Here is a 62,526-nt window from a genome sequence, read left to right on the forward strand (position 1 = left end):
GTAATCAGCTCTTCTGCATTTCTCATTTGTGTCATCACAGAATCACAACTGAATGAAATAATATTGCTTAATGTGCCGGAGCCACTGGCTCCAACAGCAGGGTCCTAGATTTGGAGTATATAAGCTCGGGAAAATTCTTCGTTCTGTGCATGTACGCTCAGCATGTTGGTGCTACATGACCTTTCCTGCTTTGTATAGTGTTTCTATAGCTTGATCTGTGTGCCGCATCTGCTTGTCTTTGGCATTTGTCTTCGTGACAGCATAATAATATTACCATTAAGGTTTCACCAGTAAACATATGTTGGAACTGGGTCAAATGACTCCGTTGTGGTAGGCTGCAAATCTTTTTTTTTTCTCATACCTAGATTACAGAAAATGCAAATTAGGCTTTGCGAATATTTTTCATGTATTCTGTACTGCTGCCATTTCTCTAGTATAAAAGGTAATTTATGGTTGGGCCATCGTAGGGCATAACATAGCCCGGCATAGGCAAGTGGTGATCAGCTCGTACAAGGCCAATGTCAATGCCCAACCACGGCCCGAGCTGGTTTGCCGAGCTCGGAGCATGGATGGCCTGGTTGGCTGTCGGAGACTGATCATCGACGAGCTATGCAAGATTTTCCCACTTGGGAGAGGTCAGCGCCAAAGGCTCATCTTTGGGGATGCAGTCCTGTTTCCATGCTGCGCCAATGGCCGAGCCGGGAGGCCCCGGTACAGTCTGCTCTCGAGGGGATAGGAAAGCGCAGGCCAAAGTGCGGCCGGCGGAGAAATGTTGTGTTCCGCAGTGCGGCAGATTGCTCGGTTGGCACATCTGTCTTTGGCAAGCACTCTGTGTTAACTCTCCACTCCATACACAGAGTCTGTCGACTTTGGAAGTTTGGGTAACCTTAACTGCCTAGAACATACAACTCAAGTCTAGCTCACAGATGCTTTGCAATGCCAGAAAACCATTTGCATTAAAGTGTCATCTTTCCTTTTGCAGCCTATAGGCAGCATTCGTTCCGAATTTTCTGCAAAGGAGCATATATGCTGCTTAGAGAAAGATACCATCAATGTTTATAATGAAACTGGACAATAAGACTTATTTATACCATAAAAGTATTTTATTCTGCAATGATGACTGTGTCTAAAATTATCAGCCCATTTCTTGCAGCTTCCTAACGCGCGTATACATGCGGAAGCTACACAGTGCACGTGCTTATATAAATGAAAAGCCACAAAAACACAGGCCTGCCTTGCCACACACATAAGACTGGTGCACCACTACCAGAGGACAAAACATTGAGCAGAGAAAACTAATACGCCAACTGCAGGAGCTGGCTTTTTACAAAAGAGTGACGGGGGTGTGGGTTTCGTGAATGATCAGAGGAGCCATGATGCAAACAGCACTTTTACCAATTGGCAACATTCACTACGTGAACAATTATCACACGCTAGGTTGAGCCCACTGCAGCAGACGAACCTCTCCCAATTACATCCAATTTGCTTGTGCCTTGCGCCGACGACAGCTGCTCTTTCCCAACAGGTTTCCCGGCTAAATCTCCCCATTTTATTCCATTTCCTGCCAACGACTTCGTTTCTCTTCTCATGGTGTCCAGTATGTTAGCCTAACAAATTACTGATTGTCTGTTCTCCGCATTGCTCTTCTTGCCCAGGTACAGTGCTTGTCAAAAGTTTGGAGCTCATCGCAACCATGACCGAGTCGCGATGCTGTTATCAGCGGCGCTTGCCACTACTGAGTGTGTGCCAAGCTAGGGGGCATGTCCCTCTCGCCATCTGGCTGATAGTGAGGTATCGCATTCGCAAGAACTCACAAGCCTCCTCACCAGGCATACTCTACGTTATAGCAAGGGTCGCGGTTTCCACTGTGGTCTCCACTTCCAACAAAGACTGTACATTTTCTCCTCTGGTTTCAGCTAGAATGTCATGAGCTTGCATTTGATCTCTAATCCATGTGCACATTTCATGCGAATCTACATAAGCAACAGCTCCATAAGCTTGCGCTTTCAGCCTATTATTAGCAAAAGTGCACAATTCTAAACAGTGGACGGAAATAGCCAGTAATGCAAGCAGGATTTAAGTTCCACACAATGACATATCAAGTTAACTTGCAAGTAGTGTTTGTGCAAAAACTTATGTAATTTCAACCAACACTAGAAAATAGTTACATGTACATTTCTGTCCATGGACAATTTTTGCTTTTCACCTCACGATGGTGACAGAGGCTATGTTTAAGAGCAGTCTGTACACTTCCTAAGCTCTTTAAGGCTTCACGTTGAACTACTTAAAATGATCACTATGCTTGTGCACTGCAACAGTACCTGCAAGACAAAAAATGAATTCTCTGCATATGTCACCCATGATGACAACACCGTAAAACATTAATTGCTAATTAAGTTCTAAAGAGAACCAGCTATATAACCATCACTCAAGGCTTAAGTGCTGCGAGCCCAATATGCAGCAGTTACTCAAGCGGCTTCTTTTAGTGTCCCTGCAAGCAAAACAGAGGAATGTAACAGCTCATTGTAACACTGCTTATAATACAGACTTTCCTTATCTTCTGTATTGCATTATGAGGTGCACTAATGTAGCACAGGACAGCTTAGATTAACAGCCGCTCTTTATAGTCTTGCATGGGCTGAAACAGGAAAAAGTAAAAAAGTACGCTCAATCTATTGGTTTGCTATCATGGCTCATCATCACGGAGTCTTTCAGCCCAGGAAGGCAAAAATAAAAGGTGGCACTGCATTATGATCAAATGCCAATATTGCTGGCAACATATTATTTCGGTACAAATCAAAACAGCACGAAGAAAAGAATCACAGACTAGGAAGAACAGAGAAGCACACGGCAGCAATCACAAGTGGCTTGACGATTCCCTCCTCCCCAGCCCTCTTTGTGGCACATACCACTCACTTGACCAGCGCTTCATGAGCACATGAATCGCATCACAGACTAGATTACCACAGCATGAACGCCGTGCATTGAAGGTGCAATCTGGCACCGGAGGCACGGCCACAACTGCACACATCCATCTCACTCAGCGCTGAGCCAACAGCATTCCAGCTCGTTTTCAAAAGTCCCCTTTCCACAGAAAAAAAAATGTGTATAATATATATATAAATATATATAAAGCAAATGCTGCATTAAAGTGCAAAGATAAAATTACAAGCATAGATAAAGTCTTCATTTCTCAAATGACCACATGCCTGGCTAGCATGAGATGGCTGATAAAATTAGCATACATGTAAGCTGCTTTTCAACTTCACAAACAAGCAAATACAACCGATATACAAATGGGACAGGAGCGCTATACTTATAAGGAGCACAGGTATGCTTGAACACAGCCAGGCCCGCTAGAAACTGCAGTTTAGCAAGTTTCACAGAAGCGGGCTTCTCAGAACGGCAACTCTTTTGATAGCTGCGCTCACAAATAAGCTGCAACTCGGTTTCTGCCATCTAAACTGAACAGAACCGTAAGTCTCTCTTCTCCTCAAAAAATTCCAAACTGCTCAGCATGCTTGGCAGAGACAAAATTGTGCCTGGTGTGAATTTCTTCAAAAATCTATTAACACTTCCTTAATGCTACAAGTCTGCTTTCCTCTGTCTGTACAAAAGTAACAGCACAATTCAGACTTCAGTTATCAAACAATCATAAAAAAATGAATACAAATAAATATGGCAGTCAAATGCAACAGTCAAGGACAAAAAACTAAAAAATCGCAGCCCCCTTCCCTTCAGGGAAGGTACGTATTAAGACACACTTTGAGACTTCATCGTCACCATATACACAAAATTATTTCCATTCAATGACCAGTGTTATACACATCACAAATGTCCATCAACATGAGGTCTCACTGGTAAGTGGACATTCAGCCCGCATTGCAATCCATCTGGCACAAAATGAGCATTTTTTACAATGACATCTTTCTGCTACTGCATTATTGGCAGCCTTCGGTCTTCATATAGGTAGGTACTTGGTCAACTCATCACAAGTAAGCAGGGAAGCCAGATATCCAACGAGAAGTTTGACCTTTCAGGCTTTTGCCAACAGCTTCGTGTCGATGGAACGTCTTTTCGAAAGCAGGTAGCATTTCCAGCATTCTCAGCTTTCGGATATTTTTTACAGTTTCACCACATCATCTTGTTCCAGCATTTCAAGAACACCTTCAGCAACCAGTACTAATCAACGCCTCTGCCCATCAAAAACTGTTAAATCTGCAAACAATATTTTAGCACCAAGGTTCCGCCATAAGCAACACCAAAATAATAGCTCAAGAACAGCTGAATACGAGCAAAAACTTCAATACAAGTGAACACAATAAATATTTCTGCACTTGAACCATTTCCATCAGAACATTACCTACCGGACACAGTACCTTAGAGGAGTACGGACACAAAATTTTCAACTTACTTTTTCTCTGGTAGCAACTCACTAAATAACTAAGTGGAAAACTGCAATCACTCCTGCACATTACGATTAAATAAAATCATTTACTATGCCTAGTTGTCGCTTCAGGTGCAATGTGCACTTGGCATAATACCAAGCACCACAAAAACCACAGCTGGTAAACAAATAAGCGGACAGACCCTCGCCACCCCACTGAAATACCAGTGCCTTAGATAAGCCACCAAAAGCTGCCAATATCAGATGCAACAAATCGTTCTTTAATGTGACAGAAGGTAGCAGACCGAGTATACTGTAAACTCAAATACCCTACAGTGCTGCCCTTTTCAGTCAATGGCCTAGTAGTATTCCAATATTGGGTTAACACGGTCACTGCGGCAGCGATTTTCTGAGCCCTAATCCCTGTGTGTGGTGGGCCACCTTTATATTTTCTTCGGTGAGGCGTGACCCCCCTGTGAGCCTTTGGCAAAGCCAACTTATTGGAACCCTTAACAGACTGCAACAGCAACCTGGCGCTTGTGTTTTTCACGGGCTGTTCGAAAAACCTTATCTGTCCCACAGATTCAGTGTGCCACAGAGCATGAATGCACAACGCGACCCACCGGTGACCAACGACGCAGTGATCATGTTACGAAACGTTCAAAGCTAGCTTCCTTATTAAAAAGTCTTCATGGGAATCAGACCACACCGATATTCTGCTCGCAACATTTTGTGGCAGTACAACTTCTAAGGTTGCACAGGCCCTAAGGTCCTACACATGTATCAGCCAAGTCCAAATAGTACAATGCGAATCACAATAGCCCCACACTGGCAGACCTCTTTCCAATCTGCAGCAAACTGCTGTATGAAACAGACCCAACAGGTAGTAGAATTCTGATTGGCACAGGGAGTGGCCAGACTGCACAGGTGTGGACAAATATGGCTCCAGCTCCAACAATTGTGAGTATTCTCTCTTTCATGCCTTTCTTTCTTTTCTTAAGTAGTGAGTATTAACTTTTTGCAATGTGTGCAATTTTTCTCCTTGCCAGTTTCAATAACCATTTTGTTTCACAAAGCTAGGTACTTTACGGACGCGGTTATCAACCACCAAATGCGCACAGCTGAACCTGAACATGCAAAATCCAAAAGCAGTAGCAAAATGGTCCGAAGCAATAAAATGCTGGCACAGAAAAATAGCCCAAAGCAAGCTATACAATTAAGTGCCTATGCCTACCTGGTATTAGGGACAACAGCTTGCCGATCGACACAGGGAGTAAGGCCTAAATAGCCTAGGATAACACACTGGCTGCAGTCGTACACTTCTGCATGAGTTCAGTGTTTATCTGGCCTAAACACACTAAAAATATTGTGGTAAAAAGAGTCCCACATGAGTATTCTTTTCCTTGGCATAGACCACTGCATCTTCCATGGCACTCAGATGCAACAGGCAAATAAACAGTTTGGCACAAGGCAGCAAGCCAGCGTTTACTGGCTGGCTAAATGGATCATTTATCAAAATACTCAAGATGTCAACGAGATTTCAGTGCCAGCACATTTGCAAAGCTGGTCTTTAGACAACTCAATGCTGCCATACTGCTGGGCTAGGCTCAGTCTACTGTCAAATGAAAAGTATGTCTCTGCATGTTAAAAAAGTCTCAATCATGGGAAGCAATCCTCACCACATGCTCAGCACAGGACAGCAAGTGTGTCAACACAACCACTGCACCGAGTAAATAAAAATGGCAGGACAAGCCTGCTTTTGGTCCCATGTGTAGCCAAGAGCTACCTCAGTATGGCCACCCCAAAAATCGAAAAACTTGTGCAGCACTAGCAACAAACAAGAACAACCACTGAGTGGCTGCAGTCGCCAATCTGAAAGCCCAGCTGGAAGGGCAACACTGCAGTGTGTTGTCAACAAAGCTCAAAGGCGAGGCACTTGACTGGCTAAGCACTGCTAAGTACCGCAGTCTAAGCGCTGACTCCCACACAGGTTGAACATATATATAGGCAATGACAAAACTATTGCCTTTTCATCCATGCTGGGAGTAGCAACAGTTTTCTGAATATAGACAATCCAGTTGTACTCGAACTGTCTTTTGCAGAAGCGAAGCATTTGCACCCAAATGCAATCCCATCACAACCACATTGCATTGACAGCAGGGCAGCCAGCAGGTGCAATATAAGCAGAAGAGGCACTTGAAAGACCTGGATGGCTGCATTTTAACAGCCTACATGCACGGACGGCACTAAAGCGGGAGAAAGGCTTCTGCTATGTCGACCTGGCGACGCCCTCACTCTGTTCAGAAGCAGGCGGCTGGCCCACACTGCTGAAAGCAGCCAGGGTGCACTCAGGGACTCACAGTCGGGCCGTCAGCGCTCATGCGGGCAGCGAGTGCCAGGATGCGCTGCTTCTCCAGGGGAAAACGCAGCTCGCGGCCCGCGAGGCGCGCCGCCTCGAGCTCGGCCCTGGCGGCAGCAGCCTCGGCAGCCACGCGGCCAGGCCCCAGCTGGCGTTCGCGCGCCGCCCAGTCCAGTGCCATTTGGGAGCGAAGCTCGTCGTCAAGCGGCCGGCGTGAGTAGTGTGCCAACACCTCCTGGCGTGAGCACTGGCGTTCGCGCATCGCCTTCAGAGAGCCATTCCAGTGCAGCAGCTGGAAGACGCTCATCAGCTCCTGGAACTCGAGCATGGTGCGGCCCCGGTTCGCCTCCAGCATGAAGCGGAACGCCTCGACACCTTGGCTGCCCTGTGCCGCAGGTATTAGAGAGCAGACTTTGAAGAACGCCCTCGAGGAACGAGCACTTCGGATGCGTACCTTTAGCAATCGCTAGATACGCCTCCCTTTTTCCATTAATAATGGCCAGTTGTTTCCCTAGTGATAGAGCATGCAATCACGCACGAAACCTGATCATGGCAGCATAACATTAAAAAACGACTGCCTGTGCCTTCACCATGTCATCATGAAATTGGACTCATTGCCCAAATGCAGACATCACATTCCGCAAAAGTATGACACTGCTTCATGAAGTCGGTAGCTTCTTGTTGCACTTCTCTTAATGGCGCTCCCATAGAGGCCCATGTATTTTTCTATGCTGCTGTGGTGCCACCACTGAAGCACGCACAAGGAAGAAGAAGCAGTGGGCTCACATCTAGGCTCGCGCAGTGGAGAACGTTCGAGACCTTAGCCCCAGCCTGATGCTGCCACTGCCGTTCCGCAGACCTCTACACTGGTGAGTTTTTAATATATGTGGCTATGGTCACTTCCTAGGAGGCCTCAATCCACATTTCATCTACACTTGTAAACACAAGTACGCTCACATGTTACCCATATAAGCTCAGGACTGTATTGGTGAGGCAGGCTCCAGCTGATGCCCTCATGTATTACAGCGCTAGTTATGGATATTGCGATCAGGTACACGTTGACATCAAAACACCAGTTTTTTGAAGTGCCAGAAAGGTGCAGAAAGCTCACGCTACAGCTTCCACCGTTTCAGCCATGTGCACATAACAGTCCAGCCAGCACAATGGCAATGCCCATGGAGCACTTGTCAGAAAGGTCTATGTAAGGAAGGGACATTAACCCGTCCGACAACGTGCTGCATGTGCACAGGTGCAATTGTGCAGATTGCTCCTGTGCTTGTTCTCTCCCATATTTTCAATGCACGAAATGCATTTCAAAGCTAAATTTTAGCTTTCCCATGTTTGGCTGTTTGCTTTGCAGTTTTTGCATAAGATAATGAGCACAAGTGCAGAGCAGGGGTAGACTGTGTGACCTTTGCACGCGTCTACATGTACACACAGATGGACCAAAACAAGCACACAAGGGAGACCAGACACGAGAAAGTCAAATGAAACCGTTTAATGCATTTCATGCGTTAAAGATATGAGGACAACTAGTGAGGGCATACTATTCCATATCGGCAACATGAGCACATGGAGCTACTCCCCCAATGGGGAGCGCGCATGCCGCACGCTCTGGAAACTAGACATGCAACCGAGATAACCATTGTTATTTTGGGACAAGAGTCTCCAGGAGGTGCATAGGTGCCATGTTTGCGAACAACTCCTTCATTTGATTACAGCAGATTAGACCATGAGAGTCCAACTTTCATCTCTACAAATAAGGTCTCAGAGCGCCGTCTAATAACAGCCCCAATAGCTGCTCACACATCCAGGAGACATTCCCTAATATTCAACCCGAGATATACTTGAAATGTACCTCTCAATATATTTTAATGTGCAGAGGATGTTTGTGAACATCAAGGGTTTGTCTACTCAATGGCTATAATAGAATGCAACTTCAGAAAACAGCAGTCGGCAACAATGGGCCATGGCCTGCTGAGTCCTGTATTACTGTAGAGAACAAGACCAATTTTTATTGTATGACCCTATCAAATAAGCCTGAAGCATCAAAATTTTTGAGCTTGTAATTTTTTCTTGTGATTAGCTCCTTGCCTAGGCAACAAGAAACGGACTACTTTTTCATCGTGAAGAAAATGTGTGTCTGCAGAATATCACAATATTAACTTGCAGACATCCTACACACTTTTTACAGAGCTTTTCATACAGGAACTCGAATGGCAGTTGCCAAAACACACGCCCACATATGTGGAGAATGTTCGTATAGCCTCACTTCTATCTTCAGTAGTATGAATATGAAGTAAAAATAAATGACATTGGCTTGCGAGAACTACAGCCAATGATTACAAGGGAGATGCTTAGCCTGCTGTCATTTTGACGTGTGGATTGGCATGAATGGCATATCTGATGCTTCCATGACAATCAAGTTAAAGGTCAAGCATACACAACATACAAAGCCACACAGACATAATGAAATGGAAAGGGTCATGCAACAACAATATGCTCAGTATAGGTCCTCAGAACAGTGACCTTCTCTAAGCTTACAAACACAAATCCAATTCTGAGACCCTCCAAGTAGAACCAGTAGCACTCTGAGTGAAATTGAGCAAAGTTATTTCATTCAGTTATGAACCTATGCTGGTAAAAAACAAGAAACACAAGTGAGAGCATCACGCTAGTGGCATATTTTAGCAGAAAAACCATATTAGCCCACTATGCCTTCTTTGTCATGGGCATTAAGCAAACGTATTAGGTAGCAACTAGTGCACTCAAGAAGACAGCAGTGAGAGGCCCATTTATGGAGAAACTTTGGTACATTCATAGCCACACGCACTCTTAACATACGAGCATACAAGCCGTATTCAGTTGAGTTCAGTATCTATGATGACTGAATCCATATGTCTAATTTTTCAATGTTCATCTTAAAGAAACCTAAACATAAAAGGTATTCCAACCATTAGGTACATGGAAAGATGTCCAACAGTCAAAAATATCTATTGTATAGGCATATTCCGCACAGCTAATTTTGGTCAATCACAACAAGCATTGTAAAAATACGAAGCCTAAGAACTATGGAACAAGGTCTGTAGACCTAGGGTACTTCATAACTTCTCTAACAACCAATAAAATGTCCTTCTTTAAGCACACTTCAAAACGCTTCAAGTCACTGTAGCTGTATAATGTGCTGTGCTCAGTGGGCATTTCACATGAGAGGCATTAATCATCTCCTGCCTACCCCCTTACCTAGATGGACACTCTCTTGTGATACACTCCGTGTATTTCACTTACATCTTGTGCTCACTAGTGTAGGAGCTTTAGGAAGTAGCACAGCTGAAGCACACCTCATGTTGCTATTATATAAAGTAGTGCCCTGCATCTACTGTGCTTTGTTCCTAATTTAACTCTTGTGCTTTAGCCGCTCAGGTTCATCTACCTATAATAGTGCATATATTGTATGACACACCACTACATGCAAGGTTCATGGGATGATATGGTAAATACAGTTTCTGTCAGGTGATTACACATCGACTGACCGTGAAAACACAACATACAAATTCTCTGCTATCAATGCATGCATGCAAGCAGTACTGAAATAGCATGCTAGTGCTACCATTTATGTTCCAAATCTGGCAAAGGTTAGTGAAGGTAAATGTAAACAAATGCACAAAACTTGGTGCACACCAATGGGTGTAGAGTTGTGCTCTGTTAAAACGGACTACTCGAATTGTGGACGATTTTTCTGCAGACCAAACTTCTTAAATGCATTTACATCTCGTTACTATGGAAACTCACTACCTGGGCAATGGACAGGGTGAAAATGCAGAGAGCCCATTCGGGTCCATGTAGTTGTAGTGCTAGTATAGAGAACAAAGATAACAAACCTTAACTGCTTTAACCATGCATGTATTTCTTTTCTTATGTTTGAGTGAAGGACACCAGCAAACGGTAGTGTGCAATTGCCAATGCCTAAGCGATAGCACATTTTTTTTGTACCTTCATGCTTTATATGCGAATGTAACCAGTCGACGCACTTCACTATTTGCCGTGTTACATGAACTGCTGTGAAGAAAACACTCTCTGCAGCTCGTGCTATCTTTGATCGCCAACTGAGGACACATATGTGCTATAGCAGTTCGCGGGGTGCGAAAACAAAGTAGGAGATCATCACACTTCAGAAATGTCACTTGCCCATCAGGCACCATCACCCGTCTAACGGACTGCTTGATGCTCCAGACTGCATTGCATTATTTTAAGATAGTGGCTACTAGCATCATATATCTTGAGCTGCCAATAATTTGCTTTATGTCCACTTCACTGCCACCTAGCTATTATGCACACAAGAATACATTAATCATAATGTGGTATTTTTAGCATATTTGTCTGCTTTTTCTTCACGATTTTGCTTTATGGACAGTTTCACTCAGGAACCAAAGTGTTTATATTAATGAGGTATGACTGCACTTCAGCCTGAAGTCCCAAAATTAAGACCAAACTGCCCTCTGTTCTGGGCAGTAGCCACATGCAGTGGCTAGGCCGTCTGCGTGGCTTGGCTTGGCTGCGTGGCTGTGCGCCCGCGTGATGCTCGCGGCGGCTGGCTGGCGTCTTGGGCTCATGCCGGCATTCGCAGGGCTGGGATAAAGCTGTCTAGTTGGCGTCTCAACGCTCTCATTTTCCTCAACCAAACATGGCGTCAGAAGCAACGGAATTCCCACAGTAAGCCCAGCCGGGGCTGTGCCCTCTCACTCGGATACTCATCGACGGTGGCACACGTCACAGCAGCGTCTACGGCCTGGACTACGCAGCCAGTACATGGCGTCCTTCGTCATTCAGCCGCCCGAGGCCTTCTGCTTCACGACTCCTGCCAACAGGCCGAAATGGAGGAAGTGGTTCGAGCGTTTCTACACAGCTTCCGGTCTCTGCGACAAATCAAGGTCACACCAAGTCGACACGCTCCTTTACTTGATGAGCGACCAGACCGAGGACGTCTTTGGAACCTTCAAACTCTCTGGTGATAACGCTCAGTACTTGAAAGTCGCCCTAGAGCAGTTCGACAGCTACGTCATTTTTGAACGGGCACACTTCAACACGAGGGTCCAAAACGACGGCGAATCCGTGGAAGAATTCGTAACTGCGCTTCACACGCTTTCCAACCACTGTGAGTACGGCACCCTCCGAGAGGAACTGGTTCGAGACAGACTGGTCGTCGGCATTCAAGACCAGAAATTGTCAGCGAGACTGCAACTAAACGCTGATCTTACTCTTCAGAAGGCGCTTTACAGTATCAGACAGGTCAAAAGCATTCATCAGCAGCAAGCAGAGCTTCACCCCGAAACGCTGACCGTCAACAAAGTTGCATCAGGCAAACAGCAAGTCAGGCACCCCACGAACGCTGCTCACATCAACGACAGCCAAGAGCACTCTGCATCAAGGCCACATCCACGTCCAGCTGACAGCGTTCCGTCATTGTGCCGTTGGTGTGGGAAAGAACGACACCCGCATTCACTGTGCCCAGCGTGCACGCAGGTATGCAGGGGCTGCCACAAAAATGGCCACTACGCGTCTGTCTGCATGTCACGCCGGGTTGACATCGTTAAAGCATCAGGACCCCACCGTGAAGGTGGATTTCTCGGAACCGTCTCGTCCTTCGAGTTTCCTCCAAGACCATGAGAAAGAGTTGCAATGGACCTGTTCTTCTTCAATAGCCACTGGTGGTTAATTGTGGCTGATTATTACTCCAGATATCCGGAACTGACTCGTCTAGACACTTAGACACTCATAAGTAGCTAACACTCATAAGTAGCTAACAGAAAGGCAAACAAGCTACTGCTGAGCCAGAACCACACCTGTGTTTTGAAGCCAACTGAAGTGGGGTGCCCCAAGCTAATTTCAATTGCATGAGGATCGCAAACCTCAATTTGCCAATGCTTTGTGTATTTTGCCTTCAATGAAACACGATCACTTGGCTAAGCTAATTATCATATGCACAACCCTGCACTCAGCAACAATATGCCGAAGCGACTATGCAACCGCAGTGGGTCATCTGTTTTGTAGAAAGATATTTATCACTTTACCTTCAGATTAGTTCTGCGTCGGGTTCAAGCAGTGACAGTTGTCACCCTGCCATTAAGCATGAGGCGTGTCCAAGTTCTAAGGTCTCCAGCTTGTTTCTTAAGAAAGTTGTGACTTCAGAAAGCTCAAACTCTCTTCATACTTCAACATAATTTACTTGCAGCCACACACTTTTCAGAGCAATAACAACACACATGCCTGGCTACTGTAAACGCTTCTTTTTGGAAGTGTATTGCTCATTGGAAAACTGCTAAGACAAGGCTGAAACAACTTGAATGTGCAGCTGCAGAGAGCTTTGAGGATTGGAAAAAGCTAAAAACATCCAAGTTCGAGCAGGGCCAAGTGACTACAAAGCGCAAAGAACACCTTCAAATCTGTTATTGCAAAGAAACTTTTAAACACAAGCCAGCCAATAAGCCAGAGCATTTTCTTCACTGAAGTTTACAAGTGCAACCCTTTCTGGATGTTTTCTCTGCAAATGCTTGCAGAAACTTCACAGACATCAGCCGCTGCTGTTGTGCCCTCTACACCGCAATGAGTGTGTGCAACACTTTCAATGACCCAAAAAATGGCTACCATTATGTTCATTGCACCGATCATAACCCAGCATAAAGCAAAAGTGCCGTTCAGGCCATTATCATGTGTTAGCACTGCCTGACACACTGCAAGGCCTGATGCCTTGCGCTTATCCTATACGATGACCCCATCATATACACTGCCAGCACAAGCTGCTGACCAAAACAGAATGACAGGGTGGCAACCATGGTCAGAGGTCAGTAGCAGCAGCATGACAACTTAAGGTTATGTGATCCCGGTAGCAAGCAATACTAAACTTTTTTTTTATTAGTATGCTAACACTACTAGGGTCACCAGTGAAAAAGCCGTGGCTTGCCATGCTGAAGCCTCGGAGTTACTCAGGTAAGCTTGGAGGATCGCTGTGCCAGCTGTGGCAAAGTGGAAAGGATGTGAAGGTGAAGGGAAAGAAATACAGATGCGTGCACATGCAGATGCCAGAAAGAAGAAGCAAAAGATGAAGTCGACGAAGGATTGTGGAGTGCAGCAAACGGTTAATCATGGGCGAAGCCAGTCCTTTGACTGAATCCGATGCCGGATGACGTGCACAGTGAGCTGAACAGCAACGCAAAAAAAGAGAGCGCCAACGTGACTCAATGGATCCATTGGATATAGCACGGCAGCAAGCTGAAGCAGAGCGGCAAGGACAGTACGACCTTGTTAAACAGGATGCGGGAATATTTGAAGAGCAAGAAGTGCGAAGAAGAGTGAGAAAGAAAAGGAGAGTGATGAAGTCGCCGGAGGAACATGCAGTCCAGAGGCTTCAAGGAGCTTCAGAGACCGCCGAACAGAGGGATCGCGACTCAAATCGCAATGAGCAGCTCAGGCAGCTCATCACAAGAGGAAAGCTGAGGAACCACCACAAGGACATTTTGGTGCAACTCGAATTGCCAAGCTTATGTAAAGCTAAACAAAAGTAAACAAAGCTATAACAAGGGCAAATGCGCTGGCGCACCTAAGTCGCACTTAGCTTAACCAGGTAAATCAGGGTCATTCTTTTTTTTCTACGAGTTCTTCCTTCTCTCTTTCTTCAACAGCAAACAATGCTTTGGGCCTCATTTCTAACCTCTGCCTTCCATCCAGTTCCTAGTGCTACCAGTGCGCTGAGAGTGTCCCGCTGCCTAGCCACATGGCAGCATGAGATCACAAGAATATAGCCTTTGCATCTTCCATCCCTCTTCGCACAGCACAGCCAAAGCTGTCCTGTTCAGCTGCTTATTTAAATACAGGTGCAGCCTGAATGCGCTTAAGGGCTAGGTGCATTTTTGTCTGCCAGAAGCAATGCATAACAGGTGACGCAAGAGCAGAGCTGAGATATAGATGGACAGCTCGAATTACGGACATTTTTTCTGGCAGACGAAATTTTTTCAATACATTCATGCCTCGTTAATATGGAAGCTCTCTATCCAGACAATGGATTGGGGGAAATGCACAGAGCAAAGGAGCCCGTGTATTTTTGTTGCGTTAATAAGGATGGTAACGACAACAAAACTTCTACTGCCCCAAGCAGATGTTTCATTTTCTGCGTTTTGAGTGCAGAACACCAGATTAATGCAGTGAAAGAGTGCGAATGGCTGAGTGATGGCCCTTTTCATGGCTGGTTTCATGCTTTACAGTACAAAGTTTCCGAGTCGACACACCTTACCATTTGTTGTATTGCATGAATGGCTGTGAAGAAAAAATTCTCTGCAGTTTCTGCTATGTAGAAAGCCTAATTCAGCAGTTGTCAGCCAACTCATTCATGGGCTCGTGGGATGTGAAAATTTGCAGCAGTAGTTATTGGTCATCTAGCCATGAGACACCATCATGCGTATCATAGAAAAATCACTATAGAGACATGAAGCTGCAATACACTATTTCAAGCATAATAGCGACCAGGATAATAGACTTGAAGCTCCCAAAATTGCGTCTGATTTCAACTCCACTGACCATTAGTATGCACAGAAGCAGACCCTTTCTTTTCTGATTATTTTTTTCTTTGTGATTCGTTATTATGGACAACATGCTTTATGAACAGTTTTGCTTGGGAACCAAAGTATTCACATTAACGAGGCACGACTCTATTGGCAAGAAGCTAAGGTGCGTGGTTCACCTGCTTGTAGTGCTGGGCCCCTAGCTGCCACCACTGTGCCCAAAAAACATTTTTCTCTCTTTCGTAATTCGAAAGTGCGGCACACCCCAAGTATATAGTGTGGAGCCACCAAAGCTGCTGCTGAATGCTGAAGTTTATCTTTCCTTACCGCACCTTTAAAATTATTCAATTTGAATGATGGCGTGAAATACGAGCCGCTTCTGGAACAAGTAACACCATCCAGTGTGTTGCAAAAGAGCTGTACATCAGTTTCAGATTGGCTTTCTTCATCAGTCTTGCTAGAGAGTATTGTTACAAAGTAGCGCCCGTCGGCTCCTGGCAGCCTGTGGCCCAGAGGCTTCGTGGACCGAGAATCATTCGCCCATCTCCTTCATCATAGCGGCCAGCCACTCATCACTTTCTCTTAACTGTTGAACCATCCCCTGAAGCCCTTTATTGTAAAGCTCTCAAGAAGTACAGAAAAAAACAAAAACGAAAAACAATGTGAGAGGAAGCCCGCACCAAACCATAGGTTATCACATGCAGAACCAATTGGAAATAAAAAAAAGGGGGCCCCAGGTAGCGTGACGAAGACGACGAAGCTGGCAGTGGTGCGGGACGGAGCGCTCGCGCTAGGCCAGCGGCCATTATACATCATATCTTTGCCATCGTTCATCGCACCTAATTCTTTAGCCGCCCACCATGTAACATTTGGTGTGAGGTGCTGGGGAGTCATCCCCATCCTGGTCCCGGAGCTTCAGTGTCCTGCGCCTGCTGTGGCCATCGGCCGTGTGTACCTGTATCGCACTGCCAGTTGTACCCTGCCCTCCAGATCTAAACTGACCTCGCCGCTCACCCCAGCTCCGTCCCCCGCCGCAAACCCAAGATACAACCAAATGACGACGCTGCTGCGACCACCCGACCGACCGACCCCGACCGCCCCGAGACGCTGGCCACACGTGAGGAAACCTGCCCATGTCGTTCGGTGCGTCCAAGGATCTCTGCCGTTGGCTCCTGGCAACCTGCGGCCCAGATGCTTCGGGGACCGGGAATCATTTGCTCATATCCTTGATCATGACAGCCAGCACCTCAGCACTTTCTCCTTACTGTTGAACCATCCACTGAAGCTCTTCACCATTTCGTACGCCTCTTTGTCAACGATCGAGACGATCGCTCAAGGCCCTGGATAGTGCTACGAAGACGACAAAGTTGGCGATGGCTCGATACGAAGCGCTCGTGCTAGGCCAGCGGCCATTAAAGCATCTCTACCATCGTTCATCACGCCTCATTCTTCGGCTGACCGCCACATAACAGTATTAAGGAGATAGCCTTTAATGGCTCATACTCGCGGTGACCGTCCGCCCGTTACATCGCCACGTAGGTCATGTGACCTTGTGATGTCATGTGACCTTAAAGTCACGTGACCTATATTTCGGGGCAAAAATTGTTCAAAAAGGAGGAAACGGCTTTCGTCTTCCCACAGTTAAGAGATATTTAACTGCCTCCAATGAATTTTTTTTAAACTTCGGTCAAAACCTGTCAACACGGTGCAGTCATGGCAAGCATGGCATTCAATGTGGTGTACTTGTCTTGTACTAATACTGTTCAGCAACTGCAGTGTTCTCGAGATTCTGCAGCACCAACACTCTACACTGCAAATGCAAGCAACACTTTGGTGCACAAAAATGACGTCCAACTGTCTGATCTTACAGTAGTATGGACAGAGATGGCTGCTCCACCCAGCCTGGACTGTCGACAGGAGATTAGCTGCATTCCGAGCCTCCCTTAACGTACCACGCACATTCTGAACAATTCTGGGACACTAGCAGTGTAGCGGATGAAGTTTTCTCCAAGACAACCTGGGAGCGACCTCAGTACTGCACTGCGGAGAAGCCCAGACTTCCAGTTCTTCGCACAAACAATTTTTTTTTTACTGATTTTTTACTGAGTTTAGCATGAAGAGTTCTGTAATTCCGAATTCTAGTTTCTGACATAGTAGCGCATAAAACGTATATTTTCTAGATTTTTATTCTCAGATTTTCTGTCTGAAAATATCCATTATTTTTCCAATCTTTGTTACAGTCCATCAAATTCTTTCATAAGCAATAAATATCTTGATTTTTTTCTCTATGTCATTAAAAAAGGGGGCTTTGTTAGCTACACTGTGATGTGCTGCAATAAACAAAAATTTTACATTTATTAGCGAATAAATTTTAAATGCATACCTTCATAAAATTGACTGTTTTCTTGTGGTAAGAAAAGAGTTAACCTACAAGCACACTCAACACAGTTCATATTAAGCTGAATATTTTAAGCTAAGTCTGTGGAAAACATTCCAAACATTCTCGTAATGTTTACTGTGTCCCAAAATTTGGCCTAACAGAGTATGCATCAATGTGAGCCAACTGCATGCAGTGTGCAGCTTTAACATGCACCACATCATCACCGCACTACTAACACACCCAAACAAAACAAAAGCATGTGCTCGAAACTCAGTGCAGGACTTCTCTGTAAGCACACACTGTTTATGCACCTCATAAATGACACTTAGGAAGCTGGCCTAAATGCTTTCACCAGGTAGCAAAAACTGGTGTATACTAAGCCATCAATACGATCTCAAGGTGTGGACCACTGTCACCAGGCCCCCACTCAGTCATGCTGAGTGCAAACTGCCACACAGTTACAATGGCAAAGACTAATGTCGAGGAGCCAGTACTCACACCAAACGAGGCTTTGGCATCATGCACTGCTTGGGCAACAAATTCATCTGAAATGCGCCGGCTCGGGTGTTCGTTGAAGACCGAGTTGACCAGGGCAATTTTGGCTGCACTGCGACGCGCCTCTGCCTTGGTTGGGCAGTTCTGCAAAAAAAAAGAAGAAAGACAACAAGATATGAAAGCACATAGAGCCATGTACCCTTCCCAAATATGTACCGTGCATACCCATGTGCAGTGAACCCCCAAGTACCCTCGAATAGACATATATGTTTGTCGGCGATGAGCAGTGTAAACAGATTGAAAACGTTTGATCTGTGGGGCTTGCATCTAAAGTTCAAACTGCACTCGCGTCGCTCCTTACGCAAGTCTGTTCACATACATAACACTATCACAAAACCTGCCACTTAAGCTCCCATTTTCTATCCATAGAGATAAAATGACACAGCATGGTCCATTCATTGCTAATTCTGTCCGCACCACCACAGCCGTGTATGCATTCAATTGTGCCACTCGCCACGCATACCAAAAACAGGCTTACAGACAAGACCTATCTTTTATGGTAAAAGCAACGATACATACTCAAACTATGAATAAATATTAGAAATATTGCCTAACTTCACAGTGGTTCATTTGTTGTCCAATTCATACATGATATTTCTTGTTTTATGGTTGTTCTTATGGTTTCAAGTGACTCCTGCATGTTTAAACCTTAGTTTTTCACCATGTTCTCTGTTTATCTACTGTTATTTTTTTTAAACAGGTCAGCGCTAAAAAAAGACACACGGCGAGAGAACGACGACACGACAGAGATGAGCGCTTAGATGCCTAACCAACTAGCCCAGCACCAAGTTTTACTAAAACAATCTACCGTTACGTTTTGTGTCTACTTTTTCAATTACCTGTTGATGTATCTATGCATTAGCACAGCTGCAAAGTTTCTCAATCAAAAATTGTAGCTTACAATTTATTTTTTCACATCAGTTGATGTATTAACGTGCTAACGCTGTAGCAAAGATTTTACAATTCCCTTGTATTTTAAACTGCTGTTTTGCTCCTCCTATGCACTACCCTCAAGAATGAAGGCTTTTAGGGATATTTGGAATAAAATAAAATGACAAGCGATTTAGTGTGGTTAGGCCAAATGCGAACTAGGTGCCCTAGCACTTCGGTTTTGGTTCAAGGCTCGGTTTTCAAGGTCAAGCAGGCTTCAGACAAAGTGGGCAGGTTGCCCACCGTGGCAGGTGAACCACCTGCCAGTAGGTTTCAGGAAAGATCGGCGAAGTCGGTGAGTAGGAAGTCGGTGAATGAGAAGTCGTACTAAAATGTTAAAATGTTCTTGCCTAAAGTGCAGCACCATAGGAGCTGGAAACCATTTGTGCTGCATTAAAGTAACCAAAAAGCTACCTCTCCCAGTGATTCCTAACATGCTGACCAATTTTTTCATCTGGTTCAAACATGCTACCACCTCTTTCCTATGACCCTTTATTTCTTATCCAATTTCACATACAGAAGACCCTTAAGAATTAGAACTCAAAGGACACCAACGATTTGTTAAAAATGTGCAGAGTCTGAAATAAGGGAGGGGGTCGTTTTCTTTTTTATGTACACTTGATGCCAACTATCGTCATGAACCAAACATTTAAATTAAGTGAGTCTGAATAATTGAGATGCCACTGTAGCAAGAAAATGAGTATACTCAGCAGGCAAACAACTTTTACTCGTCATGCATGGTGGATAATCTGCACTAAGCTTTTCTTGCAACCAGAGCATGAAAAAATTTAAGCAAACTGAAGCAGTGTAGAACAGAAAGCAACTGAAATCAGATTCCCGGCTATCAGACAGAGGACAGTGCTCCTCAGTAGATGTGCAGTTTAGAAATAGATAAAACAGATGCTTGTTTGCAGTTTGCAAGCTGTTGGTTGAGCAGGAAACAGATGCCCTAAGCAAAACATAACGTTTAACTTGCACACTCCCACATGAAAGAGTGGGACCACTTTCTACCATGCATGTGATCAAAGGTTCATTTAAATTTTACACCCAAAAATGTGTTCAGTAGAAGTATTCAAGAAATGCAAAGCTTTTTCTGAAAGATTCAGCACAGTTTGTGCCCTAACGAATTGCTGACCAGTTATTTCCCTTTGCATGCATGAGCCCAGTCACAGATGGCATGACCTGTGATTTGAACATGTTCTTTCTTTCCCGGTAGTACTTGCATAGTGCGTGCTATAAAGTGGCCTTAGCACTAGCAATGAATAACATGATGCACACTGCATTCAGCACTGCATAACATATTCCAAGGCCATCTATGTATTCCCCACTGCCTGTCTTCACCCTTTGTGCACGGCATTTACGATTGTGCATGCAACTTTTCAAACTTTCTTTCACAGTATCTAGAGCTGTTTTCACGAAGTCAGTGATGCCGGCAACATTTAAAATCTCTGCTGGACAGATTGGTAGGGCCATTCTGATCGCTGATCAAAAACAAGAAATTAAAGAAGAAGTTCTATGGTGTGCCTAAGAAGTGTTGTCTGGTGCTGTAACCTTTTCTTCTCTCACAAGGTCGACTGTTTTGCTAAAGGACATTTTAGCAGATTTTTTGCTGCGGGGAGCTGCTTTAGATGGTAATCAAAATAGTTAACTGAGCATAAATCTGTTTTTTTGAAGAATAGCGTTGAAATTTCGTGAGCGTGGAAATGTACACGTGAATTCTTCAAGTTTTTGGGCTATTCACGCTGTTTTTGTAAAATAGGCAATTGGAAATATACACCCATAAGTTTCAAAGTTTTTCTCTACAGAAGAACATACTGCGCATCAGAAAGGGTTAAACAGTCAGTCTTTCGTCAGAGACGAGTAAAAAGATATTGCCATATTTTGTTATGTCTTACTCTACAGTGGTAGAAACAAGTGCTAAACTGGCAGTATTGTCAGTAATTTACATTGTAAATTGATTGACACGGTGAGGCCAGGCCCTGCAGTGGTGACATAGTGTCAAAGTTGATGCTGTTCTAATAAGCGGGCAACATCATCTGCAGTAAACATAATGCGTATTTTTATGAAGAGGACTGAGCAAAATAGAGTTTCTAGCAGGAAGCAGCATTAGACACGTTTACATTTCGTTGCTTTTGCCTGTTTTTGACTGTTTTTTATCACCTATTCTGAAATATTCTGAACAGACAAGCTGCCACCATGCTCATGGTGCCACTCCCATTGGCACTAATCTGCAGACACATTTCACCGATAGCAGCACTGCCAATAGCAGCATCTCTACTGGGCAGAAATGAATGCAGACATCTTCGATAGATATCAACAGTCTCATTTCAGTGACAAGTCCCTTAAAGCGACACAGAGGGCACATTGAAGAGTGCCTGTATCAACAGATTGCCACATTCTAATGACATAGAGGACAATTTCCCTGAAAATGGAGCTTTTATAAGACAGAAAAAACATGAAATGCACAGGTGCTGCCACCACCGGCTGTTTTCGCAAGAAAACTGCAGTACCGTCAAGGCAGCTTCTCATGTGCAAACCCCCGATGCTAGGCTAAACTGTCGTTCACATCCTAACGGAAAATCACAGAGTCCTTCTTGCGCCTGCCATCACAAGTTTGACCTGAGTGACAGAAAAGAGATTGTTCCATTTTTAAATCCAATTTTCTCAGCAATAAAAGAGTTTTTTGGTGGAAAAGAAACGTTTTTGGTGGAAAAGAACTAACAGACTTGGTAGTTTACTGCAAAACACGGAAGCACTGATTTAATCCTGTACTAGAAGTATTTAGAAAAATAGGAAGATCGTCCAAAGTACATTTCCATTTTTTTTCGGCAGATGTGTTGGTATTCATCACCTATGATCCACAATGATTAGTGAAGATCAGTGTGCACACAACACACCCATACTATCGCCGGTGAAGGCATGAAGTATACTGGAAGCTGTGCACCGTGGTGAACCACCACACAGAAAGGCTGTATTCTGCTGGGAAAACTCACCTGGAAGCTTCCGAAGCAGCTGCCGCCAGGCAGCGTAACGTAGCACACGTAGGGCGGGCTGCACGCGGGAACCAGCTCGTACGTCACGGGTTCACCGGGGCGCTTCATCTGCCAAAACTCCTGCAGGGCCTCCACCACGTTCACTGCGGGCAGTGCAAAGGGACGGGGTGTGTGCACACAGGCTGTTCAAAAAACACGGCCAAGCAGCACAGCACAGTGCAACCACAAGAAGACCACAGGGAGAGAGACCACCGATGAGAGCATTAGGACACAGCACTTGTGGGCACCAGTCACACCGGAGGCAACGATGTACCTTGAAAATGCGAAATACAGGTCACAGCCTGACGCTGCTCTCTCCTTGGATGCATTTCAAATGCCTTCGAAACACCTTGCTTACTGTGTCGCCAGCTTCTCAAAGGCAGCTCCAAGGTATGTACAATTACGCTCAATATGAGCTGCAACGCATGAGCTGTGGCAGGAACTTAGTTCACGAAGCACTTCGAGCCATATGGTGCTGAAAATTGATGCATTTAGTAGTCGATGCGAAGAAAAAGGTAGACTGAATGGTTGTGCAGGTTGGATGCTCTCTGTGAAGGCGCATTGATTTACTATAAAGCAGGAACCTCAGCTGACTTACTTCGGTCGCCTTGCAAGTCATATTGAGCACAACATTTCATAAGTGCGTTGCTTATGGACAGGCACTATTCAGTGCTCGAGATGGAATCTCGTGTGGTGGCTTTCAACCTGCATGATTCAGGACGCTCACCCCAGCAAGTGTCAAAAATCGACAATCACATCCATGCTCCAAAGACAAAGAGGGACAGAACAGCATAAATAAAAACTCTCCAATCCCGACAGTCACTACTTCAAGATAGCGCCCACTTTTTTATGTCCCATTTCCTATATGTCGCAAACTGCTCCATGTTGCTCGAGGTATCAAACTGGGATGGTTCGCTTCAAACACACTGTACGCCATCTTACAGCTGCTGCTTGCACCAAATGAGATAGGCAAAAGCCTCTGCTGTCAATTGCTTTCAGTAAACCTCCTGTCCCAAATGGAGCAATTCCTCTTGTGAAGCAAAAGGCCGGAATCTAATGGAAAGCCTCTCAGTTTTGAGAAATCTCTGCAAATTAAAATATTTCACTCGCTGAGGGCCTTAACCAACAATCACCACCATCTCAGTGTACCTGCTCTATCCATACGGCCACCCCCTGTAATGACTGTGGCTGTGGCACTTCATTTAAGCAGACATCAATCGTGCTGATCCTTTTTCTTTCCTATAAATTCTAAAAACCAAAGAAAGGCAGACAAGAACAGTGGAATCCATATGCCTAAAGAGTGGCATCTTAATGAAAGTATTAAGAACAGTCATGGTTTCAGCCACATAAAACTAAAAGCATAGCCCAACATCTGCACCGTCTACAAAACTAATCTAACTTCTGTTCAAGTAACATGAGCTGCCGCGGTGGCTGAGTGGTGATGGCACTCGGCTACTGGCCCGAAAGACACGGGTTCGATCCCGGCCGCGGCGGTTGAATTTCGATGGAGGCGAAATTCTAGAGGCCCATGTACTGTGCGATGTCAGTGCACGTTAAAGAACCCCAGGTGGTCGAAATTTCTGGTGCCCTTCACTACGGCGTCCTTCATAGTCTGAGTCGGTTTGGGACGTTAAACCCCCATAAACTAAACTAAACTAAACTGTTCAAGTAACGTGATACAAATGTAGTGCATGACTTGGTGCAAGGCTTTGGTGTACCGATTCCCACACTGTAACCCAATGACTTCAGATTCTTTTCAAGTGTTGTTTTGCTTTCTGTACAGATTTATTTTCTGCCTAAAGCACATGTACTCAATTAATGCTTGTTTTAATCTAAATATAGGCATTCGTAAACGAAATTATACAGAAGAACACTGACAAAACATGTTTGTTTACACCCTGAAAGCAATATTCAAGTTTTGTGGGCGCTATATGATATAGCTAGTTTGGATGTGGCGCATTTTGAGGGCCAATTTTCAGTTGCGCCACATAACTGCTCTAAACCTTGTCAAGGCTGTCACTTCCTTCAATCCATTGAATCCAACTTTTTTTTTTCTGTACACACAGTCGTGAGCAACATGTGAGGGAACAAAGTTTAAGTGTTGATTTATTGACTACTCCATAATTATATATGTGTGACAAGCACGGTTTTTCTCTTTTTTAACTAGTTTTCCTCTTGGCATGTAATATTCAAAAGTCATTCTCAAATTTAGTTCACAAATAAGAAAAAACTTGCAATTTGGTGCGAAAGGTTTGTTCCTTCTTATATTGCACTCAACTGTACTTATCTTGATGCACTGCCTTTGCCACATTAATGTAACTTTTGTTAGTCGGAGCCAATCCTCTCTGTAAAGCCACGGCACTTGAGTGTACAATAAAAAAATTAATTTTTTCACGCCAACTGCCGTGCTCCAGTGTTCAATTCTGTTCACAGAGAGATGTGAAGCCGTGGGCCCAAGGTTGAATTACTACAGTAATCGTAACTGGCTTTATGCAATGAGGTCAACAAAAGCCTCAGCACGTAGCTCTGAGAAAAAAAGTTCAAACGAATTACAGTGTCTGTTCCCTTATCACGTGTACTGCAGAACAGCACTGAGTAAGTCCGTTGGTGACAGTCTGAAAAAATATCCCACCATGCCAACACTTTCATTTCGACAATTTCAGTATCATATCATTTATGCACATTTCTCTAATACCGAGATGCACACTTGTGAAACTGATTGCACAATGCCAATGCATTCCATTCACGGGTGCTGTGTCAATCCAGAAATCATCTTCTTTCATGGGCTGAAGATCTTTTAACACAGTATGTACAGTGATTATGTGGCCATGTCCATCTTGCAATACAGCTCTTGCAATTTGATTAAAATACAAATGACAGTTGCAGAGGTCAAGTTCACAGGGCTGCTCGAACTCTGATAAAGTTTTTCCTCTAACCTTAATTACAAGCAGTGCCCTCCAAGCCCTGATCATTCACATTGCTAGCAGAATAACAGGAGCCCTGCAAAAGCTTCGCCGTCATCGTAATTGTCTCAGCTACCACGTAAGGAGACTGTTCAAATGATGACTTGAAAGTAAGCAGAGCACAGGCTTGAACTGAACCGACTGAACATTCACACTATTTTCAAAGCTTGCACTGCCTATTCTCTCCCACCAATAAGGGGCTACACAGTCTTGGAGAGCCCATGCCTGCCAACACTGCACCTGCACAATACTTGAGAATACCAAACATGTTTATTGTTCCCACAACACTCATCTGGTGACATAAATTTTGCCTTTCCAAATATAGCAAGTAGCCAAAGTGATCAACAGTATTTTGTTTTAGGTCCAATATTGTTTTAGCTCATGGCATAGTTTGCCATGAAAGAGCGACTGCTCCGATCACAGTGCCATGCATTTGGTCTGCCCTTTCTCAAAACTGCCGAGCTGCATCTTCAAGCTCACAAGTCACACGCTCAATTACTAACACGACCGACGCAACTTTCACTTGGCTCACATTAATTCTCATGAAAGTAGCCAGTTCTCCAGACATTCCCGACGACAGCAGATTATTTACAGTGTTCTCAACAATTTGAACAGCCAGTTTATATGGACGGACAACTTGGCCTCACCAATATCAAATGCATCAAAAAGTTTAGTTTGTTTCATGAGGTTTTTAACGTCCCAAAGTGACTCAGGCTATGAGAGACGTCATATTGGAGAGCGCCGGAATTTTTTGACCATCTGGGGTTCTTTAACATGCACTGACATCGCATTAAAAAGGTTCTTGTTAATTAAACCTCCATATCAGTCAAACAAATTCTTAGACCACTTCAAGTTCAAGCAAGTGAAAGTCCTGTACTGAACAAATATACTGAGCATTTACAGGACAAGCTAGCAGCTGAAAAAACAGCTCGCGATTCTGTCCACACCATTGCAGTGATATGAACTTTAGCGCTGATTAATTAACTGTTTCAAATAAGAATGCAGAGATAACTGTATGTGACTGCTGCAAGCAACACACAGCAGACCACCCTGGTGATTTTTCCAGTGTGAACCAGGAGGATTATTTTTTACGTCAACCTGAGCAAAATATGCAACACACAAATTTAAGATACGTGAACAAAGGAAAAATAATGGCCTTTGATGTAAAAACCATGCGTCGTAATAAGCCCATCACATATGTTGCCAATCTTGAACAACTTACAGGTGCAATTAAGGAATGCTCTCTAAAAATAAAGGCTGTGAGTCACTTTCTCCTCACATGGAAAGGCAACTTATGGTGTGTACTTGGTAGGCCGCAACTGCTATCACACCTAAAAGGAAATAAGCTTCACTCTAATGTAGTCTGTGATGAGCAGCAAGGGGTGCCTCGGCAAAGAAAACACCTGTATCTTTTTGCATCACACCAACACAAAAAGAAGTCCGCAGAGTAATTTGAGCATTGAGTATTAAACAGCACCCCATGGCAATCCCCTTTTTTATTCCACCTGTCTCATTTCCTTCAAAAAAAGATACAGCATCAAATGCTTGTTGCTTCAAGCATGCAAAATAGCACAGCACTTCTATTCACACTAAAGGCCGATATGGGCATTACATAGGGCACAACATTTATTCCTCACAATAATAAACATTCAAATGAGCCGAAACTTTAGACAACATATATAAAATCAGCCCTAAAGTGGGGTGTCATATGTAGACAGGTCTAGCAGCCAGAACTACATCTCCAGATTATGGTTTACGGGGGTTTAACGTCCCAAAGCGACTCAGGCTACGAGGGACGCTGTAGTGAAGGGTTCCAGAAATTTCGATCACCTGGGGCTTTTAACGTGCACAAACATCGCACAGTACACGGGCCTCAAGAATTTCACCTCCCTCGAAATTCGACCAACAGAGCCGGGATCGTAACCGCGTCTTTTGAGTCAGCAGGCAAGCGCCATAACCACTGAGCTGCCACTGCGGTCTACAGACCCAGAGATAACTTCGTCCCTGCTATAACAAACTAACTGGCACCCATAACACTTCACCGGCGTCGGCGTGAGCAGAACAACACCTATGTTGACACTTATCAAAGAGAGGCTAAGGCCTTAGCAACTGCAAAGGACTCCTGACCAACTGCGCCATGTTACATACAACAGTGTCCTGTGCACTAGTGTATATCCTGTCATTTTTCATTCCTTGATCCATCTTCCAATAGCCAACTAGCCCAGATTTCTGCCCCTTAAGACGCTGAAAGCCTGGGTCACACTGCCCGGGTTTTCATTTACACCCCAAATATTCGTAAAGCCAAGCATGAGGGAGGGGAGGGTTAATTAAGGAACAAATGAAAAAACTTGCATCTTGTCACTGCCAAGCCTATCCACATAGCCAGAATCCATTTTAATTGTTTAGATGCTGCTTAAGATGATCAACACATAACAACACAAACTATGCACAAGCTTTATCAACCAATTTATTATGTGCATTTCAAACCACTTGCACAAATTTGTGACAAAAGACGTGAAACCACAGTGCCCTTTCACTCAGTTTAAGCCCTTATCCTGAGCAGTTCTCACCTTTACTGCATCTGTGCGATTATCTTTTGCACGTAATAAATCTGCCACTGCACACGTTGTAAACCACTCACTAGTTCATGCATCACTTTTGTTGTCTTTCGTTTTAAGCAACATGTAAATAATTTACACATTCAATTAACCAGCCCCAGTTCTGACCTTGCTGGAGCCCGTTCCCTGCCAACGCACTAATGGAGAACAGAAAATAAAAACGCCATGGGCTACATTCCTTGTGGTATCATCTTGCTGCTGTCTGAACTACGAACTGGGGCTACTGGAACAGGCATTAACCCATGTACACAGATATAATGCTGTGCCATATGGGCTCTCCTCATTTGCAGCTATGCCTCTATGCCCTTGATGGCTAGCAGGGTCATCGGCTACATTTTTTTTTTTTTGAACACAGTAGTGATACATGAAATTTAATATGGTGAAATAAACAGGACTTCCAAAGTCACAACAGGGTTGTGGTGTCAGTGTCCACCAGGTGCGTTGTCCAATACTGCAAGTGAAACGTATCGATGGATCACCGCTGTTGATCAGTTTCCTTGAGAGCACAAAAGGTCTGTTTAGCAGCGTTGTGCTACATTGCGTGGGTGACATATTGCTCTGACCACAAGGCAGAGCTTGTACATGATGGTCCAACTATTTCAAGCCTGGCAGACAAGGAATGCTGACATTTGACTTGCTAATGTGCAGCTGGACACGGTGTACGCAGAGATTGCACAAATGTCTCACCGGTCGCAGCAGCATGCATGACTGAATATTTCAAAAATATATTCAGTTATTTAAAAGTGAAATTCTTTTAATCAACTGGCGCAATGGGCGGAAATGTCAAAAGTGGTGAAATTAAGGGTCAATCGACTACGATAATGCTTTGTGTGGCTGTAAACGATATATCCAAGCGCTCGCGCACCTGACGACGTTAGTTGCACGAATGAAAAGCGAAACCAATGCCGTGAATTGTTTTCCAAGGCGCCAGCTATGCAGTCAAGAAAGCTGCGGAATGTCATGGATCGGAAGACGGGATTCCAGCCGCGACTGTGGGCAACACCAGGATCGAGAGAAACGAATTGTTTGCGTGAGCCTGGGCTGCACGCACGGGCAGTGTTGTGCACACTGCAGCGACGCGGAGTTTCGTCGGCCGTCGCTGGCGAACTCAGCTGAGGAACGCGTCTCAGCACGTGCGCCGCCACCCGAATAACCGGTCTCGGCCCGCGCGACGGCCGACGACCCTGGGCCGCCGGTCGAGACGAACGACCCCTTTATGGCGAGTGGGTCAGGGGCGGCGTGATCGCGTTGGCCTACCTCGGCTGCAGCCCTGGGGGCCCCGGGCGAAGCTCTCCACCACGGCGTCGACGGCCTCGCGAAGCATCGCCTTGGCCCGCTGGTCGGCGTCTCGCTGCTGGGAAGAGGCTGTCGACGCAGACGACCCAGCGCCGCCGCGACGGCCGCCAGCGCACTGCAGCGACGTTGCCGTCGCCGCTTCGGCGTCGGCCGCGCTCCAGCCGAACCCCGCGGCCGCACGCATCATACCCACAGCCGGACGACGCGACGACACGGGAGCGTGGGTGAAAAACTGCCGCCGCACCAGCAGCAGCGCGAAAGCACACGTGGGAACGCGCTCTTCGCCAGCCGAGTCCCGCTGACAAGCACAACCAAAACACAACACAGATGCGCCGACAGATGGTCCCGACGCCAGACGGGGGCAGACGCTCCAGACGCTCTCTGCGCTGGCGGAGGCAGGCGGGGCCAGCGGCGGCGCGCTCCGGATGGCTGGGGAGAGGGCGGCGCCATTGACGAGAGAGAAAGGCGAGGGGAATGGTAGAGGAGAGGGCACAAAGTGGAGTAATGTAAACTGTGTATGGGCCAGAGGCTGGTGCTGCCCAGCGCCATGGTTGTTTCCTTGAGGGCACGGTAGTTAAAAAACCTGTCTAAACGACTGCGCCTTCTCGAAGGCCGCTTTTTTTTTCTTTTATCTCGGAAGTCGCGCACGGCTAGTCGCGTTTAGCGCCGCTCTCTGTTACGAGAAGAGCATGAGTCAAATGCTGTTCTCGTCTGACCGCAACGGAGGGAGTGTGTTATTTCTTCAACGATGCTGGTTCAGTTTCACCCCCTGGCGCAGCAGTATCCATCCTTGTATGCTTTCTTGAAAGCTTTCGAAATGCAGTGGGCCGAGTCTTGCGAAGCTGACGTGATAAAAGACGGTTTCTTGCCATGTATTTTATTTAATAACGCTGTTTACACCGTGCCTATTGATTGTGGTCGCCATATTGATGTACCGCTTTTGCAAAAAGTACCGTGTTCTAGCTTCTAGAGCACTGCGCCAAAAGTAACCAGGCTACAGAGTTTGCTGCCGAGCCTTGTAGTAGAGCACTTATTCCTTCCGTCAAGCGCTATCGTATATGACAATGAAGACCCGCATCCTTAGATTTAAAGACTTTTTTTTTACTTTTTGGTGTTCTTTAAACGAACCCTCGTCCTAGGGTTAAAAAAAAAGCCGTAATACGCACGGATAGATATTGCATTGCCTATAACCCTCGCGCATTTTTTTTTATCTTGGATATTAGCACTGGATACATGAGCGGCTAAAAACGGCCACCGCATTTTTCATTTCATCTCATACACCTGACCGAGGAAGAAAAAAAATTAAAAAATTAATTTACCCGCCGTGGTCGCTCAGTGGCTAGGGCGCTCGGCTACTGATCCGGAGTTCCCGGGTTCGAACCCGACCGCGGCGGCTGTGTTTTTATGGAGGAAAAACGCTAAGGCGCCCGTGTGCTGTGCGATGTTGTGCACGTTAAAGACCTCCTGGTGGTCGATATTATTCCGGAGCCCTCCAGTACGGCACCTCTTGCCTCCTTTCTTCTTTCACTCCCTCCTTTATCTCTTCCCTTACGGCGCGGTTCAGGTGTCGAACGATATATGACAGATACTGCGCCATTTCCTTTCCCAAAAAAACAATTAATATTATCATGCCGGCACCACACTCCGCCATGAAAGCATGAACCAACAATGCAACTCGATTCAGTAACTTTTTTTATTAGGCTCACTCTCCCGCCACGGCTAGAAGCTAAAGAAGAATAGACTAGAGAGCTTTATTATGGTGCTACCATAGTTTTAGCTTCGCGAGATCCGCTTCCTCATGGCGCCACTGCATGTGCGCAGAAGCTCAGATGTCGCCACGTATACGTCAGCAGTGTGCACGTCTGCCCAATCAGCGCGTAAGCAGCGGTGCTCCGTGACCACTGAGTGCGCGCGCTATTGTTCTCGACGCAGCAGGCGTGCACGCAGATGGCAGGCACGTGGCGCCATCTGGCGCCCTCTCATGGTGTTCTGCGCAGACGCAGTGGTGCCTCGCAGAAGCGGTTCACGGTAGCGGACGCCACTGCGCCTGCGCAGAACGCCCTGAGGGCGCCAGACAGGGTGACCACCCGTCCTGCGACTCGCGCGACTGTCCCGCATTGAGGGCTTCCCACGTCCCGCGAAAAGATGCGAAAACTTTCAAGAATGTCCCGCATTTCAAACTTTCCGCATTTGAAGTCAGCTAGCTGCACTAGGGAGCCGCGCTGTTGCCAGTTGACATCGGTCATCAACATGTACAAACTGTAGGATGAATTGCTGTCTGCAGCCAGCAGTCAGGCAGCTAGCCGCAGTGAAGTCGAAAGAATGTTTAGGGAACAAGTGGAACGGCTTGCTCAAAAGTGCTGCTTTTCCAAATCTCTCAGCTGCTGTCAGTTGGGCTGAGCATTCCAGTGACTATATTGCGATAGTACGATACAACTTAAAGAAAAAAACTACAGTTGTTAACACTGGGCCATGGTTCGCGGCCACCTGCCTCTAGCCAATCACAACAGTAAGCGAAATCAGCTTTTTAATGTATGACTTTATTAAGCAAGCCAGGTATGAAAAATTCTAGAGCTTAGAATATTTTTCTTCGAACATGCTTTAAAGAACGGAGTCAGCCTAAAAGCGGTGAACAGGAGACTATCGATATACAAAAACCAGATGTATTATTTAAGAGCCAAAGAGGGCAATGTCATTATCAATATGGATAAGATAGTTAAAGTAGTCGAAGAGTCGTACACAAATCCACGCAGTAGCCAATGTAATCAGTACGCTAATTAATGAGACAGGCGGTAGCGCACAGCACTAGGACATCCCGCCAGTAACGAAAGAGGAACTAAAGAAAGCTTTAGGAGCAATGCAAAGGGGAAAAACAGCTGGTGATGATCGGGTAGCAGCAGATCTGTTGAAAGACGGGGGGGGGGGGGGATTGTGCGATAAAAACTAGCCACCCTGTATACTCAATGTCTCATGACCTCGATTGTATCAGAAGCTTGGAATAACGCTAAAATCATCTTAAGCCATAAAAAAATGAGACGTCAAGGACTTAAAGGGACTATGCAATAAATTAATTGAGGTTACATAAAGCAGACGAGGGATAGGCATTCGATCACACGTCAGCCGATTGCAAGAATTTTTGAGCTAGCATCATTAACAACCAAGATATAAACGATTAAAAATTACGCTCCTCCTCTCCCCCTCAACTCGTACACGCGGGGCACCAGAAAAAATGAAGAAAACAGCCCTGGAACTGGGCCCCGCCTATGAACATGTCATCCGCTGACGTTCGGTTTACAACTTCCGGTTGTCGCACCAGCGCCCCAGCAGCGGCATCGGCAGCGCTCCACGATCTCTCTCCTAGTAGTAGTAGCTCTATGCTCTCCGACTTTCTTGATTGCGACGCGCGTCGGATTCCTTTGCTTGTCGTCTGTTGTTGCGGATGAAAAAGGCACTGCAGGTGGCTCCGAAACTCCTGGCAAAAGAGGCAGTAGAGGTAAATTTAAACCATATGCGCGAAGGCGATGACCTGGCTCGCGCGGCGGCACGAGCAGACGACCTTCACGGCTACCGGAAGTGTGCCCGTGACGAAGTGGCTGCCGTGGGTCCAGCGAATGACAGGGTGTAGTCGTCTGCCGACGCCACTGAACTATAGTCACGTCTATTTTCAGGAATTTGGTTGCAAAATCCGTCACTACGAAAACCCCAGTCGGCCCGCGAATTTTGAAAAACATTCTTATAGGAACAATCGACCCGGATTCGAACCCTACCTGCCTGCTGTCCTTCATTTCCGCTGCCCCAGCTCAGGTGCTTCAGTATCGATGGCAGATGCCGGGGCTAGCAAAAATCTTTTCCTTCCTTTTTACTATTATTTTTAATAAAACCACTACCACCACCACCAACCCTACCGCGGCGGCTGCCTTTTTATGGAGGAAAAACGCTAAGGCGCCCGTGTGCTGTGCGATGTCAGTGCACGTTAAAGGTCCCCAGGTGGTCAAAATTAATCCGGAGCCCTCCACAACGGCACCTCTTTCTTCCTTTCTTCTTTCACACCCTCCTTTATCCCTTCCCTTACGGCGCGGTTCAGTTGGCCAACGATATATGAGACAGATACTGCGCCATTTACTTATTTCCTTTCCCAAAAACCAATTATTATTATTATTATTATTATTATTATTATTATTATTATTATTATTATTATTATTATTATCATAATGAATTGCCGGCTCAGTTCCGAAGACTCATACTTAGTGTAAATGCTCCTTAGCATCATTTATAAGCACTGAAAGCACTGATGGAATCACTGAAGGAAAGAAGTTTCCATTAAAAAAGACAACTTCGCATTTGAAAGGAAACCATTTGTCTCTGCTAACTGCTGACAAGGAGGGAGCGTTTGTGATTTTACCTGAACAATCGCACCTGTCCAAGGCCGCTGAAGCAATTCAGTCAGAAAAAAATGACCGGATATTTTAGCAACCAAGCAAAGAAATTCAGCTAAAAAACTGTGCCAAAGATTGAATCTCGAAAAGCTGTCTCGTGCAATAGAAGGCAACAAGAACACTTGCTTGCAAATGTTCTTCACTTCAAAAACACACGAGATAGGGTGCCCTCTGCATTGCTTCGGAGAAAAATATCTGGCAGAAAGACGCAGCTAAGTACTTTAAGATAACCTGAATTTGCTTTGGTCAAGAGCTCGGAACAAGTCATTGGGTTTTTGAATGAGACTAGAGGTAAAGTCTCTCGCGGGTTTTCTATAGACGTTAAGGACTTATTTTATTCTATCCCTCAAAATGACCTCATGAAATGCGTTCGCGAAGCTGTCGACAATCACGGAGCCATATCCTTCCAGAATGAGTGTGGAGTTTCGGTGGATGGTTTCTTGGAATTGCTCTCTGTATACCTAAAATCAACAGTTGCAGAATGGAATGGTTCACGCCTCATTCAAAAGCAAGGAATCTGCATAGGACCATGCATTGCCCCCGTGCTCAGCGATCTTTTTCTTGCCATGCATGACAGAGCTCTCAGGAACCGCTTCGAACAGTCGAGCGTTCAAAAAATTTTCCGCTTCGTGGACGATTTCTTAGTCCTTTTAGACTGCGACGACGAAGCCTTCATTCAGGAAGTGCCTTAAATTATTAGTGTTTTTAAGGGTACCCTAGCTCCACTCGAACTGACACACGAATTACCGGACAATGATTCCATGCGCTTCCTGGAGCTAAGGATTTTCTTTACGCCCAATCACGTGTGCTGGGCATTTGAACCAAGGGGCAAAAAGGCCATCCTACCTTATGACTGTTCTCACTCGAAGCTGCTGAAAAGAAGTATCATTCAGTCTACCTTTATTAATGCCTTGAACAAGTTATGCGAGCACAAATTGCAAGAAAGCTTCACAAACCAGATATGCAGGCTTACGCAATCAGGGCACCCGTCACAACCGCTTAGCCCTGTTGCAGAAAAAGTGCTAAAAAGTATCAAGCGAGAAAAAAGTGCGCCACCGGCTGAAGCGCCCAAGCAATATAAAAATGTTGCTGTTATTTCTTACATGCACCAAATTTCATACAACCTTAAGAAAATTGGAAGGAAAGCAGAAGTAGACGTTGTCTTTTCCGCCCCCCCCCCCACCGCCTATCACAGCTCTGTCGGGTTCTAAATTAAAAAGAAAAAAGGAACAGAGGATGCACCCCTCGGCACAGAAATCCCTCAACTGCATGCGCGGAAGGCGAAAGATTGGACTCCTTTATTCCCTCCCTTACGGCGCGGTTCAGGTGTCCAACGATATATGAGACAGTTACTGCGCCATTTCCTTTCCCCAAAAACCAATTATTATTATTATTATTATTATTATTATTATTATTATTATTATTATTATTATTATTATTATTATTATTATTATTATTATGCGCGTAAGGCGTCGTCTACTCAATTCCTTTGTCTTGTCGCTAGGTATGCATCGGCCAAACAGGCCGATGCATCAGTGAAAGGCTAAGGGAGCACAAGAATGATTTATCAGGTACATCACTCTGGAATCTACCAGTCCACTGCCGAAACTATGACCAAAAAAAGCCATGCCACCCAATGTTTGAAAAAGCCACAGTGTTAAAAAAGCACCGGAACAAGCCGACGCGTTAAATAGCGGAAGCCACCGAGATTTCGAGGCTCGAGGGTGAATGTGTAAGCGCACCCTCGGTTTCACTGTCGGAAAAAGAGTTAGCCTTTCTTTCTGGATCTGTTTGACTTAATCTTGGTTTTACAACGAAGTTACATTCTCTGTTTTTTTCGCCAATCTCCATTTTATCAATTTCATTACTATCTTTTTCTTGCTTTTAAACTTCCTTTTAGTTGAATTTCATTTTTTTGATATTTTATCTTTCTCTCTCAGTTTTACTGCATCTCACCTTATGCCTTTAGTCGTGTTTCTTGTTGGCTTCGCCCTTATTGCTCATCGCCGTTTTTTATCCTTTTAGTTATTAGAGCACTTCATCTTCTGCGTTTAGCTGCGTTAATTGTTGGCTTCATCTGTTTGCTAAATTTTCGTTTGCGTAGCCGATCATTATTGCGTTTTCATTGCGTGTTTTTCCTTTCTTGCCACTACGCCTTTCTCATTTTTCACCACATTTGATCTTTGTTGGTGTGTATGTTTTGGTTCAATGTTATCGGACCCCTTCTTGCAAATTCCTTTAGTCAAACCGCACCACTATTTCACGTGTCGGAGTTTTTTTCTTTTTTAAATGACTTGGTAAAATATTTTTTTTTGTCTCATCTCGTTCTGGTTTTATCCTGCCCTGTTCAATTCTTTGGTTTTTAGCCCTTGTCATTTTAGCTCTACTTGTCACATCACTTCTGTTGCCACGAGTGCATAAAATTTTCGCCGCTTGTCGGCGCCTGTGTTTTGGGTATATATGCAGTGTTTCGGTGTTCTTGAATAAAGTTGAGGTTCAGCGCCTGTGACGTCGTCTTCTATGTCTCCTGTCCGTGTTTTTTGAGCGCTGTCAACAAACAAATGGATCCCCACCTACTAGCCTGACAACTTGTCCTAGTCATGATCAATGAGTTATACAGGCAAAAATTAATATGCAAAAAACAAAAGCAATGTTAAACACTCTGAGAAGGAAAAAGCGGTTTACACATTGTTGAAAATTCCAACATGATTTCTGCTATAGTAGGATACAACTTAAAAGAAAGAGCAGTTGTTAACACTGGGCCAGAATCCACGGCGCACTGTATTACTCCGCAAGCCAGTCACAAAAGTAAACGAAATAAGGTTTTCAATGTTTGACTTTATTAAACAAGCCAGGTATCAAATTTCAAGATCTTATAACTTGTTTCTCGTCATTAGCTCCTCGTTTAGGGGACAAGAGAAGTTTTAACACCGGACTATGTTTTTGTAGTGGAGGAATTATGTGCGCCGGTTCTAAATGTGGCAGAGCTCTTAATGGACACGTTGGCAACCCCGATGAGGGCGTTGGAAGCATATTGACGACGTCGGAAATAATACTGGGCTTGGTGGAAAGATGTTGGGTGCGGTGGTGGTCAGGGGCATAGCCAGGGGTGTGTTTTAGTGAGAGAACACCCTTCGAAATAATCTGAGCGCTGCATTCCTCCCTCCTTTCTGCCTTTTTTTTCGCCCGTGCTATTCACACGGCATCTATATATTAATATATAACAACGAAAATAAGAAGAGTGTCGGCTTGTTGGCAAGTAATTCCTGTTCTAATATGAAGCAGAAGTTATGGTAGAAAATAGGGACAATTCGCCATCCCTCGACCTATGGCACTCCTTTTAATTGTAGGCACAGTTCACCCAATAAAAATACCTTTTCTCGTTAGCCTACTTTTCTATCATTTGCATTGTTCTCAAATGATCCTAAACTATCGCGAAAATAAACAGTGAATTTCTTAAAGCGCCTCTGCGTACGGGCGCAGGTTCACATGCACAGGGAAGAAATTTTACAAATGCCATCCGTTCGCAGCTGCGGACTTTGTTGTTGGGCAAAAGCATTTTTGTTGTATATTATGTGAAAATATTGTAAATATCCGCGATTTTTTGGTACGAGTGTGTGTGTGTGTGTGTGTGTGTGTGTGTGTGTGTGTGTGTGTGTGTGTGTGTGTGTGTGTGTGTGTGTGTGTGTGTGTGTGTGTGTGTGTGTGTGTGTGTGTGTGTGTGTGTGTGTGTGTGTGTGTGTGTGTGTGTGTGTGTGTGTGTGTGTGTGTGTGTGCGTGAAAAATAAATACCCTTTACGAATCAAGTCCTCAAGGTCCTGTGTGTACTAGTAATATGTAGATATTACAGTGAACGAAACAACTAAGCCTCCGGCTTTATTACAGAAGAAAAATTACTAAGATAATGTTTGCGCACAGGCTCTCTTTCTTTTATTTTTTTTTACCGGCGGCGCATAACACCCCCCGAAATATATTTCTAGCTATAGACTGATGGTGGCGGCTATAGACGTCATAGCAGCGGTACAGGAGAGATTGCTGGGCATTTGCCTGACGCGCTGGAGGCGGTGCAAACTCATGCTGGTGAAGACGGTGGCAGAGCTGGGCTTGTTGGGTGCATGTTGGTCATAGAGCGGGCGGCTGGAACTCATAATGATTATGGTAGAAACAGGGGTGGGCGATTATGCTAGCTGGTAGCACTGGATCTGATGAACGATATTGCGCACAACTGCCCGTATTTGCGCACCACGCGTGCCACTCGCAAAAATGATTCGGATGAGGTAGAAGAAGAGCGAGTTTGGATCGGTCAATTATGAAACAACAGCGCTAATAAGGACGGGGACGAAGGTAAAGACGGCACAACGAGCGCTTACTCTCAATTAACTTTATTTGACATCAAATGCAATTCATACGCATTAGCGTCTGGAAAATTGTATGAAAGGAAGGAGAAGTCCAAGCTGAGAGCTCAGTGGAATGTATATGTGGTTTGTTGTTGTTGTTATGTATGACTTCGCACTAATTCTTCCTTTTCCTTTCATGCAATTTTTCCAGACGCTCATGCGTATAATATGCATTTCATATCAAATAAAATTAGTTGTGAGTCAGCACTCTTTGTGTCGTCTTTACTTTCGTCCCCTTTCTTATTAGCGCTGTTGTTTCATAATGGTTCGGGTGATATTTGAATAGGTTAAGGTATAGTCTGCGAAGTTCCGGGCCATGCAGATCCGTAGGCGATCGCTACATTCTATCGGCGTTCTGACGGCGGGCATGTCAAAAGTATACGTAGCGTGAACGCCTCAGCATCGCGCCCCTTCGAATTATGGGCCAACGCCTTGGAGCATACCCTGCAGACCCAGCCAAGAAATGTAGCCCGACGACAAACTCACCAGCTATGCCGCCTACAACCAACCGGTGGCGCCGGATCTCCGCCCGAGCACCGCCACACTCGTACACCCCAACCTCACCGCCAATCAGCTCGATCTGACTACGCCGAAGTCCCGCACACTTTTGTGAAGACCCTTCCCAACAGCCGAACCCGATCCCCGCTTAACATCCTAAATCTGTACATCCCCCCAAGTGACAAGGGCACCAAGGTAGCCACTCTCCTCCGCAAGTCCTGTGCGGCAATGTGGAATGAGGTGCTACTTATAGTGGGCAATTTTAACGCATCGCACGCCGAGTGAGAATAGGTATATCCCTGCAAAGCCTGCAGTCGCAAAGTAGAGAAGCTGTGGGAGACAGCCTAGACGCTGGGTCTCACGCTACTCCTCGAGCCCCACCGACTCACCCGCTTCGGCAGCCGCCGCGGTGGATCAGTGGTTAAGGCGCTCGGCTGCTGGCCCGAAAGACGCGGGTTCGATCCCGGCTGCGACGGTCGAATTTCGATGGAGGCGAAATTCTAGAGGCCCGTGTACTGTGCGATGTCATGCAGGCTAAAGAATCTCAGGTGGTCGAAATTTCCGGAGCCCTTCACTACGGCGTCCCTCATAGCCTGAGTCGCTTTGGGACGTTCAACACCCATACACCATAAACCATCACCCGCTTCGGCGACAACGTCACGCAATACAGCTGTCCCGAATCTCGGTATGAACGTAGGTAGCGATCACTATGTTCTCAGGACTACCTTTACAGCCACACTGAACAAGGCCCACCGTCGCACAGTCGCACACACCAACTGGGACGTTTTCTGGTACGTCAGAGCTGAGCGTCCGCAGAGCCCCACAAACGGCCTCGACACATGGAGAGACACTGCTCCACGGCGCCGCCAACGCCACCTACATGGCTACCCAGAAGGAGTATGGCGCTACCACCGACGTCATACTCATGCATATGTAGGAGGCCCAGCGCAGCCTTCACGCTCGCTGGCTTCGACGCAAAGACAACCGCCCTCTCAAGCTTTGCCTCACTCGCCTCGAACGAGAGATCGAAACCTGCTCTGCCAAACTCAGTCAGGAGCAATGGCACCAGACTTGCGACTACCTCAACAGGCAGTTGGGATGCAAGAACACGTGGTTTCTGCTCAAGCACCTGCTTGATCTGACACATGCCAGGTCTGCATCCAACAAGAATCTCAACCGCGTCATACACGCGTTTCAAGGCACCAGTGAGGAACTCCTCGTTACATTGAAAGACAAATACATCGATACCTCCACCGACATTCCCATCTTCTCGAAATACACGGGATCTAAGAACCCAGACATGGACAGATATATCACGGCGTCCAAAGTCCACGTCGCCCTCAACCACATCAAGACTACCGCGGCTGCCGGCGACGATCGCATCACCAAGAAGTTCCGCAACCTCGACGACCATTCGGTCAAAGCACTTGCGGACCATTTCAACCACCACTGGCATGAAGGTCGCCTTCCATACTCCTGGAAGCATGCCAAGGTAATCTTCATACCCTAGCCATGCAACCGACTCAAGCTGGGCAACCTCCGGCCCATCTCGCTCACGTCTTGCCTGGGGAAGGTTATGGAGTACGTAATTCTACACAGACTTCACACCCACATAGACAAGGAGGACCTATCCTCCCCACCACCAAGAATGGTTCTCGGGCTAGACTCTCCACCAGGAAATCATGTGGCGGATACAACACGACATACTCGACCCGGGTCCATCCGGGTCACACGTACCATTCTCGGCCTCTACGTTAGGAAGGCTTTGGACAACTTGTCGCACGTCTCGATATTGACCAACCTCTCCAAAATGAATGCATGTACCCAGCCCCCGCACCTACACCCGCTGCGGTGGCGCGCTCGGCTACTGATCCGGAGTACCCGGGTTAGAACCCGACCACGGCGGCCGCGTTTAGATGAAGGCGAAACGCAAATGCGCCCGTGTGCTGTGCGATGTCAGTGCACGTTAAAGACCCTTAGGTGGTCGAAATTATCCCGGAGCCCTCCACTACGGTGCCTCTTTCTTCCTTTCTGCAGTTGAGATGTTGAATGCTACAAGGTGGGATTAGCCTTGCTTTATCTGCCGGCACCTGCTCCACCGTAGCGTCCCTTTCGTATTAATAATGTCCTAAAGCCTGTCGCATCTACCCCGCTATGCGCAAAGTCTCTTATAATAGCACACATTCTCTCCCGCAGTCACCATCTGTGCACACAATCAACCCACACAGTCCACATCACAGTCCACTCCAGAAGTCACCATCTATGCACATATTCAGTCACAGTAGAATATCTTTTACTAGCCGCCGTGGTGGCTGAGTGGCTACGGCGCTCGGCTGCCGGCCCGAAAGACGCGGGTTCGATCCCGGCCGCGGCGGTCGAATTTCGATGGAGGCGAAATTCAAGAGGCCCGTGTACTGTGCGATGTCAGTGCACGTTAGAACCCCAGGTGGTCAAAATTTCCGGAGCCCTTCACTACGGCGTCTCTCACAGCCTGAGTCGCTTTGGGACGTTAAACCCCCCTAAACCTAAACCAATATCTTTTACTCCCTCCTTTACCATTTCCCTTACGGCGCGGTTAAGGTGTCGCCAATATGTGAAACAGATACTGCGCCATTTCCTTTCCCCAAAAACCAATTTTTAATTTTCATAAATATGAAAAATGGAGAGAGAAAGAGAGGAAAGGGAAAGGATTTCGCGTTCAAGTGCAATCATGTAATTTTACCCCAAGGGTGTAAGATTGCATGATCTGCAAAAATCATATAAAAGGCGTGAGCTAAGAGAGAAAAAAACATGCGGGATTGAGAAAAAAACAAAAAGCTTTAGATATCAAAACAAATTTTCTGCAGAAGTCACACCTAAAGCCAGTCAGCGTTCTTCGGTTCGGGAGGGTATAGGTGCAGGTGTTTGGGGCCAAGGAGTGGATGGCTCTGTACCCAGTGTCTGATTCTTGTGCGAGTATCGGAATGAGTTCTCGTTCCCTGTTGAGAGGGACAACTTCTCCCCGTTGAACAATTCCAGGTTATGTTGTCCAATGTGGCAGAAACGAAAATCAAAACTGGTTGTATGAATGAATGGAAACAACTTTTATTAGACGAAAAAAATCTTCCAGGGTGGTCCCCTACTGGTCCAGGAGCCGACGGGCTTGCGCTTCACATAAAGCCCGATCCACCAGCTATTTCTGGCCGACCGGCTTAGCGGTCCGTAAAGCAGCCTCCGAGGAAAAAAATTGGCAGCGGCTTAGCCCGACTATGCCCGGATATACATAGCGAGAGGTACGTTTCCCTGGCTGAGCTTGTCTTTCGGAAACTCGAATAGTGTGATCAGTCACACGACGGGCCTTCACATCATCTTCTGTTGGTTCCCGTTGACTGATGCCTTCCATAGGCTCCATCTCGGCGGCTATGCGCCGTCTATCACGCTCGGCAGCCTGGCATCTCAGTTTGGCAAGGCGTTCCTCTCTCTGTTCGGGCGTCTCTGCTGCTCTCCTCGCTGTCTTACGCTCATGCTCTCCTTGTTGAGTAGCCAACTGCTCCGCGGCAACCTCAGGATCGGAAGAGTTCTTCTCGGAATCTTCTCTTGTCTATACCGCCGTTTAGCAGCGGCTGGACTCTCCTTCTCTGCATACATGTAAAACGTTGTGAGGCAGACGCCCATTACATCTCCGCTTTTTATAAGCAATGCTGCACATGCAACGTGCGGTTCGGGGGATGGAGCGGCGTGCGGCGAGGCGGCGACGAAAAACGCGGCGCAGCCGTGGGGCCTCTCTGGTTACCATGGTATCGGCGCATGCGCACAACTGCTCAACCGCGTGACGTCACGCTCGGCTTTGACGGTGAACGGCGACGGCGAAACGCACGCCGCACTTTGCTCCTCTTAGGTTCCCACGGTAACGGCGCGTGCACACAACTGGAGTCTTCCATGTACCGCGAAATGTTCGACTGGTAGCCCAGTGTAGCTCTCGCTACAAAATGAGTGGGATTGGGGTGGGGGTACTGCCTGTGGGGAAGGACATTCGCAAAGGTAGTGGAAAAGTGTGGATCTGAGCACGCCAAAAGTGTACAATGAGGAGTAAAGGTGGGGTGAAAGTATGAGAGAGGGTAGGGTGAAATAAAGCAGCCCGTCTGTAATTGCCGCCATGTGGCGCTGGATAAGGGCGACAAGGTACTCTGGGGGGGGGGGGGGGGTCGTAATGTCTTGCGGCTGTGTTTGTAGAAAGTGGTGATATGTAAAAGGCAGTGTTGGCGGTAACGCGTTACAAGTAATGGCGTTACCGGTAAGGCGTTACTTTTTTCGGTAACTTAATTAGTAACGTACCCGTTACCATTTCGGAACTGTAACGGGAAACGTACTTACGTTAACATTTTTCGGTAACGTGAGGTGTCACGTTAATAGTTACTTTTTGTTCCATTTGTGACCCACTCCACCCCCTTTTTTTAGAAAAAAAAAGCGCACAGCACCTAAAGTGATGTAAATAAACAAAACGTACATGTGCTCTCGACGACCCTTGTTGCAGCTCGCATGCATGCCAGAAAACACCTGCCCCTGACGACGCACCCAACTATAAAAAAAAAGACAGAATAGATGCATTCAGCATGAAATAGGCGCAGCAACACGCATTCACACGCTTGCCTCCACCGACCTCCCCTTCCCAAATCACTCACACACACAACTCTTAAGAGTGGAAGCATGCCGAGCATTTTGGAATATCAAATTTTTTAGAATTACCTTAAATTTGTGACAGTTGAGCGATGTTTTCTTATGAAGTTAGAATTGATGATGAAGCGTCATTTTCTGTTTAATGTCGCATTCAGAAAGTGGCTTCACCATGTGCCACAGAGTTACAAGCCATCACATGTAACTCTACAAGCAACTTTAGGCCACTATACATTGCTAAGCTGCTACATATTTGCGCAAAGTATACTCGTGAAATCAGTATTTCGCGTAGAATCTTGTTTGGGTTAAAAGTTTTGTGAGAAATGTGAGCTTTATAAAATTGTTATCGTAAGTTCTTAATTCGAAGACAAATTAAAATTAATGGCCAAGAAGTAACGGCAAAGTAACGTGCGGTACTTTTTTTTCGGTAACGGTAACGATAACGCGTTATCTTTTTTCTAGGTAACGTAGGAAGGTAACGCGTTCCTTTTTTTTAGCGTAGCGACTAATGTATCTAGTTACTTTTTTTCGGTAGCGCCTACAACACTGGTATAAAGGGGCCTCTTGGGCAGAGTTGGGTGCCGGATCGTCCGGGGTCCGGGAGGAGAGTTCTCGAGCCAGCGCATGAACGCGCTCATTGCCAGGGATCGAGCCATGCCCAGGGATCCGTAGCTACGCTGGTGTCGCCAGCGGCGCTAATGAAGATGAAGCTGCGGGGCGCGCCCTCGCTCGCGCAACACACAACGCATTCGGCAACCGGCCTACCTTCACGATTACATAAGTGCAACTAATCGATTATCCTGTTAGCTATACACAAAATTCTTTCGCATGTCCAAAAAAGGCTAGATTGATTCTATTCCGGATGACTCATACCTCTTGAATTCATTTTTTATTTTTCCCAATTTTTTTTTATCTTGATTCAGTCTTCTGACGTTTCCTTCCCCGCGCAAATGCTTCATTGGCATTCTACCCTATACCTTGGCCAATCCCCCCACGTGGGTATGTGCCATATTACTTGAGGAGAAGAAGAAGAAGAACCGGCCTGGCCAGCAACGTCGACAGCCCGCTCTGCCGGCTCACCAGCCGCGGCTACCGGGACCTCCAATAAATGTGGTTCACCCTCCACATCTGGTGGCCCGGACGTGATTCGAACACGCAACCTTCTGCACGCAACAGCCCCGAAGCACGCAACGCCGCTCCCACCGGCTCACCGCTCCTGCCCGTCCTGTCCCTCCACTTGGCCTTGCCGCTGCACGCCCACAGTGTTCGCACCCGGCTTTCGGCAGCTTTTCATCGCTATGTACGCACCTCCTATCACATCCGGTGAGCTCCTTCAGCCGTATCAACGCCCCTCCCTTCCTCGGCTGCCCGGCCTACCCGCGTTTTATGCCAGGGACCCCGTTTTGTGGCTGGCGCTGCTGGACTCGCACTTTCTTGTCAACTATGTGTCCAGCCAGCTGCTGCGCTATCAGCACGCAAGCCGCGAACTGCCACGCAGCCTCCTGGCCCAGATATTTACGCCGACTACAAGAAGGGCCTGACGGTGTATTTTGGCTTGGAGCTCCCGCCCACACTCTGCCCTGCTGTTCCGGGCTCCGAAGCTGCGCCGCCACTCAACTCGCGACCACTGGCCGAGTCCCCCCTCATAGCTGCTTCGGGTTTCCCTCTGCCAGCTACTCCACCGGAGCCGCTCCCCGCACCGGTCTGTCCCCTATCGCCGCCACCGAATCAGCCCCCCACCCACAGTTCGGCAAATGGCACGCGTCGGTCTCTTGCCAACCTGCTCAACCAGCTGTCTCATCCTACACCCCGGTCTCTCCCAAGTTTTCTCCACCGGCCCCTACGGACGGCCATCCACCTGCGCCCTCCTGTCTATGGACCTCCTTCACCCCGCGACGTCACGAAGATGCGGTGGCGCTGATGTTAGCAGCGACTTTCGCATGGTAGGCAAAACAGGTTCCGCTTGCCCGTGCCTACCGCAGCTGCCGCAGCTACCGGCGGCTGCTTCAAGCCTGTGCACTGCAGAAGCAGCATGTATTGACCAGCTGCGTCCCTGCTGGATCCGCGTAGTAGCATAAAAATATTAAATTAGCCTCGATATTGTTTCTCGCGCATAAATGCCGCATTCGGAAACTGGCTAACAGGCATTGGGCCACGGTAGTAAAGCGCGAAGTCTGGGAGTCGCTAGGCACTGCCACTCAATGCACTTAATAGCATGCAAGTTACTGCGTTCATTCACCTGAACTTCAGGATAGTAGGCTGATAATTGCTCAAGGAAAAAAAAGACATATGCAGCTGCACACGTACTTGTCACCTTGAGCCGGAGTGCACGGGGCGCCGACAGGTTCACTCGCTCCCAAGGAATTCGTTTTTTTTATTAGTAGAACACCATGTTTTGATGGCGCGTTTTATGACATTTAATATTTGCTTGAAACTATTTCTTGATATGACGACGTAATTATTTCATTCGAGTAGAAAGAAGTCTGGTAAGTTGTGTCAATCTTGCGCGGTCGCGTTGGTGTGCTTAGTATAGCGGACCTTAAGTGTGCTAAACGCCATATGCTTTTTCATTGCATCATGCATGTGTCATGTTTCATGAGGTAGTACATGATCGCGAAGCTTGTTTGGAAAGAAGCAGCCGCAGGCGTGCTACTAACAGACAGGGGCGAGATTGAGAGGGAACGCGGCAATGAAAAGTGTTTTCGTTATTCATGCATGCGATATGTAACTAAACTTGGTGCAAATATGAAATTCCTACGCTAGTTTCAGTAATTCCTTTTATTTATAGCTACACCTGGTGCAGTTCTGGGTAATTATAATTAACACCGTCGTCAAGTCCCCCCATGGTCTCAAATAACTGAGTAGATAGTGCGCAGTTTTTTTAAGCCAGCATGTACATAAAGCCCTGTTCTGTACGATGACGCGATTAGTTTTTTTCTATATGATCAGTACTTATGCATGCATAGTTACATGAAAACGTTTCTTACAAGAAATAACTAACACAGTACTTACTGCACGTGTAGGGGAAAAAAAACGAGAGATTTATTACGCTCATCAACGTCTCAGGAATAGTTTGCGACAAATGTAATCATTTGATTTTCATGCGAATTACGAAGGTGAGTGATCCAGTCGCAGAAAATGTGAGAGGTCACACAACGAACCTTAAAGTTTATTCCCTCGTTTATGGCATCTTCGCTTTCGCTTTGGTCAAAGAAATGCGGCACTGAAATCAAAGAAATTACCTCACAATTTTTGACGACCACACTTCTAAAAAGCGTAATTTATAAATTTGTACTCAATATTTTGCTATAATTATTCGTCACGAAACTAGACTTCAGGGCTAGGAGAGAAAATAATTCTAGAAATCAAAAATTTTCACCAAATCGACCAGCTTAACAAGAGGACAAGTCGGCCTGGCTGGTGCGTGGTCATGCGGCTAAAAACAGCGCAAAGCGAGACAGGGGATCAGGGACACGACGCTGTCCCCACTTTTCGCACAGCGCGACACGTACGTATGTCAGCAGACGATGGGCGCATGTCTGCTCCGACGAAACAAGGCCAGCGCTTCCCCTCACTATTGTCCTAGTGCAGAGTGCAAAACTAGTGCAGTGACACTAGTGTAGAGTGTCAAAAATTGTTTTATTCAATGCCTAACGCATAAATAAACGGCAGGAACGCGTTCTACATGTTTACTATTAACCATATATACAATACAGAGGCAAACTATTTCTCTTTATAGGCCGCACGTGGCCAACGCGAGCTCGTGTACTTCGACAAATTACTAAGTTGGAAGCGTCGACCATTGCTATGATTCGCAGAAACTGGAAACGCGCCTACAACCCTTGAAAACCCGCGCTCAACACCTATCCGCGACGCCACCCCCCGACCTTTTGCCTACCACGAACTCGCTAGCGACTGCAGCGCCACCTCGTTTGTTTACAAACATGCAGGAGGTCTATAGGGCGCCTCCTGCCCAGCCCTGCCTGCCAGCTGCGGCGCCTGCCCTTGAGCCATGACCAGAGGAACTCTCTCTCGACCCAGGCCCCTACTCGCTTCCATAGTCGCATGTTCTGCTACCTCGATCCCAAATACAGCAAGCCCATCTGTCCTTGTCGCGGGGCGCGCATGCAAGCCACACCAAAGCCTTGTCGCGCATCACGCCCACCCTAACCGCCTGCTACGGATCCCTGCCCACCTGGCGCCTTCACGAGTTTGTGCCTCCGCGACATGCGAGATAGTCACCGAAGGTGGTGCCATACTTGCGACGTATTGCAGCGTGCCCCAAGGTTGGCATCCCTTTCTGCAAAACAAAAACTTTTTTTCAGTCATTCGTACTACGCACATCGAATGAGTGGAATCATTCTTCTTCGACGGCCACCATCACCGATCATCAATTATTCAAGAACGTTCTGGCTAACATTGTATAACTAGGATATATTTTATATTGTGTTATCTTTATTTTCTCCTCAACGCCTTAAATAACAATGTATATGTAGAAGTCATGTTTGTACCTTGTCTGTTTCATTAACTCCAGTTTGTTAAATTTATTTCACTTTTTTGTAACCACTCCTCTCTATAATGCCGTAGTGGCCCTGACGGTATAATAAATAAATAAATAATTACAACACCACCAATGGACTCAGCACTACTGCATGCTTCCTTGCTTCCTTCAAATTCCGACCCTTACGTCGCGGACTTGTTTCTTCTATTCCCAGCAAACAGTCCCAACCCCACAGTGGGCTCACGTGCCGAACGGACGGGCAGCAAGCCGCAAGCTTCGTGGTGAACGCGCCTTGGATGTGCGCTGCGTTCGCCGCTCACCGCGTGATTCCTGCGTGGCCGCACGGCCCCACTGCGCCCGAACGAGACGAGCGGGAGGCCCTGATTTTTGTCTTCATATAAGTGACTGACTGACTGATGTTGCTGAGAGGAAGAAGGAAAAGGAAAGTGCACGGGCCTGCCTACTGGCTCAAGCCGAGCCACGCTCGCAGCCGCGTGCTGAAAACAGGAGCGGTAAAGGATAGGAGAGCAAAGAGGGAAAGAAAAGACGCGCCGAGCTAATAGAGAGTTTTAGTTTCACGTACGTAGAGGCTTCACGTACGTAGAGCTCTTACGGGTGACCAGTGCGCATGCGCAGAACGCAAAGGGTATGCGCGAGTCTCACGTACGTACGTGAGATTCGGATTTTTACGTTGCGGTCTTTGCGTTGCTTGCGTACGTAGCGTTGGCAAACATGGCGGCGCCCTGCCCGCCGCTTCACGGCGAGAACAGCTTCGTCGCTAATCCCTCGAGGCGATATCGTGTTCTAAACTGTTGTACTCGCCTTCGATTTGCCCATTCTTACCCTCGCATAAGGTTTCAAGCGACAAATAGCTTTTGTTTTTCAGACAGAAGGGAGATTTTTCAGCTGCTAAGCCTGACGAAGTAGCGTTGGTCGTCGTCATAGCAACGGTCTCGCTATGAATGGCTTCGCTTAATGACTTGTCTTGGATGATTTTGGCTACAACCAGTGTCTGTGTTTCTTAGTAGATGGCACTAGGCGTAACGCGCGGCATGTTTCGCGTACGTGTAACTATAAGGGTTTCAAACCACCTGCGTGCACGCTACGTAGACTTCTCACGTTTGCGTACGTGAACCCTCTACGTACGTGAAACCAAAACTCTCTAATATGCCCTGGGCCGATGCCGGAGGCAGTGCAATACCGGGCCGACCCGTGCCAGAGTGCATGCTTCAAGCCAAGCACTCCGCCATATTACAAAAATAAGTTTAATATCTTAGGTCCAAGGACCCGCTTCAGGTATTAAATCAGGTATCACCAGAGGTCAAGCCTCTTACGGCGTGGTTCGGGTGTCCACCGATATATGCGAGGCAGTTACTACGCCATTCCCTCAAAGCCGGTTCGGGAGTCCACCTATATATGTGAGTTACTGCGCCATTTTCTTTTTCAATTTTGTTGGGGCAGAGGCGTACATTGCGAGGAGGAGGAGGATGAGGGATTTCAAGGCGAAAGCTGTACTGGCCACAGGCTTTCACGTGATTCCTGGAGAGCCGTGCTGCGCATGCGCGAGGAGCAGTGACGACACACGGCGCATTTCTCCTCCTCACTCCCTAGTCACAAGTGCGCATGCGCCACTAGTAGCACCGAGCCACAGGTGTTCCGCCGCTGCGCAGCGCCGCGCCTTTCCTCAAAATGCAACTTTCTGTTTTCAGTTTTCTCTTTCTTCTTTCCCTCCCTCCTTTATCCCTTCCTTTACGGTGTGGTTCGGGTGTCCAGCGAGATATGTGAGACGATTACTGTGTTTTGTGCGCTCGAGGCGCCATCTGGCATGACGTCACACCGCGCGCTTCGCCACCGCCGCCGTTTGGTATGGCGTCACACCGCGTTCCTCGTCGTTGCGCTCGCCTCCGCTCGCTTCGCCAGCTGCGTCGCATGCCTGATAACATGTCGCAGGATTGAAGTGGCGAGCTCGCGTGCGCCGCAACCCCAGTTGTGTCGTCTTTAATGCGACAACTACATAGCTAGACAACCGGACTAACCTGGACTTGCAATCAAGATTAACCAAGGCAAACCATGCTATGCCTTAGCTTTCGCTATGTATATCCTGACATAGCCGAGCTAAGCCACTGCGAATTTTCGCTCACCGCCGACGCCGGATTTTCTGCGACACGAGCTCCTTAACTCTGTTGCGTTAAAGACCTGCGCCGAAGCTCGGAATCGAACCAGGGCCCCTGGCGTTTGAGGCGGAGACGATACTACTCTGCCACGGCGGCACAAGCTTTAACAATGAATAAAGGCGCATCTAGTGAATGCATTCTTCCGATGCAGAAGTCGCAGCAATTTCGCTACGTATATCCTGGCCTACCAGAACTAGGCCATCAGCAATTTTTTTTCGACTAATAAAAGTTTCTTTTATCCATCCAACCAACAAATTTTGATGTTCATTTCTGCCACATTGGACTGCATAATCTCGGATTGTTCAGCAGAGGGAAGTTTTCCCCCAACAATATCATCAGAGAACGAGAACAAATTCCGGTACTCGCACAAGCCTTCCACACTAGGTACAGAATCACTCACTCCCACCCACTCCATGGCGCCAACACCTGCACTCTACCCTCCCGAAGCAAAAAACGCTGACTGGATTTATGTGTGACTTCTGCAGAAAATTTGTTTTAATATTTAACGCTTTTTATTTTTTCTCACTCCCGCATGTTTTTTCTCTCTCTTAGCTCACGCCTTTTATATGATTTTTGCAGATCATGCAATCTTACACCCTTTGGGTAAAATTACATGATTGCACTTCATTGCAATATCCTTTCCCTTTCTTCTCTTTCTCCCTCCATTTTCATGTTTATGAAAATTGAAAATTGGTTTTTGGGGAAAGGAAATGGTGCAGTATGCGTCACATATTGGAGGACACCTGAACCGCGCCGTAAGGGAAGGGATAAAAAAGAGAGTAAAAAAAGAAAGGAACACGTACCGTAGTCGTGGGCTCCGTAATTATTTCGAACACCTGGGGATCTTTAACGTGCACTGAAATCGTACAGCACACGGGCGCCTATGCGTTTCACCTCAATCGAAACGCTTCTGCTGCGGTCGGGATCGAGCCCGGGTACCCTGGATCAGTAGCCGAACGCCTAACCTCTGAACCCCTACGGCGGAAAGCTACACTACGCCAGCTTTTCGAGCCGTCAGCGAGGCCGCAAGTTTGACCTTGAATGTAGCTAGAGGTCACGGTGGCCGCAAGTTTCACCTTGAATGTTGGCAAAGGTCAAACCATGAGTATAACTGGTGGTAGTCAGGATCGACACATGACGTCAGCTACAGCAGCGACACCAGCGGCTCTTACAGCAACTAGACTTTGACCTTGACCTTCGGTCAAGCGGGAAAGCGTCTGCCGGAATCGCATCGAAGGTGGTTCTGCAAAAAACGCCGGCGCACTTCGATGCGTTCAGCGGAACGCTAGGTGTGATCGATGCGACGCCTGCCATGGAGACCAACACCCGAACCGCGCAAGTAAGGGTAGGAAAAAATGAAATGAAAATAGTTTTAATTTGAGAAATGAAATTTCGATATTCTGACATATCTCGGTGGACCCCGAATCGAGCGGTAAGGGAAGGATAATGAAATAAAGTTGGTTTTAAGGAAAGGAAATGACAGCTAGCTCGCATATCTCTGCGGCCACCCGAACCGCGCCGTAAGGAAAGGAAAGAGAGATGAACGTTGGTTTTAAGAAAGGAAATTATGTCCTCCTCACATATCTCGGTGGACACCCGAATCGCGCCATGAGGGAAGGAAAATGAAAGTTTGTTTAAAGAAAAGGAAAAACGCCTTTCTCACATTGCGCCGTTTTCTTTCCCGAAAAAAAACATTTTCTTTTTCAATTTCGCTTTCTGAAATTATCTGCACGGTTTGCTCGCCTTGTTTGGAACCGGATTTGGTTTCATATCTCCGCATACAACGAGAAATAATAAAGTTGGAAATATCACCCAGCCTATATTAAATGCATGCTGTCTTGTGTGAGTGCCTTTAATGTCGTTTCAAAGAAAGCAAGATGTTTAACAAAAAAAGATGCCTACTACTGTGTGTCAGTATGGTACCTATGGAAACCGCCAGTCGCTCGACTACAAACGTAGCCAGGGAAATGCAGCTTTTAGCTTTCTACCAGGGTTAACCAGATCTACACCGCCATCATTTTTTTTTCTTTTTAGAAGCAGCTCGCCATTCCGACGTCAATGTGCGTTCCCACCTCGCTTACGTTCGCGATGTCTTCCAGCACTCCGAAACTCGGTGTTCGTCATGGGCTTACAGGTGTTTACACGATAGAGCCGCCTCATTACACCACCGCATTTTCGACAGCTTTTTTTTTTCGGGGCCGCGGGGCATTTTATAAATCGACCTGCGGATAACCCGGCCATTTCTGTCGGTTCTTTGAACTCCGAATTAATGAGGTTTTTCTAGCCATCATGTTAATTTTGTTTCCAGTATTGTCATGTTATGGATTTCATTTTGAATTACAGGTTAATAATAAGAATTGGTTTTTTGGGGAAAGGAAATGGCGCAGTATCTCTCATATATCGTTGGACACCTGAACCGCGCCGTATGGGAAGGGATAAAGGAGGGAGTGAAAGAAGAAAGAAAGAAAGGAAGAGGTGCACGTAGTGGAGGGCTCCGGAATAATTTCGACCACCTGGGGATCTTTAACGTGCACTGACATCGCACAGCACACGGGCGCCTTAGCGTTTTTCCTCCATAAAAACGCAGCCGCCGCGGTCGAGTTCGAACCCGGGAACTCCGGATCAGTAGTCGAGCGCCCTAACCACTGAGCCACCGCGGCGGGTCTGAATTACAGGTTCATTCATTCATTCATTCATTCATTCATTCATTCATTCATTCATTCATACTGTCAGCCCTGGGCGGGCTATTACAGGAGTGGATATCAAACTTGAAACAGAAAAAGAACACATTAAACAAACACTGAGATCAACACTAAATTTCATACATAATTGTGTTTGCCACTTGAACAAAACAAAAACATTGTCATAGAAATCAAGCAGAACATAAAACATTGTGCAGTTTATCTAAAAATTCGCTAAGTGATTGTGACGTGACAACGGAGTTTGGTAACATATTCCATTCCTTAATGGCTCTCGGGAAAAAACTAAATTTAAAGCAATCATTTCTGACAGGCGGCATTGGGATGTACAAACTGTGACGATGGCGTGATGTTTCCCCTGTTTTAATTTCAAAGTATTTTGTTTGATCGATTTTCAAGTAGTGGTTAGCGATCTGGAAAAGAAACTTGAGTCTGTCGCATTTGGTTCTAATGTCAAGTGTTTGCAAATCAGCAGATTTACACAAAGAAGTTGGAGAATCAGAATAACGATACCTATTAAATATAAACCTTGCTCCGAGACGCTGGATTCTTTCCAGCTTAGAACAGTTGGAAGCAGTGTACGGGTCCCAGACAACTTTTGCATATTCGAGGATAGGCCTAACTAGGCTTTTGAAAACCAGACTTTTTATTTCAGGAGTTGCACTGCACATATTGCGTCTCAAGCTCCAGAGTGCCTTGGAAGCCTTAGTACATACATTATCTATGTGTGAATTCCAGCGTAAGTCAGATGTGAGTGTTACTCCAAGGTATTTAAAATTACTTACTCTAGTTAGTAATCTACCATTAATGCTGTAACTGTAATCAAGGACAGTTTTCTTTCTTGTAATGGTCATAAAAACTGTTTTGTTTGAATTTAATACCATCTGCCACACCTTACACCATTCATGTATTTTCTGCAAGTTTTGATTGAGTTCTGCCTGATCTTCTGGAGTATTAATTTGTTTATAAACGATGCAGTCATCTGCATACAGTCTAACTGGAACGCTCAAACCAACAGGCAAGTCGTTGATGAAGATCAAAAACAAGAGAGGGCCCAGAACGCTGCCCTGGGGAACACCGGAATCGACTGGCATGATGCTGGATTTATACTCTTGAACCTGAACATACTGTACTCTAGACGAAAGATATGACCTGAACCACTTAGTTATAGTTTCATTTTTAAATATGGCACTGATTTTTAGTAATAGCTTAGGGTGCGAAACCTTATCAAACGCCTTTGCAAAGTCCAAAATTACGATGTCTGTTTGCATGCGGGAATTAATTGACTGGGAAAGATCATGTACAGTTTCCGTGAGTTGTGTGATGGTAGAAAGCCCCTTGCGGAAGCCATGCTGGTTTACAAATAGGTGATTGTTACTCTCAAGAAAAGTTGATAAGTGAGCGTACATAATATGTTCGAGTAACTTGGAACACGTGCTAATGAGGGAAATGGGTCTATAATTTTCAACGTTAGAAGTGGGACCATTTTTATGCACAGGCACTATTTTCGCACATTTCCAGGCAATGGGAACACAACTACTGTCGATAGACGATTGAAAGATTTTGGTAAGAAATTTAGAATTCCACTCTGCATATCTATATAAGAATTCATTCGGGATACCGTCCCGTCCTGAGTTATGCTGTTATGCTGTTATGCTGTTCATTTAAGTAGTATACATTTCTGCGCATATCATGTTTTTTATACGGTGCTCAGGCAGTCTAGTTTTGTTTATTTCAGTTGCAAAGGCCACACATAATCTGAAAAAAAATAGTAGCAGCAATGTTTGCTTGGTTATCTTTTCTGAATTTATTTTTGGGCTGGCCAGATATTCGATATTCGAAGCCACTTTTTCTTCATATTCATATTCGATTCGTATTCCAAAATTTCAATATTCGCACACCCCTAGTGTGTGTATATATATATATATATATATATATATATATATATATATATATATATATATATATATATATATATGCATGCTCTTCGGCTCAGTGGATTCTAGTCGTTATGGAGAGCGCGAGAGAGGCAACGTAACGAAGCGGGGAAGCGACAACCCGCTAAAGAGACCGCAGAAGAACGCGCCGCACGACTCTAGAGGCGTCGTAACGAAGATGCCGCTCTTAGATGAATTCGTGCCACGTCCCGGAGTTACTCTTCAACTGCGGTAGAGACCGGTTTGAGTTCTCGAGAGCGTCGGAATGAGACGCTGCGTAGACGACGGGCCGAGGAAACGAAGCTTTCGCAATTCAACTAGGGTTAACCAAAGCTAAACCGCAGCGAATTTTTATTCCTATACTCTTGCCATACAAAGTAACTAGTAACGTGACACCTGACGTTACCGAAAAATGTTAACGTAAGTACGCTACCCGTTACAGTTCCGAAATGGTAACGAGTACGTCACTAAGTTACCGAAAAAAGTAACGCGTTACCGGTAACGCCGTTACTTGTAACGCGTTACCGCCAACACTGCGCTATAGACAAGAGATTAACTCTTCCGATCCTGAGGATGTCGCGTGGCAGTTGGCTATTCAACAAAGAGAGAATGAGCGTCGCAAGACTAAGAGAGCAGCGGAGACGCCCGAACAGAGCGAGGAACGGCTAAATGGAGATGCCAGACTTCCGAGCGTAATAGACGGCGCAGAGCCGCCGAGATGGAGCCCTATGTCTCTCATCGCTAAACATACAGTGACCACAACAAGCTCAGCCAGGGAAACGTACCTTTCGCTACGTATGTCCTGGCATAGCCGAGCTAAGCCACTGCCAGATTTTTTAAAATTCTTCCTCCAGTCGCAACAGCTTGTCAGCGCTAATGCATGCAGCCCACATCTCTTTCACCATCGCCACGTACCTAAAAGCGCGATTGAGGCGTCCACTGACTAGGGTGCGGCTACTGATCCGGTGTTCCTGGGTTTGAACCCAACCGCGGCGTCCAAGTTTCTATAGAGGTTATAAACTCAAAGGCGTCCGTGCTGTGCGATGTCAGTGAACATTAAAATTCCCCAGGTGGTCGAAATTATTCCGGAGCCCTCCACTAGGCACCTCTTTCTTCCTTTCTACTTTCACTCCCTCCTTTATCCCTTCTCTTACGGCGCGGTTCAGGTGTCCGCCGATATGTGAGACAGTTACTGCGCCATTTCCTTTCCTCAAAAACCAATTTTCATTTTCAGCTCGGGACCCGCCGCGGTGGCTCAGTGGTTAGGGCGCTCGACTACTGATCCGGAGTTCCCGTGTTCGAAACCGACCGTGGCGGCTGCGTTTTTATGGAGGAAAAACGCTAAGGTGCCCGTGTGCTGTGCGATGTCCGTGCACGTTAAAGATCCCCAGGTGGTCGAAATTATTCCGGAGCCCTCCGCTACGGCACCTCTTTCTTCCTTTCTTTTACTCCCTCCTTTATCCCTTCCCTTACGGCGCGGTTCAGGTGCCCAACGATATATGAGACAGATACTGCGCCATTTCCTTTCCCCAAAACCAATTATTATTATTATTATTTTTATTATTTCAGCTCGGCTAAGCCCCCTCCCCCTCTCATCAGACCCAGTTCTTGGAATCAATAAAGTTGTTTCCTCCTCCTCCTACCGGTTATGCAATCGAAAGCTTTGTTATGCGTGGTTATGCTTCATTGCTAAGCCAGGTTAACCCGCCGCGGTGGCTCAGTGGTTAGCGCTCTCGGCTACTGATCCGGAGTTCCCGGGTTCGAACCCGACCGCGGCGGCTGCGTTTCGATGGGGGCGAATCGCTAAGGCGCCCGTGTGCTGTGGTGGTGGTGGTGGTGAAAACTTTTAATTGCTGCAATAGAGTTTGGGAGCCACAGAGTGGCCCCGCTACATGGTCGGCGTCCCTAGTCCGGGACATCGCATGACAATGCCCCGTCTCTCGCCCGTTTCACCAGAGCCCTTTGGGACTCAAGCGAGGAGCAGTTGAGGAGGGCAGTCTCCCATGCCTCTCTGGAAGGGGTCGGGGAAGGGGGGAGGTGGGGATGTTGAGTATATGCCCACACCATGTGGAAGATATCACAGGTCACCCCACAGTGCGGGCATCGCCCATCCGTGTTAAGATCGTAATGCTTTAAGATTGCAGGACAGAGCAGAGTACCTGTCTGCAGGCGCCTTAAAGTTCACTCCTCCGTCTTACTCAGCCCCTTGGCAGGGGCCGGGAAAAGGTGGTGGTTGTCGCTATAATGCGTTATTATTTCCCTGAATCGCAGCAGCGGCTGGTTAGTCTCCGAGCCAGAAGAGCTGGGATGAGGAGCTCGGTAAATAAGCGCTCGGGCAGCCGCGTCAGCGGCCTCATTACCTCGTACGCCCTGATGGCCAGGAGCCCAAATGATTCTTTTCGGTGTTGGATCAGTGGCAGTCCGTCTTAGAATGCAAGCAGCTAAGGGGGAGATCTCCCCAGCCAAGTAATGATCACATGCTTCTCGGGAGTCCCTAATGATGATTCTCGAATTGGCGTGGGCGGCAGCAAGCGCTATCGCTACTTCCTCGGTTCGCATTGAATTCGGGGCTCGAAAAGAGAGTCCATCGACGTGCATTTCCTGGTGAACAACAGCGGCCGTGTAAAATCCCGTGGGCGACGGCCCTGCTACGTCTACATATTATACACCGTGTTGGGAGCCGTGTTGTCTCTCAAGAGCCCCAGAATACGGAGCTCCTCCACCTGTCTAATAGGACCTCCTGACAGAGAGATGTGAATTGCTGTCCTATCCTTTGGGTGCGCTCTGACATGCAGAAGCTCTGATTTCGCTGGAGCACATTGGAGCCCACAGTCCATAGCATACGCATCGACTATGGAAGCGGCCTGCTGAAGGCGGGCCTCCATGTCCCCAAGGCTCCCCTCAGTGGTCCAAATTGTAACGTCATCTGCATATAACGCGTGTTGAATGCCTTCCACCCGGGCCAGTTGGCTTGGGAGGCGCATCATAGCTATGTTGAACAGGAGCGGTGATAACACCGCTCCCTGAGGGGTACCCCGTGTTCCCATCATGTAAGGGCCGTATTCCTCGCCCTCAATCCGAAGGAAGGCCTGGCGATTAGTCAAGAAAGCTCTTACATACGCGTAGGCCCTAGCCCCACAATCGGTAGAACTCAAGTTGGCCAGGATGCTTCGTGTTTAACATTGTCGAAAGCCCCTTTCAGGTCAAGGGCGAGGATGGCTTCGTCATTGTGTTGCATAGTTGTGGGTCGTATGACATCCCTGTGCAGCTGGAGAAGGACATCCTGTGCAGACATGTGGGGGCGAAACCCGAATAGGGTGACTGCAAAGACGCCCTTACTCGCCAGGTATGGAGAGAGGCGATCCCGAACCATCGTCTCCATAAGCTTGCCCGCACATGAGGTCAGTGATATGGGCCTCAGGTTGTCCGTATTCACGGCCTTACCTGTTTTAGGGATAAACGTCACAAGTGACGTTTTCCACTCGGGAGGGAGTGGACGCGCGTCCCAGATCTGGTTGATGTATTCTAATAAATGGAGGTAGGCTGGGTCCGGTAGGTTCGCCAACAGGTTCACTGTATGTGATCCCGTCCCGGAGCCGTACCCCGGCGCATTTTTGCTAAGGCCGCCTTAAGGTCGTGCAACTCAAAAGGGGCATCAAGTGTTTCATTAGGCCTGCCAGAGTACATGTACTCAGGCCCAGGCGGGTCCTCCGTACGACAGAGATATCTGTCGCACAGAGCGTCCGCAAGTTGCGTCGTACCTTGATACCCTTGCAGAGCCCGCCGGAGCTGCTTTTGCGTCTCCCCTCTCGTTTGGGAGGGGTCGATTAGACTGCGAAAGAGGCGCCACGTCCCCTTCGAGCTCATCTGATGAGCTGCGGCGTCGCAGCGTGCTATCCAATTTGAATCTGAGAGTTCGGCAGCATACGCTGCAGCCTGCTCTGTGAGTTTAGCTATGCGGTCGCGTAATTTGCGATTAGTTTTCTGCTTTTTCCACCGTCCGGCGTGCCTCCCACAAATGCAGGAGGTGGGTGTCCACTGCGGGGATCTCTTCGGTGGTTTGTACTGTTGTGACGTGTTGTTTCTGAATGTTGTATATGTGGCTAGCCCACTCCGCGTAGCCGCCGGAAAATAGTACGGGAGGGATAGTGTGATTTCGGAATTTGTGCCAATCGGTTAGCTTGGCCTGACCCCATTTTTGGCGCGCTGCCTTCGCCATGAGTGTAATCCGGAGAAGGAGGTGATCGCTGCCTAGAGAATCTCCCAAGTTCTCCCAAGCAGCCGCTCTAGCATTTTTAACGAGAGAAAGGTCGGGACACGTGTCGCGGGTTACCGAATTCCCCACTCGGGTGGGATACGCCGGGTCCGTGAGCAACGTGAGGCTGAGGGTGGAGATGAGCTCCGCCAGCTTACGTCCTCTTGCCTGTTCGAAGTGGTAGCCCCAATGAAGGCTGGAAGCATTGAAGTCTGCAACGATCACTAGAGGCTCTGTGGCTGCCATTTTTATCGCGCGAAGGAAGATTTCATAAAAATTTACGCGCGGCTTATGCGGAGGGCAGTATATGTTGAGGATATGTATTGACGGGTCGCGGCGTCTGAGAGGCAGTACCCGCACCATTGTATATTCTTGCTCGGTACTCAAGTCTAAGTCGGCCTGAACCACGGTGTAAGCTTTATTCACCAAGATGCACGTAGAGGCGCCCCGCTGAAAGGTGCTGTAGCCTGATAATTTAGCGTCTATGCCGGGCTCCTGCCGGGCAATGAGTGCCGGCATGTCTCCTAGGGACTGCAGGTAGAGCTGGAGGTGTGACCGTTTTTTCCAAGCTCTGAAACCCCTGCAGTTCCATTGGATGATCTGGAATTTTTCAAGGTTTTTATCATTCCTATTAGATCTGCTAGCCATTTTGTTCTATTTATTTACGGGCGAGCGGACTAGCTCTGGCCGGGAGCCAGCGCAACCCCAGCGATTGGCCGCACCGACCCACCAGCTGCAGAGCCTGAACCATGTTCCTCCGCTGCCTGGCGGGAGGCTGTCTTACGTTTGAGGGGAGGGGATTCGCAGCTAGTGGCGTTCTTAATTTGGGTGCTGACCCAGGGCTGCACGGCTTTAAGGACCGAGTCAGTGACCTGGGCCATAAGGTCGGGAAGTGCTTGCGTTAAAGCTGCCTTGAACATGTCCTGGAAGGACTCGCGGACTGCTGACATGATTTGATTCGGGAGGGCCGCCACTTGCTCCTCCAGTTGCTCGGTTTGGCGCTGCAGTGCCTCTAGGCCGGCGACGCGACCAGCAGATCCAACTACCGCGTCCCCGCACTGCCGCGAGACGCTAGTGAGGCAAGATGTTACGGATGATCCGTCATCCTCGTCATCTGGCTCAGCTTCTTGCATTGGTTCGGATGACCCGGCCTGTTTGGCCTCTAATTCTTGAATTTTGCGCGCTAGAATTTGGTTCTGGCGCCTGAGCTCTTCTACCTGCTGCTGTAGGGCGGTTTCGGTAGGGGAGGGACGGGTAGGGGGCCCGGAGACTGCCCTACTGCAACTGCTCACCTGTGGTTGGACGGGTGCCAAGGGCGGGAAGTCCCTGGCGTTGAGGACCGGGGGCACCGCCTGGGTCGCGGACTTGACAGGTTTCGATGTGCCGGGTTTGGCCTTGGTTTCCTGATCGGCTGGCGCTTTCTTGGCCTTGGGCGGAGGAGCCTGCTTGGGCCCCGTCTTTGTCTTCGGTTTGGATCCGGATGGGGAGCTCGGTTTGATGGCTTTCCGGAACCGCCCGGCACAGCCAGGAGCTCCGGTAGGGTGGCCGCCTCCGCAGATGAGGCAGCTCGGAACAGTCATGTTCTGCCGGGCCGTCAGGAGTGGCATCGGGAACCTGGACTCCGCAGCGTTTGCAGCGGCCCGGCTGCGGTCGCGGGCACGCATCGGCCCGATGGCCCACTGTGCCACAGCGGTGGCATGCTGGCACTGTTTTCTTGTACAGGCGAACAGGGAGCCGTTCGTAGCTGTACAACACCGTCCGTGGCACCTTGGTCCCCGCGAAGGTGATCACCGCAACCGGGGTTCCCCCTAGCTTGCGCACAGACACCACATTTTGTTCCGCACTGAGTTTTCGTTTAGCGCTTTCAGACGTTTCGTCTGGCGAAACAGTCACGACGCCTCGACAGAACGCACCGGAGAGTTTAGGGTGTCCCCGGAACGGTAGCCCGCGTTCTCCTACCGGCAGCACAATATCCCGGAGTAGCTTTTCCGCGGCGTCGACAGATTTCAGTGCACATACAAGGACGCTTTGGTCCCAAACGGGCCACACCTCAAGTCCAGCATTTGCGTCGTCCCCGAGGATGCTGCGGACTGCAGCACCGGCTCGTAAAGGACCAAAAGTTGCCTTGAGGTCGACCGTGTTTCTTGGTTTCAGCACCACGACGATGTCATCTTTTTCAATGCGCGGCGTGTTCTGCGGCCGCCACCGGAGTTGCTTGGAGATCTTCGAGGCTGCGTTCAGCGCACTCCCGCCCTGCGTATGCGCAGAGCTAGCCGGCGCCTGTTGCTGGGTGGCACCAGCACCAGCGTCCCTCGATGCCGCCGCCGCGTTCTCCTTTCCGCGCCAGACGCGGACCATATCTTGGAGGTATAATCGTCCTCGGTTGGTAGAGGATTCTCGCCTTGAGTCGTATCCTCGGATTGATGGGTATCCATTGTTACGATCTGCAAGGACTGCGGGTCGTATCCGGTGACTTGATTTGGAGCCGCCAGAGCCGAGGGATCCCCGACCGGGGCCATCGCAGGCCCCGGCGCCGTTAGGCTTAGCACCACCGCGGCGTGACGAAAGCTTCAAATGACCGAAAAGTGGTCAAAAATTGGCCCCACCTTAACAAACGTGGTGTAGACGGGTGCCGCTGAGGTTCCTGACGATGATACCAGGCTTGCTGGGGGAAAAGTTGGTGTATCGCAATTGATTGCGATCTGTCACGGAGCCGACGCGGTATGCGACCGCTCCCGAGTCTCTTCTCGGCCCCCTCGTGTGCTGTGCGATGTCAGCGCACGTTAAACATCCCCAGGCGGTCGAAATTATTCCGGAGCCCTCCACTGCGGCACATCTTTCTCTTTCTTCTTTCACTCCCTCCTTTAACCCTTCCCTTATTGTTCTGTTCAGGTGTCAATCGATATGTTAGATAGATACTGCGCCATATACTTTCCCCCAAAACCAATTATTATTATTATTATTATTATTCTAAGCCAGGTAAGACTCCACAAGTATGAGAGACAGATACTGCGCCATTTCCTTTCCCCCAAAACCAATTATTATTATTATTATTATTCATATTCTAAGACAGGTAAGACTCAACCTCTTCGTCCGTCGCCGAAGCCGGAGTCGTGGCGGAGGGAGAAGCTGCAGCGGCTGCCTCCAAAGCTCTTCGCTGCTGCCTTTCGGCATCCTTCAACCGCCGTTGTGCCAGTCAACGCTCCCGTTCTTGGTCGGTCTCTGCTGCTAGCTTGGTACGTTTAGCTTACTTACCTCTAGCTAAATACATAGCTTGATTGGCAACGTCAGCCGGATGGCCAGACTCAGCCCATCGTCTATGAGACCGTCCGGGCGGCGTAGATGGTCCCGACCCACTCGCTCCATCCATAGCGAGAAACTGCGTGGCGGCAGTGCGATTTGCATGCGAGAGCGGCGCCGTCTCCCTGAAAGTGAACGAGAGTCACGTGGTGCGTCACGTGGCTCACATACCACCACCACTCCACTTGAAGGTGTGTACCACGCCAGTGACGTTGGCTCGACGAGGCTAGTAAAGGTTTGGTAAACTGATTGTTGGGGAAAGGAAATGGCGCAGTATCTTCCTCACTTCTCGGCAGACACCTGAACCGCGCCGTAAGGGAAGGGATAAAGGAGAGAGTGAGAGAAGTAAAGCTTTAATAATAATTGGTTTTTGGGGAAAGGAAATGGCGCAGTATCTGTCTCATATATCTTTGGACACCTGAACCGCGCCGTAAGGGAAGGGATAAAGGAGGGAGTGAAAGAAGAAAGGAAGAATAGGTGCCGTAGTGGAGGGCTCCGGAATAATTTCGACCACCTGGGGATCTTTAACGTGCACTGACATCGCACAGCACACGGGCGCCTTAGCGTTTTTCCTCCATAAAAACGCAGCCGCCGCGGTCGG

General features: G+C 47.2%; 1 protein-coding gene and 1 pseudogene across 1 annotated transcript; both read right to left on the reverse strand.

The window, feature by feature from the left end:
• Window positions 1–1,087: 1,087 nt before the first annotated feature.
• LOC144111223 (protein limb expression 1 homolog) lies at window positions 1,088–29,495 on the reverse strand. Its single transcript, XM_077644438.1, has 4 exons — window positions 29,037–29,495; window positions 22,160–22,302; window positions 18,180–18,320; window positions 1,088–7,131 (listed from the first exon to the last, which is right to left on the reverse strand). Exons 1-4 carry the CDS (start codon window positions 29,260–29,262, stop codon window positions 6,736–6,738), a joined length of 906 nt encoding a protein of 301 aa, XP_077500564.1. The 5' UTR covers window positions 29,263–29,495; the 3' UTR covers window positions 1,088–6,735.
• Window positions 29,496–59,302: 29,807 nt separating this feature from the next.
• On the reverse strand, window positions 59,303–61,144 carry LOC144109763 (uncharacterized; annotated as a pseudogene).
• Window positions 61,145–62,526: the final 1,382 nt, after the last annotated feature.

The sequence above is a fragment of the Amblyomma americanum genome, chromosome 11 (assembly GCF_052857255.1).
Source record: "Amblyomma americanum isolate KBUSLIRL-KWMA chromosome 11, ASM5285725v1, whole genome shotgun sequence".
NCBI lineage: Eukaryota > Metazoa > Arthropoda > Arachnida > Ixodida > Ixodidae > Amblyomma > Amblyomma americanum.

Coding starts and splice junctions, on each gene's coding strand:
- LOC144111223 (XM_077644438.1), bottom strand. CDS start 29,262: ATGATGCGTGCGGCCGCGGGGTTCGGCTGGAGCGCGGCCGACGCCGAA. Junction 22,303..29,036: donor CCCCCAGGGCTGCAGCCGAG/GTAGGCCAACGC, acceptor CACTGCCCGCAG/TGAACGTGGTGGAGGCCCTG. Junction 18,321..22,159: donor GCTGCTTCGGAAGCTTCCAG/GTGAGTTTTCCC, acceptor TTTTTTTTGCAG/AACTGCCCAACCAAGGCAGA.